Raw genomic sequence first — 72,089 nt, 5'->3', positions numbered from 1 at the left:
CCTGTTAGGAGGACATTCCTGTGATGGATGGTGCTCTGCAGCCCCCAAACTACGCTGTGGGAGAGCCAGCCCTGAGAAGGAAGAGAAAATGAAATTTCTGTTTTAGTGAATGTCCAAGAAAATATTAACTCTTGTATATCCTTGGAGCTCCCCTAGATCAATTACCTTGTCATGCCCCTAACATACACATGCAGGGAAGATAACTGCTGATTAATAGCCTGCAGACTTTTTAGTTGATCCCTGGTCAGTGTGCAATATGTATCTCTACTCAAAATCAAAATTTGAATTCTATAAGCATCCTATTTCCATCAGTGAATTTCCATCATGGTGAATCATGCCACTGGTTTCACTATGTTTCTTTCTGTTTTCTAATCAGATTTATTTCAGCCATAAAACAGAATTTGGTGATTAATGTTCAACAGATTTCTGTGCTCTTGGGTTATTAATACAAAGAAACAAGGAAAAAATATTCTGATACTATTTCAATGTTGTTACCTGCCAATGCTGGAAAAAAAAAAGCCACAGACATGCTCCAAGTCTTGAGGTCATTTTAAATAATATTAAAAGTTTTCAACTTTTTAATTAAGTTAGTTTCCTGGACTACTTTTTCAGTTCAGGCATTAAGAATATACTGAAGTCTTTAAAGGTATTTTTCCCTCAGTTCTCACATAATCATGGACTGCAGGAGGGGGAAGCACCACAAATAATGAGACATCTTCCTAAGCTGCACAGTTTGGCAGGCACAGAGCTCTCTAAAGAGACTCAAGGTGTTTATAGACATTTCAACTACGTTAGATCTTAAGGGCTGTGCTTTAAATTCTCAGCATCTGCAGCTGTTTCCAAGCAGGTAAAGAAGAAAAGGTACCAGTGACACAGAGGGAGGACTGGAAAAAATTGTCCAGACCTGAACAGCAGTCCCTGGTCATGGCAATCACCTCCATCAGTGAGTTCCTGGGAAGGGACAAGCTCCTGCTCATTATGGTGTCCTCCCAGAAACATTAAACTTCCACTGCATCCTGTGACATCCAGCCCTTGAAGGAGAATAAGAAAGGAAATTGCTTTTGGGTTGCCAGCTCCAGCAGCACCTCCATGGCAGTGACCAGTGGTTCATTCTTGATGGTTCTGTTCATTATTTAATTTATTTTAGGAATATATTCTTCACTTCAAGCTGGCCCAGTGGAAGGTGCCCGTGCCCATAGCAGGGAGTTAGAACAAGGTGAGCTTTAAACTTCCTTCCACCCCAAACCCCTCTGGCATTCTGTGATCTGCCATCTGGGACTGTTTCCTCTCAGGCAACAGCAGCAATCGTTTCACTCAAGCTTCCCTCCTTTGCCTCTGGCAAGGTTTGGATGGTGCAGCTGGGAGCTGCGTCTGCTCCTGCCCCCAGGGCAGACTCAGACCAGTCAGGCCGGGGTTTTTTTATGGGGTGGCCCATCCATACTCACTATTTACCACAGCAGCAGCTGCAGGCAGCTGTGCTCCTCCAAAACACAGGTCCTGCTCCTTCTGCAATTCCCCCATGCCCAGCCTGACGTGTCCCTTTGGAGCAGGCTGAGCCAGCAGAGGATGGTCCTGGCACAACCAGGCCAGGCAGCTGAGGGACATGGATGCAGCATGTCCAGGAAACACATTCCTGGGACCTGACAGCACATCCCAGGGGCTGCACTTGTGCTGGGAGGGAAGGACTGGGCTTGCATTCAGGCTCCCCTTCTCACTTGGGAGCAGGGTTTGAGCACATTTTCTAAAACTGCTTCTGTGATTTTCCCAATCTCCTCCCTCAGTGCTTCTACTGTGATTCTGAAGGGAAAATAATCCATCATCAAGGTCAGCCTGCAAACTGCTGAGTGCCTGTGCCATAGCCAGGACCTCACCTGCCTCACTTGGGTGTGTATACCCACATCCATGGAAAAGGGGAATTTTGTCCCACAGCAGCTATCAGGGGGCCCCACATTCAATAAAGCTCCAGAACAAGGAGGATCCTCCCAGGTGCAGCCCCAGGAGGTGTAAATGAGATGTGGAGCAGCTGGACACCACTGGCTGTGTCCTCTCCTTCTCAGCAGCTTCATGGTTACCATGTGGTGAGGGCAGGTAGAGCAGGGCCTGAGTATTCAGCCTCATTTCAACTGGATCTACTTTGCCTGCAGTCGTGCTCAGTTTTGCCCAAAAAAGGTTTTTAAGGAAGGAATCAAGATCACCCACACAATGCTCAGGTGAAATTTGGATTCACCTGTCGTGGCCTTCTTATCCTAGAGTCCTGATTTCAGTGTTCACACTTACACAACTCAAGACTGACAAAATCTGCCATTTCCTCTTCTCCTGAACTACACTGGGCAGCCCAACCAAACTCTTTAAAAGGATGAAAATGAGATTACTCATTTTAAAGTCATGGGTATATCTGAACATGTATTAAAAGCAAATGAGAAATGTGGGATGGAGCCAAGGCAGAGCATGATCACACCCCAAATAAGATTTGGAAATAAACCATCTAAATGGATGCAGGCTCCCCCTTGATGATGGGCTTGCAAGGCTGCAGAGGAGCTCTGGGCCTGGAATTTGCTGTGAGGGAGCTGTGGTTGAATTTCTTATTGTCACTGTTGTTTTGCAATGCCATAATAAATGTTGGTGGATTTGTAAATCATAAAAGGAGGGACCATGGGCGGGTGCTTTCATCCAAGGACTAGAACAAACATTTTTGGTGTCAACCTCTCTTGCTAGGGAGATTCAGTATTATAAATTAAAAACAAGGGAAAAAAATTAAAAGGCTAAACAAGCAACAGCTGTTTGGAATGGGGCCCTAAACCCAAAATATATAAATGATGTTCAGACTCAGCACAAGAACTGCAGGGTCATTAATCACTGTTCTGCTCACAGGGCACTGTTTTTGTCCAGCCACATGAAATAAGTCATTTTCAGTGCTTCCAAGAGGTTTTGGTAGACCCATCTTCTTCCACACCTACCTTGGGCTGCACTGGTCAGAGCTGACAACTTTGGGATTATGCAGAGATGTGGCACAGCCTTGCACAGCACATTAGGAAACATTAAAAACAGCTGAATTGGGAAAGTGTCACTGGACATTTTAACACTGGGGATAGCAAAGCAGAGGTAATAGAGAATAACTATGAAAAGGAAACAGCAACTGCCATTGAAAGCCTTCTAGAAGGAGATTGTAGACATATACACTCTCCAAGATGAATTATGAGTATTAGTTTGTTTGGAAAACTATTTGCCCTTTGGACAGCCATATTTTTGTTTTGAGCTTCAGAAACATAAATTACAGTCATTTAAACCCCAGGCTTACATTTTACTTCAATGACGTAAACGTGTTCCCAACTTTCAAAGGCCAGCTGTCCCTTACAGCAAGAGGTAGCAATTATATAAAATTCTTTTATTGCATGGAGGTATTTTCAGTCCTTTAAGTTTAAGTGCCCCAGGTGAAGCTATATAAACAAACTATAGCTGTCACAATTGTGTTAATAATGGAAACTGCATTTGGGAAGTTTTAGGGATAAAACCTTTAACTTTATACTGCTGAGGTGTCAAACCTTTCCAATGTAAAACAGAAGTGCAGCTGTGAAAGGCACCAAGAAAGGTTTCTGCAAAGCCAGCATTCACAGACTCTTTAGCTGTATAAAGGTGGTGGCTTCCAAGCCACAGTCGTTAATCAGAATTGCTACAAAAAATAAAGTTAAAAATGCATTTAAGTGTCTCTGGGTTTTGTGTAAACTTCAGATACACAAAGTTAAATCCACCCCTAATCCAATGTCACTGAAATCCATATTTTACAGATGTGTTTGTGCTCCTGGCTGATGGCAGCAATGAAATGCTGAGGCACAGCCTGAGCATGGACACATCAGAAAAACCATCCTGGCTCTTGGCTCAGGGAATTGCTCCTTCTGCCCCAGTGCTGGACTCCTCTATTGTGGATTCCTAATCCCTTGATTTAAACTTCAAAAACAGACCAGGCAAAGCAATTGATTGCAACACTGCAGGTATGTGGGTTTGGTGTTTTTTTTCCCTAACCCCAGGAGATGAATAGAGAAATGCTACAACCTTAGAAGAACTGTTAGAAGGTTCAGAGCCAACAAGAAGCACACCAAAAGTGCTGGTGTGCCTGTGGGTGGCTCTAATTTGCTGCTCTGTCCACCCTGAGAGCAGAGCACGGTGCAGCCTCCAAAGGCACTTGGTGTTCCCAGCTGTGCACACACCTGGAGCTGAGCCTGTCTCCAGCTCCAGTGACATCCTGAGCCACGTGGAAGACACTCATTCTGCTCCACAACAATTTCTCAAACCAGTTGTCATTCTGCAGCCAGAAATCCTGATTTCCTTGCATAGAATCACAGAATGGTTTGGGTAGAAAGGGACCTTAAAAATCATCTTGTTCCAACTTCCCCATCATGAGCAGAGACACTTCCCAGTAGCCCAGGGACAGCTCCCACTAGCCCAGGTTGCTCAGAGGCCCATCCAGCCTGGAACACCTGCAGGGATGAGGCAGAACAGCCCCATCCTGGTGCCTCATACATGGAAGAAATTATTCCTAATATCCAGCCTAGACCTGCCTGCTGTCTGAAGCTATTGTCCCTTGTTCTCTCACTCCAGGCCCTTGTCCAAAGCTCCTCTCCAGCACTCTTGGAGCCCCTTCAGGCGCTGGAAGGGGCTCTCATCTCTCCCTGGAGCCTTCTCCTCTCCAGGTGAGCACCCCCAGCTCTCCCAGCCCGGCTCCAGAGCAGAGGGGCTCCAGTCCAAAACCATTTATGTCCACAGAAGTGAGTTCACACTCACCCATGACAAAGCCAGGGAATTTGCTGACAGTCAGTGTTCCAGCAAGGCAAGGCAAGGTTTGGAGGCAGAGAGGGAAGATTGGGATGCAGTTCACGTCTCTTTCTTGGTGAACTGACAACGAGGAGAATTGAACTTCAAAGACTTCCATTACACAGTCAATGACATTTAGGAAGAAAAGGAAAATTACCACTTTTTGAGGAGATTTACAAATGCCATCCATGTCCATGGGTGTAATTTTCCACTGAGGAAAAAGAATTTCAGAGGCAACATATGGACCATGCAGCAGTTACCATAGCAACCAGCCTCCTAAAATTCCCTATATATGTATACAGACATCAAATGCATGTAATAATTATGGCCACATATCTAAAGTAATTTATGAGTTCCATCTTCCTAGCTTTTTTTTGGTCTATTAAAAGTCTAATTCATGCCTTGAATATCTGCTTACTCTGCTGCCTCTTGAACCTCCACGCATTTTGCAACTGAAATTCAAAAGCATCACAACTGACTGTCACTGACAACAGAGTGAAATCTAATTTAGCTAATTCAAAATATGTGCTATAAGCATAAAAGAATGGTTATAGGGCCAGAATGATTTAAGTTCTGGGAATACAGCTGAGATGACAGTTAAGTTCAGGAAGTGTTAGCTGTTAAAAACAAACAGATGAAGGGGTTTGAATGTCAGGAGAGTATTTCAAAACCAGGGTGTTTTACTGGGGAGAAGGGAATTGGGGGGGTTCAGCTCTCCCTCCCCTCAGTGATCCTCTGTCATGGATGAGCCCTGGTGCTCCCATCACACTGAGCTCATGGACATTCACTTCTGCTGCACTTTGACATCCCTGGGAGGATCTTACCAGATTCCATGGCTTGGCACAGCACTCTCCCATATTTCTCTGTGCCTGGCATTGGGAACCAGAGATATTCCCTGTTGTCTGCTGGATACTCTGGGAACTTAGCAAAGATGGATTTCCTAGATGGAAATCTAGGAATACAAAACCTCTGCTGCTGAGGGTGGATGGAGTCAGTGCCAAGAGCAGATCTGACTGTGGGACAGGAGGCATCAGGTGCATTGACATTTTCTTCCAGATCCTGCTTCCAAAGATGCTGTGAGGAAATATTTCACCCTTGCCCCTGGTGCATCAACCAGTCTTTTTGGCTGGCCAAAGTGGGGAGAGCTAAGCTCAATTAAATGTAGATTTTACAGACTCATGTCACAGTTTATGAGTCCCATTTTGTTCTTCCTTCAGCCAGGAAACAAATCAATGAAGTCTATATTAAATGAATAGCCTCTTTACCAGTGTCCTGGCTCTCAGTGAGCTGTGACACATGCTCTAACTCAGCAGTGTTAACCTTAGCCTGTTAAAAGCATTTTCTCACCACACCTGAGCCTTGTTCCTGCAGGTGGCAGCCACCTCTGTCCTTGCAGTGCCAAACCTGCACTGCTGTTGGTGAGATGCTGCATCCCCATGTGCAAACAGGCTCCTGCTTCCTTCTCCAGCAAACAGCTGGAGCTGCCAGGTGAGCACCTGTTTGTCACTGGGACTTCTCACAGCCCCTCCCTGCCCTGACTGCTGCTCCCCTTCGTGCTCTGAGCATCTTGGTGCCAAAGGAACTGAAATGCAGCCTTGGACAAGTTTGGAGCAAGTTGCCTCCACTTCCATCCTTTCAGCCCCTTCCCTGCTTGTTCTTTCACCCTTTCAAAGCAAGTTGAGCAGCTTGGGAAGAGCGAGGTCCTGCAAATGTCTCTTCTGAGGGAATGCATTGCTAATGCTCTTAAGTGGACGTTTATCCTGCGCTGAAAACTGACAGAAAGTTAATAAAATCAGATTTTTAAGCCCCTTGAGCACTTGTTCCTGATGAGAGTTACTTCTATCACAGGCTTTAGCTCTCTCCCTCTGGCTAATTTGAGGCAAAGTCGCTCAGGAAAAGACCAAGATATTCTTATTGTTACATGAGCAAAGATGTATTTGTTCTCCCTGAGTGGAGTCAGCACTGTTAGAGAGCCACAAGAAGACCTTGGCTGAACTTCAATCCTTCCTTTAGCATTTAGCTTTTGCTCAAATGTCATTTCACTCTGGTTACAGACACTTGATTCTGTCTTGCTCCACCATAAAATAAAAGGCATCTTTAGGCCTTTTATTTATTTATCCTTTTATTTTTTGCAATATCTCATTGGTCCCTTCTTCCTGCAGTGGGGACTGGTGGTTTTTTTTAGTTTTGCTTCATTTTGTTGTTCTGTTTAGGCAGGACAGGAGGTGCTCCTAAGCCAGGAGTCTTCAAAGTCCACATCACACCTGGACTGAATCACCTGGCCCTCATTATTTGGGAAGGAGAGTTCCAAATGTTACCCCAGTGTGACATGCTGAAATTACAGCTGCTGCCTGCAGGCAAATGAGAAAGAATCCCCAAACTTGAGGGTTATGGGAAGATATTCCACCTTGGTGCTTTGCTTGGTGGCATCTCTGTGATACCAGCCCCTGACAGGGCTCACCCTCCCCAACCACATGGTAGGAGCAAAGCATTGTCCCCAGGGATGAAAACAGCTTGTGCAACAGTTTTCCTAGCTCACGCTAAGTCATAGATGGCAAAACAGATTACTTTTAGGAAACCTGTGTGGTGGTGTTCACAGGGGTCCGAGGATGAGGGAAGAGATGAGGATCTGACTCCATGTTTCAGAAGGCTGATTTATTATTTTATGATATATATGTTATATTAAAACGATACTAAAAGAATAGAAGAAAGGATTTCCTCAGAAGGCTAGCTAAGAATAGAAAAAGAAGGAATGATAACAAAGGCTTGTGTCTCTGACTCTCTGTCTGAGCCAGCTGACTGTGATTGGCCATTAATTAGAAACAACCACATGAGACCAATCACAGATGCACCTGTTGCATTCCACAGCAGCAGATAACCATTGTTTACACTTTGTTCCTGAGGCCTCCAGCTTCTCAGGAGGAAAAATCCTAAGGAAAGGATTTTTCATAAAAGATGTCTGTGACAACCTGGAGCCATGGTTGCTGGCTAAGGGAAGGCCACACTTGTCACTCTCAGGGGGATTACAGTTCCACCCACATCCCATGGAGAATGTGTGTGTTTATGGTTGGCACTAAGTGTGGCAATTATTCCTTTGCAATGGCCCTTCATTTCCATTCTGGACATAGAATATTCTTTCTGGTGGCTATACACATAATAATTCTTCTTAATACTTTCCCCATAAAAAATCACTTTACAGAGGGAACTCCACATGCCTTTAGGACTCTGAGGGACACCAATGCTGGACAGGGTAGAAAACCAGCAGCATTTCAAAGTCTGGCAGCAATAACAAAGAGCCAGCCACAAGAAGGGTGCAGTGAGCAGTGTCTTGGGGCTGGGTATTTTGTTTCTCACACTGCAACACTTGATCTTTCATGAAACACAGCACCCTTGGGTCCTTGGCTTAGCACCCATAAGAAGTAAAGATAAAAATGTGTCTGCACATCCCCGTGTTTACTGTGAGAGAGAAACAATTTAGAGGCACCAGGATGCACAATCTTCACGGGTGCCTCTGACACAGCACACAGACTGAAACAGAGGGGACTTCATTGTCAGAAGAAATCATTGTACACACAGAAACACTGGGGTTTTAAACTCTGGCACCTGAGGATGATCTGCAGGGAGCATGCCAATGTGATCTTTGAATATCCTCGTTGCTGTCCTGCATTTCCCATTTTTCCTGGTGCAGGGGAACGTGCCAAGGCGATGCTGTGCTCTGTGGGCTGTGTGCTGAGAGGGCAGCCTGTGAAACCTGCTGCTGCTCCTGCCCTGCTGGGCAGAGTCTGTCCATGCTCAGGGCACAGGAGCCCGTGGGCCCAGACTGGCTGGCACTGCCAGGCACTCACAGGGAGCTCCTGGCTCTGCCCAGGGCAGCACAACAATTTAATGAAATTCAAACCATTGCTCCTGGCTGCTCTTCAGGAAGGATCTCTAGGAAAGGGCTTACATTCCTTTGAAATGAGACTTAAACACACGCTCAGGTGCCTCCGGGAGCAAAATATCTGTGCACATGATGAAGGTGAGGAGGTGGCACAACTCACCTGGCAAAGACCAGGCAGCATTCCCACAATCTGCCCTCCAACATCACCCTGCCCCAGATCCACAGATTTACCCCCCCGGCTGGAAGAGAGGCCGTTCATGGGACAAATTCCTGTGACCTTTCCAAAGCTCTCCCCAGGCTAGAGATGCCAGGCTTGAAAAAAGTCATTTGCTGAATGATTTCTTAATGTTTGTGTCTGCAGGGGAAATTTCTCATGCTTTTAATTTATTGCAGAAGAAAAGTGGAAAGAGGGAAGGCTTTATGATTTTTAAATGTTCTAACATTTATTTTGGTGTTTCAGTTTTTATTACAATTATGCTTGTGACAAAGGAAATTTCTCAAGACCAAGAGCTAATGTTTGCTCTCAGCCACTAATGCATTTTCAATTAATGTCAGAATATGCAAAAACTATTCTTTTGCTGCCTCAGTAGGGAAGAAAAGCCTCTGGCACATGAGTGTGCAACACTGTCAGTCTCATTACTTGTGAGCACTGCTCAAACACACCTTCCCCTTACTATCCCTTTGCCCTTACTGGGTGATGATTGTCCTCTGTGGAATTTCTCTCTGCAGACTTCTTGGTGAGCATTGTGCAAAAGACACTCAATTCTCTTCAGGCTGGTGTGTGAGAGAAAATCCATTGTTTTCACTCTGATCTGACCAGAAATGCTGAATATGCATCTGTTGAAACACTTATTTTCCTTTCCTGCTACCACACCTGCAAGTGCCACATTCCCTGTTGGAGGACTCAGAGTAGTTCCAGTGATGTGCAAACTGGTGTCTGCACAGAACCACAGATCAGTTTGGGTTGGAAGGCACCCCCTGCCAGGGGATGACCCCCACTAGATCAGATTGCCCAGAGCTCCATCCAACCTGGCCCCATCCCAGCCATCAGCTGGTCTGGATCTCATTCCCAGGCTCTGTGTTCTTCCATGAGACATCTGAATCTCAAATAAAATGTTTCATACAGTCACTTAACTCTTGATCCCTGGATTTCCTACCTCAGTGTGGTTAATAGCTTACATCCACTTCTGGCACTATATGATATTTATTATAGCTGTGGAAGCCGGGCCAGCCAGTGGATTAGATCACGTTATGACACTTCCTTGACCTCTGCATCAGCACAATGATTGTTTAGGTGCTGTTCTACCTTTTTGTGTTTCAAGTAGAAAACCGTGCAGGAATTCCAGATCTAAAAAGATAAGTACCAACAGAAGAGAAGTACCAACAGAAGTACCAACAGAATAAAGGTGCTTCTCTGCGTTCTGAAGATTTTCTTGTATAATGCTCCCCCAGACAACACCTGTTACTTAAATCCCCGTGTTTCCCATCCCAAGAGCAGCCTCCTGAGCTGTGCAGCTGCCTCGTGTGTGCCTCGGGCGGCAGCCCCGGTGCCTGGCGGGGCGGGGATGCTCTGCCCGCCCATCCCGCAGCTGTGCTTTGATCCATTCGGGATCCGCCAGCCCCGGGTCCGGGCTCTGGGGAGCGGGGATGTCAGAGCTGGCCCCACAACAGACACAGGGAACGGGAAGCCAGGAGCAAACAGCTTCCTGGGGCTGCTCGTGATCACCTCAAGTGGTTTGACCCCTAACGTTAGAAGTTAGGATGTGATTGTGTTAAATACAGCGAGCACATGTGGTGCTCTCAGAGGGGCAGGATGCAGGCAGCACATCTTGAGTGAGTTAGGGGAGAGCTCAGTGTGTGCATGTGGGGCATGAATTCACAGGCAGCACACTGAGAGGGGGCTCTGGACCAGGGTGTGCACTTGGGTCTGATCCTGCTGGTGCTGCAGAGCCCCTGCTGCAATTCCTGCCCAGGCACTGCACTGGCAGGGGCTGCTCCCAGGCACGGGCACTGGGGTGGATGGGAGGAGACAATTGCACTAAAATCCTTGCATGAGTCCCATCATATAGATAAAGAAGTAGGGATTAAAACAGTCTGAGGGAGGAATAGCCAGGCAGGATGGGGAAAATGTATTTTATCCTGGCAGTAAGACAAATGGATTAATGGGAAAATGTAACAGAGGCTACAGTGGGGCACTGAGTGTTTCACTACCCTGGGAGCCTGAGGTCACCTGCAGCCAGCACCACATCTGGGGACCACAGACCTGACTGCAGGAACAAGGTGAGTGTGTGCCCTCCAGCTTTCCCAGCTTATAGGCAGGGTTTCTAAAACTGTTTTATTTAAGAGCCCTACATCCTTTAAACTGTTCTGTTCTTCTGCTTCCTAAAAATATCCTGGGCCATTTCATTCACCAGCACACTCAAAGGGAGACTTACAGGTGGGATGAGCTGCCCAGCTGGCAACTACCCCCCTGGAGGGCAGCATGGGGTGTCCAGACCTTGTCCCTATGTCTGTCCAGGCTTGTTCCCTGTGTCTGTCCAGACCTTGTTCCCTGTGTCTGTCCAGACCTTGTCCCTGTGTCTGTCCAGACCTCATCCCTGTGTCTGGCTGCAGAGGGAGGCAGCTGTGGGGCTCAGGGACAGCAGCATTAGTCACCTCCATACCAAGGCCCTTGGAGCTGTTTGCTGTTTGTGAAATGTTGCCATGAGTGTTTGGTTTCTATTGGTGACATAAATCAATCTCACTGCCTTGGCACTACTTCTCCAGAACAAAGAATTCCCAGAAAAAGGGAACCCCACTGCTGGGTTGTATAATACAAATGTGTGATCCTGTTGGCCAAATGGTATTTCCAATACTGAATTTTATTTTTATGCAACCAGGATGCAACCAGGATTCTAATGAAAACAACACATGAAAGACCTCAGGATAAGCCTCAGTGTCTGCTGAAGAGTACATAGCTCTGGTCTGAGTCCTAAAGCAAACACAGATGCACCTAAAACAACCATCAAAGGGAAACAAATGTGAAGCAAGAAGGAAAGTCTGTATGTGCTGCAGATCAATGGCTGCCTGGTCCAGGCTGTGGGGTTAATTCCAGGCTTTGGGCATGAAGAAGCAACATGTAGCAGTGGGATGGGAGTGAGAAGGGCAACGGGGAAGGGGCTGGAGCACAAATCTGATGAGGAGCAGCTGGGGGAACTGAGGGGGCTCAGCCTGCAGAAAAGGAGGCTCAGAGGGGACCTTGCTGCTCTCTGCAGCTCACTGACAGGAGGAGTTAGCCAGGTGGGGTTGGGCTCTTCTCCCATGTAATGAGGGTTAGGACAAGGTAAAATGGACTCAAGTTGTGCCAGGGGACATTCAGATTTGATATTAGGGGAAATTCCTTCATAGAAAGAGTGGTCAAGCATTGGAATGCAGTGGCCAGGGAAGTGGTGGAATCACTGTCCATGGAAGTGTTCAAAAACTGTGTCAATGTGGCACCTGGCGACAGGGTTTATTGGTGGCCTTGGCAGTGCTGGGTCAATGGTTGGACTCGATGATCTCTGAGGGCTTTTCCAACCTTTATGGTTCTGTAAGCTCTGTGTGTGCGTGGCCATGGAGGGAGTGGTGGTGTCACTTTTCCAGCTCCAGAGAGAAGCTGCTGTTCCCTGTGGCTGGGGAGAGCTTCTCTCCATCCCTGTTTTGTTGGCTGATGAACCACAGGGAATTGCCTGAACCTTCAAAAATCCAACCCCAGAGCCCTCCTGTGTCGCAGACATTTTTTCACAGAAATCCTTTCTTTCAGATTTCTGCGTCTTCTAGAAGGCAGAAGCCTCAAAAAAGAATGTAAACAATTGTAATCAGCTGCTGTAAAATGCAGTAAGATGCACCTGATTAGCTCATGTTCCTATGTTTATAATTAAGAGCCAATCACAAAGTGCAAGCTAGGGACAGAGTCCCTAGACACAACTTTGTTATAGAATTTTTTCTTTCTATTCTTAACTCAGCAGCAGCTCTGCAACTTCTCACTTTATTCTATTTAGTATAGTCATAATGTATTATATATCATATATCAATAAATCCAGCCTTCTAATCTAAAAACAAAATTCACTGTCTCTCTCTCACCAGCAGCGACCCACTCAAGACGCTGTAATACTCCTGCATCTTGGTGCATTGAACAACTCTTAGCAGAGAGATAAACTGTGAGAACCACAGCTAAAATCAGAAAAAACCAAAGCCTCCATCCCTCAAACCAGAGCTCTCTGTCCAGAGGTATTCAAGGAGCAGCCTGTTTCTGCAACTGTGAGGGCTGAGGCAGCCCTGGGATATGGTCTCCACTAATACAATTAAAATATTTTCACAGACTTTTAAGCAAAATTTCTTCAGGGCAAAATCCTTTCTCTCAGGTTAGATCACACAAGTGACAAACACGTTTTTCTCAGCTATAAAGGAGAATATTTCCCGTTGTTTTTTGACAGTCAAATTTTATACCAAGCACTGGTGATAGAATACAAATATCCAGAAACATGTCCAGGCAGGCTGATTAGAAAAAAATGTTATTTTGGGGGGGTTATCGACTCAATGAAGAAACCAATAACTGAGCAGAAGAATACTTCAAGAAGAAAGTTTAAAAGCAAGCCTTTAAAATGGCAGAAACCTTCCAACCCAGTTTCATACTGGTCAGTGTGCTGGTGGAACACCTACCCCTGTCTGCTCCAGCAGCACCCTCCCAGACTGCTGATGTGGGATTAATTATATCTTTTGGGTCTGTTTGCTGCATTTTTTTTCAAAGAGAATTTGTAATTCTTTGCAGAAATACAAGTGGCAGGAAGTCACTTGTTTGGGATGTGGGGGTTTGGGTTTTTTTCTGCCTGAAAATATCTCTGGCAATGTATGAAGTACATTTCCATTGACATTGGCCATTCAGTACGTTTTAAGAGATTTCATCTTGCCTTATGATATTTGCCAGTTTGTTCCATGGAAAACTGTGTTTTGGGCACATTGTAGCAATACCCAGGAATTCAGAACATGGATTTCAACATCCCCCGGTTGGAAGAATCTTGGAGTGACAGCAGAGCTGTTTTCCAGTTTACACAGCAAGCAGCATTGCTGTCCTCCAGGCAACAGCTCCTTGCACCCAGCCTTGCTCTGACTCAATGTGCAGAGCAGACTTTCATGAATTCTGATTTCTTTCAGTGCATTTGCAACTTTTTCCTGATTCCTGTGAAACCCAAAATAAAATAAAAGTACCCAAAAGAAAATTAATATGGAAGTGATTTTACAGTGAGTTCCTGAGGCACCAGCCTTTGGAGACACACCTGAGGAGGGATGAAGAAGCCATCCAAGGATCAGGAATCAATGAAATTCAATATTTCTTTCTGAAAAATGGTAGAGCTGAGTACTGAGTTTATCACATTGGGATTTATGAGGGTGGAGTCACTGGCACCTGGGGCAGACCCTGGGGTGGATATGCCAGGTAGGACCTGGGCTCTGTGGGTTTAGGAATGAGGTGCAGGTGGGCAGCATCCTCCATGCCACCAACACCACCAGAAAGTAACAAAAAATTGTACCTTTTTCAAATCTCCAAAAGAGACATTTCTTCCTCTGATATCTAAATTTATGAGAGTCAGGTATTCAAATCCTGAAGATTTTCCAATGCCTCACAGTGTGTCTGTGTACCTTCTGACCACACTTTGAATATCTGAAATGACTAAATATTAAGAACAGGAAAGTGGGTTGAATAGAAATATCCTAGCCTCATCAAAATCCCTCCTATGCCTCTTCTACCCATGAGTTTTAGCACCATATAGCTGCTCTTTTCTTAAAAAAAAAATAAAAAATCTGTTCCCATATTTAGGTTCCTCTCTTCCTGTGAATCATACTCAGATGATTTTTGAGGACCTTTCGTTCTCTCTCTGCCTTACATGTTAATCCAAATCTCCTTTCCTAATTAAAGTTCTATTCTACAAGATTCTTTAACATTCACTCCTAAGTGGCAAAATCACATCCAGCTCCTCTTGATAAGGAAAACTCCTTCCTGGTTGATTGACAAGTTTAATTAAATACCAATATTTTTCTTTAATTGCTAGATTATTACCAGGACAGCAGCTTCAGGGATTATTACAGGGAAATAGCTGCACAGCTATTTCAGGTTTGCTGCTTCTCCTTTCCCAGAAGGGACTTTATCTACTTAATGTTGCCTGGAGGAGCGGGGTGTGGGCAGGGTCTGAGCTCTGGTCACCAGTGACCTTTCTGTGCTTAACTGTGGTTGGAAAAGACCTCAAAGATCACCAAGTCCAGCTGTTCCCCCCACCACTGCCACATCCACCAGTGCCCCATGTCCCCACCTGCACACTCAGACACCTTCGTGGCCTTTCTGTCCCCCTCAGCTGCAGCCCCACTGGGCTGCCTGGCCTTGGAGCATTTTCAGTTTGCTGAGATACAAGATGTGAGCAGCCAAGCCTTGGTCTAGATATTTCTCTGTTTGCACTGGAAAATGCCATTAATAGCCAAGGTGGCAGGATGGAAACTGCATTATGAAAAACATCCCGTCCACATTCCCGGGGCTTCTCCGTGTTAGAATGCCCTGCTCTGTTGCAACACAGTGCTCATCCCTGGAGAAAGTGGAAAAACCTGGTTTTAGGTCTAGTGCACTTCTATGTGTGCCAATAACCAATAACCATCTTCCCAAAACCACTCAATGTCCAGAGAAAACAGGGTGGCTGTGATTCTCTAATTAATTCCAACTTCATTTGCCATGAATCACTGTTTATTTCAGTTGCGAGTGAAATACATACATATGTGAAGCTTTATTTTCAAGGATTTATTCTTGCCACTGTTTTTAATAAATTATTGGTGAACAGTAGGCAACTACAACTGTCTTTTTTTGTTGTTTTTTTTCCAGGTAGTAACATTTACTTTGGTAAATTGTTATTACAGAAAATAACCTAACCATAATAAGGGAGGCTAATAGTTTTTCTTTCAACAATAAACTAAGTCCTTCCTCTGTTGTAGCAATCTTCTTTGTGGGATATGAGTCAGACATTGTTTTTTTATGAAAAATAGAGGAGCAGAGCTGATTCACATGAAAGGTATCATGGTAAAGATCTTGGTGACAGGATAAAGCCCCGAGAGCCAAGTCAGATAAACTTCCCTAGCAAGACCTTCCCCTGTCCTCCATAAACCAGATAATCTGTGCTCAGATAGGAAAGCTACTGAATAACTCTTTCAAAGAGCAATTTCATCCCAAGGCTCCTTATCTTGGCAGAGATGTTGTAGTGACGCCAAATTATTCATCACAGCTTATTAAGATGTCAAAGCTGGAAGTTAACTTTAATTTGTTTATTCATCTTAGGAAACTGTTTATGGTTTCCCATCTGTTAAAGAAACACTGTTTAATATGTATTAACAGGGCTGTAATTTTCATATGGTCTCTTTGATGATAGGGATGAATGAGATACATGGAGGGGATTCTGATCACTGATCAAAGAGATGGAGGGCCCTTGATACCATTCCCAGCCTTCTTTCTGACCAGTCAATTAAAACACCAAGCCAACAAGTTCACCAGAGCAGGACCATTTCTGATCACTAAAAGCAAAAACTCTTGGCTGTCTGGATGGTTCAACCCAATATGGACTGGCAGAGAAAATGCCCAAAAATACCATTTCCTTAAACTTACCTTTGAGATCTACTTTATTTTTAAAACATTTATTTGAAGGACAGCTTAACCAGAGATTTTTCAATTATGATTCTCACTAGGCGCCTCCTCCACCAAATTTGCATCAACATTAGCATGTAACTGTGATTATGTAATGGTTTCATTCTCATTAGGTAATGGTTTTCATTCATGGATCAATTGAATCCAATTTATTTCAATTGGATTCAATGAAAATCATTCCTTGATTTTCACAAATTAACTCAGTGCTGGCAGACAATTCAGATACGCAAATATTGCAAAACCAAGTGGTCTCCTGCTGTCCTTTTGAAATCCTGACATGGCCACAGACTCTGGGCACTTCCTCCACGTTATTATTGCCCACAGCTCAGTCCATGCTTTGCCAAGCAAACACCATGGATCAGAAGTGCTCATGAGAGTGTGAAGTCACAATAGCATAAGATAAAATCAAAATCACTGGCCATCAATAGTTTCTACCAAGGGCAACCTTGACACATGCAGGGCAATGTGAGGGATTCCAGCTATAACACTCCCATTAAACTGAACAAAAGACATGAGACTGATTTTCAACATACATCACAGGCTTTATGTTGGTCTAGAGGCTCAAAATTCAACTTTCAATGTAATTGATGTATTTTATGGTTTATATTCCCCATCCCATATTTCCATTCATGTGCTGCTGTTTTTCTGTTACATACACACTCTAGATTGAGCTGTTGAATATTTTGGAGTATGAGCATATGTGGCATGCTCATGGGGGTGATCTTCATACAACCAAGCTGCTCTTCCTTTTTTCAACAGATTTGATTACTTATTCTCCAGTATTTAAAACTTCCTTTTCATTGCCAAGAAGAGACTGGCTTCAGCATCTCAAGATGCTTTTTCTCACCTGAATTTTCTTGTTTCACTGGTCCCTTAGGTGGCACCTGGGCTGGGGGGTCCCAGAGGATCATTCTGGCTCGTGGACAACTGCATCCACCAACCTCACCTTGCAACCTCCAGGTGAAGGAATGCTCGCATGTGGATGGGAAGAGGGTTATCCCACTGAGTGGGAGCAAACCCTGAGCTCTTGCTGAGCGCTGGGAGCAGGGAGTGTGTGGGAGAGCTATCTGATCCACTAATTAGTGTTGATTGTTTCATTTCCAACATCCTGTTATTTTACCCGTGTGGTGATTTACTGATGTGAAGAATTTGGGTTGGCAGGTGGAGTCTTCCTTGTTGCTGGTAGCTGCCAGAAAAGCAGGTGCCTTGTTTCTGATTTTAAGAGGCTTTTTGTTTTTCTTTCCATGGATACTCTTTTCTTTTTGAATATACTTTCCCCTCCTTGTGACTTTTTTTCTTTGCAATTCCTATCTTTTCTTTTTTTTTTTTCCTAATCTCTGATTTTGGAATGTTTCCATATTTGACTGTCGCTGGTATTTAAACAACTTCCTAATCTCTAGGATTTCCTTTCTTCTGTAAATCACCTTTAAAACCATAGCAATCCCTTGTTATTTCCCCTTTCATTTTAACTCGTTTCATTTAGTTTCATCTTGGACAAGCAACATTCAATCCAGAGAGCATTTATGACCAATTTCAATTTCTGCATGAAAAAAATTCCAACATTTTTTCAAGGCTGAAGGAGAATTTTGCCAGAGGAAATATTTGTTCTCTCTAATAACAATGTGACATGGTGCCAGTTTGGTCTGATTTCAGTTGGGCCCAGGAAGGATTCACTGAAATGGCTGCAATATTCATTCAGCATTTCTTTCAGAGAGGGTCCCAAAGAAACTGAGAGCTGCGTGATGTCCACAGAGCTGGTTCCTTCCTCCCAGGGAAATGGGAGGACTGTGCTTATTCTCACAGGTAGCAACAAAAGAGACCATCTGCTTGGCTGTTTTATAATCAGCTTATTTATCTGCATGTGGGCACTGCAGGGAGCTCCAAACCTGCCCCCCGATGCCGATGGCTGGAGGGATGCTCGTTTTTATGCTCGTTTTTGGGGCAGGGAGCAGGCACCTGCTGGGTTCTGTGCAGGGTCAGGAGCTGGACTCTGATGGTCCTTTTGGCTCCCAAACTCAATTCTGTTTCTGTGATTCTGTGGTTCCTGAGTGTGTCCTGTGAGCAGCCCCTTTGGCTGCACTCCCAGCTGACGTTACTTACATGCGGCATTATGTGCAAAATTGTGGCTGAAAGCCAAAAGGGCACCAGAAAGAAAATGAGAAAGAAATCAGAAAAGAAATCAGCCAAGTGGGCATTGCACAGGGCAGAGACAGAAGCAATGGGTTCCCCTGGCAATTTGCTGCCTGCAGCCTTCAGAGGTGGAAGGAGCCCAGCAGTGACAGTAATTGCAGTAACCAAAGTAAATCACATCTTGCCACTTGCCCACATGACATTCTTCTCCCTGTACATGAGAACAGAAATTACTTTTCTGGTTGTGTTTGAAGATGATGATTTCAAAGATTTTACAGGAGGATTAATTACACATTTCAGCTTTCAGCACTGGAAAAGGAAATTCTATGGGAAAGAGAACTCCAGTCCTTTTTGTGAGATTTTGAAGAAGGCTCTGGAGAGCATAAGTCAGAGCAAAAATGGACCCCACGTACATTGGATTGGTGATATCCTTAAATGAACAGTTGTGCTTTGAAGTGCAGTGAGAAAATAGAGATTTTTATCTGAGTGAAATAGGAAGATAATTGCACTCAGAAGCTTTAATCAGCATGCTTCGGATTTAAGCAGATGGATACACAGGGCAAATCTGTGAAGGATGAATTATTTATTTTGGGCACACTAAAACTTTGTCTCTTAAAGGTCATCAAACTTTCAACAGAGTTGACAAAGTCTGCTGCATTTGTGAATGAGATTAATCTTCTCATTAGTGAGAGGCAACATTTTCTTTTGAACTTGATATGCCTCGTAGGGGAACAAAAAAAACCACAGAACAAAATCATTTATGGAAAAGTACAGCTGAAGAGCATCTGTTTGTCTTACAGCAGTGGTTCTGCCCAATTGATCAAAAAAAATTAAACTGGAAACCTTAGAGCAGAATAATATGTTCTGTCCAGCAGGCACAAATATTTGACATATCTATCATTCTTAGTGGGATTAGAAAATTAAAAGCCACCCCAATCAACCAGCATTTATCACTTAGTGAAATGTCCCTGTGGTGGTTAAGGGATTTTGGTGTCAAAGGCAATGAAAGAGTCATTTACACCCTGTATCAGAAATGAGCAGTGAATAAAGAAATGCCATTGTTGGTAATTGGCTCCAATGACACTGCTCGCATGGGTGAGCCTAAATGTACCCAGGGATGGTTAAAATGACTTACAATACTTCACATTTACTTCACTAAAATGATTTACAGTACTTCACATTTAAACCAGATATGGATCCAAACTGGGCTCCCAGCTTGAGTTTATCCATCTGGATCCTGATCAGTGGGACCAGATTTTTATTTCTGAGGTTACATTGCATTTCAACACAAGATGATGGTTTCCTGCAGAGGCCTGGGACCAGGGTGATGCTGCCAGTCCTGCCAGATGGAATCTCCATGGGAATTCCACATGTGTGACCCTGGTGCCCACATGCCAAAGGGGTTTGTAGGCAAAGGTAACTCAGACTCTTCCTGACCACCACAGGGAATCAGTGGAAGAACTAAGGAGAGAAACTGCATTATTAATGGAGATAAATGGTAAAATGGAGGTTCATGCACGATTAAAATACAATGTTGTTCAGTATTGCAGGACTGCAGACAGGAACATTGGGCAGTTGAATGTATGTGAATATTCAAACTCATGTGAGATAGGAAAAAGCACCCGAGATCCCAGCAGCTACTCAGAAGCCACACTGAGTTAATGACACAGTCCTGAGTTGATTTTCACTCTTGGAGTGGGGCCAGGACAAAATTAATGGTAATTTTTGTGACTTTAATAAGAGCACAAAGTCTTCATTGTACTCAGCAAACACAAACATTTTAACAAACAATGTCTTTTTTTTTAATTGCATGGACCTCAGCCTTACTACTTTGGAGCACACATGTTTCACTATAAGCTCTCTCTACTCAGGAAAGTATTTCAAGATGCACAAAAGTACCTTTTTTAATCAAGAAGTGAGTGAAATAAAAAGCCTCAACAATGAGCCAGCTTGCCTTTCATAAATAACTGCTTTGTAATAGTTTGAATATAATTGCACAAAAAATGCTGCAGCAATTTCAAAAACCTGTATCCAACCTAAGTCCTGCCATACAGATAGCTTTTTCTGAAACCTGACCTCCTAAGAGGAGTAGGTCACAGGAGTTTTTGGATTTCAGCTTAAATAAAAAACCTTTGGGCACTGAATTTGCAACAATATTGTTTAGACAGGGAAAACTTCATCAAAGAGCAGCAACAGCCTGAGCACCCAGAGCCAGGGCAGGGCAGGCTGGTGTGATGCAGTTTGGGGACTTACACACGTTCTGATGGCTTACACCAGCTCAAAATGACAGTCAGGAGAGCTGAAGCATCATTCCACTGGAAAACTGGTCTGAAAGTGGATGCTGAGCACCCTCCAACCTGGAAATCCCCCAGCTCCATGGCTGGGATCTCCCTCAGCTCTCACCTGTCCCATGATTATCCATATTTATTTTCAGGACAAACCTAGCACAGAAATCCTCAAATTCAGCTCTGACATGCTGTGCATTTACCAGAACCACAGCAGTGAATAAAAAAGGGAAACATTTTTGTCCTACAATGCCACTGTGGTGGTTTTTGCATGGTGAGGGCTGAGCAAAGTGAGGCTGCGTTCTGTGCAGGGATTTTCTTCCTCAAGAGAATATTGTAGCCAAACTACCCTGAGAATAAAAGGGCCTTTGAACAACATAATAAAATTCTAAATTTAAATTTGAACACACGCACAAATCATTTCTGGAGGTTTATTTCATTTCACATCAGGAAAACCCCCCTTCCTTTGGTTAGAATTATTACCTTTTAATGGATACCAGAAGATTTGCTCACTGATGCAATTTTTTCCCAGGATTTCTCTTCCTCTGTGTGTCCACAGTGTTTCCCTGTTTTGCTCTTCCAGGAACATGCCCTGTATTCAGTGGGACAGCTTGGTGGTTTCTGCAGTTTCTGAAATTTCCAGCCAGGTTGGAGTAGGCAACTCAGGCAGGGATTTTAGACTGGAGATTAGAACTAAAATAACAGGAAAAACAAGGGAGTAAGGGATAAATGGTTGATATCATTAGCAACTTCTTTGCTATAAGGCACTGCACATAAGAGAGACTGACTTTATGATTTTTTGGCAGTTTGGAGCTGCCACATTTGGGATGTCTGATGTTCCTTGCTTAAAAAGAAAAGACAAACTGTTGTGAAAATCAGTGCTCTGGGGTGACATACAACTCATGATTTCTGGCTGTGTTTTTAGCAGAAGGAAGGTGGCATGTTCCTGCTGTGGGCATGCAGTTCCCCCACGCTGGAGGAGACTTTCAGCCCTGGGCAGGGGCTGGGAGCAAGATGCAGCAGCACAGCCCCTGCTCCAACAAGGGGCTGAGCTTGGAAGCCACACTGACTTGATTTATTGCATGGAGGAGGGTCTGGAAAGTGGAAAATTACCCAAGAGTGAACAAAGAGGCTTATCTGTAACCAGGGGGGCACACAGAGGGGCCAGCACCACCCAGCAGGGCTCAGTCAGGAGGAGGACACACAGAGGAGCTGCTGTGGAGGCTGTGCTCTCACTGGGGACCCAGCATGGTTACAGGGACAGAAACTTCCAGCTGCTCTACAGACAAGTTATAAGATGTGGAATTAATGTCTGGGACAGCCCTGGATGGGTTTGACCCCTATGACTACAGTGCATGTGTCAGTAGTGCCATATTTAGCAACCTAAGGTTGCCCAAATTTGTCTCAGCCTCACAAATGAGAGCTATGGGGAGCAAAAGCAACCAGAAATGGGAAGCCTGATGTAACATCCAGGAATACTTCTCTCCTTTCATTTAAATGAAATAATTAACCCTCTTAAATCCCTCTGTCTCATGGAACAGAAAGGACAATCCCATTTATTCTTTAAAAAATAAACTAATACATTAACCCTTATCTTGGTGCCCTGGTCAACCCAAATATTGTCACAGGATTTCACTGGATTGCTGGAACTATTTGATTTGTTACTGGTAAATCGAACTTCAGTTTACCAAAGACTTAGTAAACTCCACTTACCACCTGTTTATCATCTGTCTGACACAATATTTTTTAATGAAGAAATTATTTTTAAATCACTTTTTGGCCAAGGCTGTCATTGCTTAAGAGAGGCAGCTTACATGCACATGGCAGTTACAAGCAGTTGAAAAGCTGGCAACAGGAGATTAACACCCTATAGCTGAGTAAATGTTTGGGAACCTGTTAAATAGTAGGAGATGGGGAATCATGAAGACATGCCCCAGCAGAATCCAGAAATTTGTTCATAGTCTCCTTTCATCCATTTCAGTGAACCCTCACCATGTCATGAACCCTTCTGCACTTGCACAGAGCCCCTCTATGGAGGAGAAATTAATTTATATGGAAGAGGAACCAGTTCCCAGCCCTGCTTTGAAGGCAGCCGCTCTCAGTGCAGCTTCCATGGCCAACATCCCTGCAAGCCATTAGAGCACTGGGGATCTGGAGATAATCTTCCCTGCCCAGACCCACTCCCAGCTTCAGCAGGGCTGTGCAAACATCATCTGTTTGATTTTATCTGCTCGTTTGCACTTAAGGGGTGCAAGAGAAGAGGACACCAAAAAAAACCTTTCAAAAAATTTCTCATTTTTTTCATGTGGCTACTATCAGAGGCTTGCATAAAACTGTATCAGCCTCTCTGGAAATCTCAGGCATTACATTATGCAGATATGTTGTGGAGAAAAGCAGCTAAATTTCTACTCTCTGTCAAGCTGATGCAAGTCTGATTTTCTGTAGCTAAACTGTAGGAGAAAGAAGAATTTTTAGAGTGAATGAGCTTTATTTACACAGGCAAATAGTGATAGGACAAGGAGGAACAGTTTTAAACTAAAAAAGGGGAGATTTAGTATAGGTGTTAGGAGGAAATTCTTCCTTCTGAGGGTGGAGAGGCTCTGGCCTGGATTAGCCAGAGGAGCTGTGGCTGCACCATCCCTGAAAGTGTCCCAGGCCAGGCTGGATGGGGCTTGGGGTGTGTTTAGTGGAAGGTGATGGGTGTAGGGGAGAGGCAGTGCTGCTCCTGCAGCTCCATTTCTCAGGGATGCATCCCAAAAGCTGACAAGGAAAGCTGAGGGAAGAACAACACAGGAACCCCTGCAGGACTGTGCTGTCTCCTAAATGAGCAGGGTTAATTGGCTCAGTGCATAACCCACAGCACAGCTCCCTGCAGGCACCAGGATCCCCCAGGGCCCCAGGGAGCCTCAGCCTGGCTGTCAGAGAGGCTCTTTGGCAGAAGGACCACACTTGAAACATACTTCCTGGGAAATGATGGTTCCCAAATGGTCCCAAAGCCTGCAGAACTCCCACCTCTCACGTTCTGACAGTGCTCTGAGGCTGGGCATGGGCAGCAGGAGATGCTGAGCTCCAGGGCCTCTCTGCAGGAGCATGATGAGCCCATTGGGAGATGCTGAGCTCCAGAGACTCTCTGAAGGAGCAGGATGAGCCCATTAGGAGATGCTGAGCTCCAGAGACTCTCTGCAAGAGCATGATGAGCCCATTGGGAGATGCTGAGCTCCAGGGCCTCTCTGCAGGAGCAGAATGAGCCCATTAGGAGGAGCTGAGCTCCAGGGCCTCTCTGATGGAGCAGGATGAGCCCATTAGGAGATGCTGAGCTCCAGAGACTCTCTGAAGGAGCAGGATGAGCCCATTAGGAGGGGCTGAGCTCCAGAGACTCCCTGCAGGAGCAGGATGAGCCCAGGGCAGGCACCAGGCTGGGGCAGGTCCAAGAGGGGCGTGGGACAGAGCAGAGGGAGCACAAAGCAGAGGAGCCCAGGTTTGCAGCACAGATGCTGAGATGTCTCCTCCCTGTGAAGGTAACAGGGAAGAATCCACAGCTGACACATACATCCTCCTGCTGGAGCATTCTATGTCTTCTCTCAGGCACTGTGACTAATTAGGAGAATTAAAAAATAAAATAAATCAGAAAACCAACAGAGATGTTGCCAGAAGATCTAAGACCTAAAAAAAACAAACAACAAACAACAACAACAACAACAAACAAAACACAAAACAAACAAACAAAAAAAAACCAAAAAAAACCCACAAAAAAAATAAAAAAAAAAACCCACAATAAAAATACAAATAAAGGGCAGCCTACCAGGGGACAGTTCACATGATTGACCAGTAAAAACTGGTAAACAGCTGTGCCTGAGCATCTGTACTGTGGAGTCAGACTCTGCAAAAAGGAGCAAATGACCAGAATAGAAATTGCCAATAGGTCCTCTAGTCAAGCCTAGGCCATGCTTGAGGGAAGGAAGAAGCCAAGAGTCAGGCAGGCTCCTTTCCTCTCACAGGACAGAGAGTGGCTCAGGTTGGGATTGATTAAAGGGGAAATTTCTACCAGATTTGTCTAGAAAGGTTGAGTCCAAATTCAGAGGTTCAAGCTCTCTTTGTTCCATCACCCCTCTGCTGATGCCTCCTGGATGGGCCATACTGGTGGGGACATGGTGCTTTGACCTGCCACCAAAGCCATGTAATGATTTTATCCTAAATTACAGAAATTAAAACTGGTGTTGGGCTGCTTCTTGCATTTGCCCCTGTGGGCAAGATGGAAAGGAGTCCAACCATGAGCACTTTAAGCAGTCCCAGAAGATGCTCTTTACTCACAGGAAGCTTCATTGCTTCAATTGGATCCTGTTCAAATTCCAATCAATTACAGTTGGTTTTAATTTCTCAATCTGGAGTAATGAGATTGCACTAATCCTGTGTTCCCAAACCCTTTTGGTTGTACAGTGGAAATCTTCCTTAACCTGATGGCTCAGAAGACAACCAACTTCCTCATTTACATTCATAGTTATTAAGCCCATGTTATGACAGTTAGGGCAAGACTCATCAATTTCTAATATTTATGATTTGTTTTGCCACCAGGACAAAAGAGAAGTTCATGGATCACTGGCTCCTACTGCCTTTATTTATAGACTAAGGCAAACACACATTTGCAGAACACACTGATGTGACTAAATCACTCCACAGGGCTATCTTGCCCCCAAAATGCTTCTTAATGCTGCCATGAATGTCTGGATTTTTAAAAACCAACTGCAATTCTCAGATGCTGAGGCTGCAGCCTGGCTGGAGCTGTGTGTGGAGCAGCAGCATCGCCCCTGGCAGTGGGGATCCCAGGGATGCAGGCAGGGATGCAGGCAGGGATGCAGGGGGCTCCTCAGTCCCTCACAGCTCTGAGCCCTGCCAACACCTCCTAAAAGAAGGATGTTTTAAGCACCCGAAAGAGGTGAAGGCATTTTTATTCCTCACATGCTTCTTTATCTAATTACAAAAGTAATTAATGCCCTGTCACAATGAAACACAATGAAATTAATTTGCTGAAAACTGCACTCTGGGCCTGTTTGAGGTGAGAGGAATTAATTAAAACACCAAGTAAATCCAAACCAAATAAACACATACAGAATTCAACCCAAAGTGATCTGAAACAGCCAGAATATAGCTTCTCATTAGCAGTGGAGAGGTTTTTCTCACACTTTTCTAAAACAGTTCTCAAAAATAGATTAATATGTTTAAATAACATATTAGCAATATAATTCACTTGGCAGTATTTTTAAAAAGAAGTTTGAGTATTTCCAAAATTGCCTATGTATTTTTTTCATCATTTCCTAGAAGAAATAGTTTAAGGATTTAAGTGAAAGAAAAATACTTCGTTTTTCTTCCCTTTGCAAAGGGAAAGAAAAAGCCTAATAATTTAAAATGCCTGGAAACAATTTTTCAGCAATGTTTTAGATCTTTCAGCTAAAAGGAAAAGTTGCTATATCTTCACTCTGACTCTCTAGAAAAATTGCTTTGATATCATAATTTTTAAAAGTGGCTGCAGAACAGGCTACTGAGCTTGCCTCGAGATCTCAGGTTGCATAAATCAGAGGAGACCCATAAAAAGGCACTCAGTGGTTTACACAAGCTGTGAATCTGTCCCATTTTTGCTATAAATACCAGCACTGGAATGTCACATACGCTTCCACATGCTAATGGCAGTGTCATATTAATGCTGTGAAATCACACTTATGAGACACAGATTTAAATGCTATTTGGCTGAAAGGATTTTAGAGCAGAGCACATAAGTTTTGAAGGCCTTTTTTTGGCTGAAGGATAAGGGAAATGGACAGCCCTTTACACTTTCATTTGTGACTGCTCTGTCAATGGTGACTGGCTGTGGCTTATCACATAATGCAGCTGGCAACTTCCCAAACCCCAGTGAAACCAACAGAGAAAATCACCATGAACAATTTGGGGCTAGAATTATGAGTTTTGGTAATGAATATTTTAAGCTCCTTTTACAGCTCTCGTTCCCAGGGCAGAAATGGATTTAAAAGACAAGCAGGGGATCCTGATGGGCTCTGACATCACTGTTGTGCTCAGCAAAACCATCTAATTACATGAGTTCTAAAGTCCTGCAAAACCTGCTGTTTCTGTGGGTTGAGATTAGGAGTTAATGCAAGTCTCTCCTTTAGATCATCTCACACTTTGCATTTTGTCAGAAGTGCTTTTAGTTGATCTACATTTTGCTGTATTTAATTAATTGATCCACTTAAGTGCTGTCAGCTTCATGTCAGATGGAGCTGTGCTGCTGTGAGATGTGGCTGAGCTGTGCTGCTCTGTCCATGAGCAGTGGACAAGCCTGTCTGGGTGTCTGAGTTTTGACTTTTTCATTATTCCTCTGATCCACTGAGACGTAGGAGAGCCTTGTGCAGACCTTGGAGATGGCCTTCAGCATTGCTGATTGCCTTGGTGAACCTGCATTGTCCCCAGAGGAAAGACTGTATCTGATATCTCACAGGCTTTGGCTTCAGTCTCCAATTTTATCAGCTGTTGCACCATTTGACATCATAATAACTAAGTTCCTTAATTTTTTTTCCTTGCTTTGTGGGCTTGAAATTAGGCACCTAAATTGGTATGTGGGCTTCTAAAGGCACGGCCTGATTTTCAGAGATCCAAGTACTCCCACCTCCATTAATTTTCACTTTAGCACCCTGAAAATCAGTGGCCAAGGCTCCTTACTCTGTATTTCTCTCTAGGAGTGAAAGCAGTTGAGAAGGGAAATATCTGTCTACTTGCGTAACAAAAACTAGTGCAAGTAACTTCACTGATGCTCTCATTTTGCACACATAACCCACATTTACCACATTTGCATGGATTTTTCCATGCCTAATGCTCTGCACAGCTCCCAGGCCCAGAGCCTGCTTGCTGCAGGTAGCAAAGAGCATCCAGGCTCATGAACCTGCCTGCCCCAGTCCCCCTGATAACCCAGAGCCTTTGCTCTGTCACAGCATGTCACCATAAAATAGCAAGGGAGTGACTGGGAGTGGGCGAGGTGCTTATGGCTTCTGAGCCTCAAACAACACCAAAAAAAGAAAATTGGCTCAAAATAGAGCTTGAGATGCTCCTCCTGCAGAGATGGGACATGTTGGAATGTGTAAGTCATCTAACTGTGAGGAAGAGACCCTGCACAGATCTTTAAGGCTGGAACTAATGTCGTGTTTCAACTCTGTAATCTAGGACCGTTAAATATTTATGCTGTTGGAATAAACACAAAGAAAATTAATAGCAGTTCAAATGAAAGGGATCAAGCTAGGATGGAGGCTAAAAGCAAAAGAGAACAAAATAATCAAGCTGGATTTTCTTTCTCTTTTTATTCTCAGCTCTCCTTCTGCTAATGTGTTATTTCACCCTCAATACCTCCAACAATACCAGCTGCTTTGATTCCTAAGGCTTATTTGCTCCCTAAGTCAGCAAGTTTGCAATAGCCTAAATAAACTCAGAAAGGTTCAAAGCCCAACAGGAGAGAGAAAATATACTTTTAAAAGACATAAAGTCAGGAAGGCATGTGTTCCTTAATGACTTTCCTGGAGGCATTATCTCTTCTTCCCCCACACTCCTCCTCCTCATCTACCTTCCTTCTGTTTTCTGGCTTAAATTAGACTGTAAGATCTTCTGGAAGTGAATGCATCCTTCCTGTGCAATGGGCCATGATCTTCACTGGAGCCCCTGGTAATGCTGGGACTCATTTCCCATCTGTTGTCAAGGGTACTTTTTTGGTCCATTAACACATAGCAAAACAAAGAAAGCAAAAGAGACCTGTTTACACCTGATGTATTCATTCCCATCTCCACACTGCTCATTTCTTGTCTCCAGACACTCCTTTTAAGACACAGCAGGTATTTTCCATGCATGCCAATGTAGTGGAGAGGCTGTGGACAATCAGAACAAGCACAAACATGTTATGGAAACTCCAGTATCTGCTTCTATACACAGTGTAATTTATTACCTGTTGCATTTTGCTGGTGGCAGGATTATGTCTGTCCTACAGAGTGTCCTAAAGCTGCAGCTGTAAGAAGCAGCTGAGTGTAGGTGTGGGGAAGGAGGAACAAATGTACCAGAGATTGATTGGTTTTCTTTGAACATCACAAGGATTTTTGTCTGTGACAGCAGAGAGATTAAGGCCATGTTTTACCTTGAGTTATGGTCCCTTTTCACCCTCTTTTTGGATGGTGATGCAAATTCTGCATTTCCATGTATTGCAGGCTTCTGCCCCTCTCCAGGCTTTCCCAGAAGTCAAATGCTAAGGGCATAACCAGACAGCTTTGCCAGGCTCCCAGGACTTCAAATGCCTCAAGTGAGGCCACACAGTCTTAGAACACAAATTCTCCAACATTGCCAAATTTTGTCATCCCACAAAATGCCCGGGGAGGGTTAATGCTGTGAGAAAGTTGGGACTGTAACTTTCCCACTAAATGGAGGGGAAAAAAGAGTTGAACATTATGTTTGCTGCCAGTTCTCAAGCCCGGGTTAAGATGCTCTCCACCTTATCTCCTCCCCTGCACACAGTGGCAGAGGGATGGGCCAGGCTGGACTGGTGGCACCACAATCCATACAGAGATGCCAACATGCCATCATCTCCCCAGGCCCCTCACCAGCCTCTGCACAGCAGGCTCCACTCTCTTCCTCCAGAATCTGGGAAATCTGGTAAAGATTAAAATATATTCTACTCATTTTCTCACTAGCAAATCCAGGAAAATTCTTTGTTTTCTTTCCTGGCAGAACATGGTTTGTTAAATTATAATTGTTTGCATTTCAAGTAGAGTGGTTTTATGGAGAGAGGTTGCTCATTCTCCTGAAGGATGATGGCATCTTCCCTTCTCCTTGTTGCTTGAGGAGAACAGGGAGTCTCCATTTCACCTCATCTGGCATCCAGCATTTTGCCATGTAGCCCACACACATTGCTGGCTACTGCTGATTCATTTCACATGGAACTTCTCCCCATCCAGTTTGCATAAAGGAAAAACACTGATGTGCAAAGCTTTGGCAGGCAGGGAACAGAGGGGCACTAGGAGACACAAACCTTTTCAAAATCTACAGAAAATTTGGTGTATTAATATAAATCCCTGCTACACCCACTAAAGGAACAGTCACAAGTCAGTCTGAAATCATTACAAACATGTGCCCATGTACAACCTGTCATGTGTGTGGAACTAGATGATCTTTTTGGTCCTTTCCAACCCAAACCATTCTATAACCCTGTTCATGAGCATCTTTATTGAAACAGCCTCTGGTTAACAACATTCTGACACAAAGGCCCATCCAACTCTCTTCTTGTAGGAGCAATTTCTGGAGCTGATCTTAATCCAAGGTCTTCCAACAGTAGAAAGTTACTGTGTATTAAAACCACATGTATATCTTTGGTAGATCATGTCCAAAAATGCTGGGAACAACAAATATTCACATTCAACCAGTAGCCACCAACTTCATAATAAATATTTATATAGGAAAACAGGCACAAAAAACTTTGTTTACTGTACAGCAAAGCACTCAAAATTAAGGAATTTTAAAGTGCATATGTAACATTTGTTAGCTGAAAGTCTGTTCTTGAAGTGGCAGATCCTGGGTTTAGTCAGTTTGATTCTCCTGAAGTGAACCCAAGGACTGCACATCAGTGCTAGCAGCACAAACCAGCTCCCATGGTCCATTCCCAGGGATGGCCAAGTGGATGCACTAAAGGCTCCCAGTGCATACATTGAGCCAGCACGTGGCTGCAGAGCTCCAGCTTCACCCAGTCCCATTCTTTGCTTTACTCCACATTCACATCACAGCTCACAGTCCTTCAGAGCAGACCAAAAGATCTTCATTGGCAGCACTGCGCTTCTTTCTGATATTTTCATGAGGTGCTTATGCAGAAAATAATGGTCCAGAGCATAAAAGGAGCCCAAGCCAGCAGACACTTCCCAGCTTGTATATTTTCCATGTGCATTGCACAGCCTGGCTGCTGGAGCCAACTCCTGGGGTAAACACAGCTCCTCAGGATCCTGTTCCCTCTGGTTTGTGCCATGAGTTCTCCCTCAGGCCAAGGCTTTTGGACTGAAGCTGCCTCCCTTCCTTTGCTGCAGGGCAGGAGCAAAAAACCTGAGGAGGCAGCTCCTGATGATTGCAGATGGGTAACAGAGCTGAGATCAGTGGGATGGCAGGGAATGGGCATCACCCCAGTGACACAGAGTCAAGAACAAATCCTTCCTGGTGTCTGTGGCCTCTGCTGATTTCTCTCTCCTTTTCTCAGTCTGTTGGTGAGCTTTGGGAATTTGTGTTGGGATTTTTTTCCAGGACCCTCAAGGAGAAGAGACTGGCAGCAGATACAACCAGCCTGCCATCCATCAGCCAGCTGAGGGAGACTGAGGGTTAGTGATCAAGCCACAGATGGACAACTGTTCCTTGAGCCATCAACATTGTTAATCTTTTGTGCAGCAAGATGCTTTGGCAAATCCCAGCTCTGCCTCCCCAAGCAAAGGGCATGGGTGCATGCTGAAGTAAGGGGAGGAAGCAGCCTGTCCTTGGGGGACAGGGATGTGCCTACTGCCACAGCCAGGGGCACCTGGACAGTGCCCTGGAGAATGAGCTCCATCAAGAAATTAGACTTTAATACATGCAAAATTAATGGAGAGGGGAATATTTTTTAACTCTTCCTTCCACACAGTGCCCTTTAACGAATGGGTCTCCCCTGAACACAGTTCCCAGGGAACAGTTCCATGAACTCAGTCCTTGGAAAGAGAGGGGAGAGCACTGATGAACATCTGATCTCACATAGGGACTGGCTAAAAAAATTAAACTTTTTTTCCAATGGAGAAAACAATGAACTGTAAAGAACACAAAGGAAGCTGCAGATGATAAAATCTGGAATATTTCACATTATATGTAAGGAGACGTGGTTTGCTAAAGGATTTAACCTTTCCTCAGTACCCTGTCCTACCTACTTACTTTCTCTATTTCCTTTGGATTTCACAATCTTGATCATTTCCTTTTTTGGATGCAAAGAAAGAAGTAATAGTCACTTAGGGAAAACTGTATCAAACATAGGAGAGGATTTTTTTCACTTCTGCTGCTTAATAACTTTAGGAATGTGGGTAAAACTATTTTTTTCTCTACTTCTGTTACATTAGTGACACATGTAGATTGCAGACAGCTCCATTCACCCCATTCCTCAGCATCTTTTTAAACTGCATGAATTTAAAGCAAGATTTATTTTGAGACATCCCCAAAACAGTGCTGTCTACTGACTGGCACAGAGTTAGGTTGTGCTTTGAAAAGCTCTTGAGACCCTCAGAATGATACCTCAAATCAGAGGCATCACCAGACAGTTGCCTTTCTTCATCCTGCTGCCAGTGTGGGATTTGGCACTATTGTTGAGAGAAAACCTTTGAGCATCCAAAAGCAGCATGTAGGAGGGAAAGGGACAGCAGGAACCCACAGAAAGGTAGCAAAAGAGAAAAAGAAGCTGGTTTCTTAAAGACAACCAAAAAGCCTGTCTTCAGAGGGAATCCCAGAGAAAGGCCCCAGGGAGGCACTGAACAGGATGGGAGCAAACCACAGACTGCCTCCCTTCTGTCAGAGGCAGGCAGGGCAGAACTGGAAGGAAAGGGATTCCCTTAAAAGCATACTTGAAGGTTAAACCCATAGGATTAGTTCCCACCTGTGTAAGAAACAGCTCCCTCTTCCTCCTTGCATTGTAGGGTGGATTTTTTAATGAGAAATACATCCTAATCCTCAATATTGCTAGCCTAGGAGCATGGGAAGAGCTCAAATTAAACTCTGCTCCCAGCCTAAGCCAAACCTTGGTGCAGAGGGGCTGCACCCACAGGATGCCTCTGCCCTGCCCTGCCCAGCCCAGCTCCTGGGGACCACCCCAGCCCCTGCAATCCCCTCAGAGCAAACTCAGAGCTTTATCCCCATCCCACCTGGCTGTGGCCCATCAGCACCCACTGACCACCTCAAATGCTCCTCCCAGATAAAAAGGGAAGGGCTCTGGTGCTCCCCTCCCCACAGACCCTCAGTAGCAGTGGTGGGGTGGGAGCCACAGGGAAACATTCAGTGTGTGCCTCCAAAGCAAAATGGGCTGTTGGGTAATTGCTGGGTAATTCAGTAACTCTTGGCCTGATTCCTGACAAATGAGATCTGGCCAAGCCCTTCCATGGTGGCACCAAGATGTTAGTGAAAGAATTATATCAACAGCTCTCAGGTTGTCTCCTTTATTTATACTAGAATCTGGTAATAGACACAATTACAGCAGATTAACTTTGGCATAGCTTTAATATAAAAACAACATACCAGGGCCAAATTTTACTCCAAGTATAATATATCTATTGCCCTGCCCGTGTTTCTATTTATTTTGCTTGGACTGACAAACTTTAATTCAAAGAAGATAATTACAGCATAACTTGCTGCTAGCTTTTTTCAAGACTATATTATTCACTTGAAGGGAAAGTAAGTTTACTTCTCATTGAGTTTAACGATGAAGGTTAATTTTCTTTGTGTTAAAGGAGCTTGGTTTTTGACTTGATTTCTATGCATTTGGGGCAACCAGCACAGCTGTGAAAACATAATTGTTCTTAAAAATTTCGGGATGTTCATCCTCATTTTCAAAATTGCTCTCTCTTTTGTGTGCTCTCCTAATTTCAGCTCGCTGAAGCGGCCGCTGATTAGCAAGCACAGGTGCAATCCTTCTGGACTGCTCCCTACCTCCAGCACTCCCAGCCATGTTCTGCACTGCAGAAAATAGCCTAATTAGAGAGCAAAAAGCTGATCTGTTAAAATAGCAGAGGGACCAGCCAGAGAATCAGGGAGGGTTTTTTGCCCCATCAGAGTCAAGGGGAAATTTACCCTTACATCAGCATGGAGAGGGAGCAGGGAGATGCAGAGGATGTGCAGCTCTGTGGATCCAGGGTGTCAGGAGTGAAAGATTGGCAGTAACCTGTTATTTTTGAGCCATTAATATAGCCAATAACTGTACAGCAGCAGCATCCCCAGCACCTCAGCCCTCTGCAGGACAGGCTTTTCTCTATGAACACACAGAGGTGAGGTGATGCCCCTGCTTTGGGGGACACACCAGTGAGGCACAGGGCAGTGTCCAGAGCTGGGGCTGTAATGAGCACATCAATCATCCCTAACGAGCCCTGGGCCAGGCAGGCAGTGTGGGGGACAGCGAGCTGGCCCACGCTGCTGTGGCTGCTGCAGAAAGGCTTCAGGTTGCAGTGAGCACAAATGGCTCTTTCACACGTCTCAGCAGATGTTACTCATTTTCTCCTCATCTGACTTTAAGATTTGGCTCCATTCTTTCCCAGCTCCCAAAGCCCATCAGTTGTCCTAGAAACCTCTCCCAGCTCTCCGTGGGCAATGGGCTATCCCGGTGTTCAGCAGGGGCTGGCCCATCTGCAGGCATCCCACTCCTCCAAGTCCTCATCTAGATTGCTTCTGTTCCCCACTGAAACTCCTCTCATCCACTGGCCATTTCCGCTGCTGCACTGCTCGTGGTGTTATTCATCAAGGTGCTGCTCCTCCTGCACAGCCACGAGGTCTCCAAAATACTTAAGGACATTTGCAGAGTTTGGATGGAGGTTAGGAATAGCAAGCAGGACCAGATGTTCACTGGAAAAGACCGACACTGCACCTCAGTAACTCAATGTCCAGGGCTCACCCTGGACCATGGGAGGATGAGGAGCAGGGACAGTGCAGCTGGTCCTGGGATGGAGATGCACAAGGGCATCATCTGCACAGCCCTGACAGCCACGCAGCTTTGGCTGAGCAGTCATCCAGGTGAGTGGGAGTCTGTAATTCACAATTCATTTTTACATATCTATCTTTTAATTTTTTCTAAGAATCCCAGAAAAAAAAAAAAAAAAAAAAAAAAAGAAAAAACTAAAATAGCCTCAATAGATGTTTCAATTTTTTTGCCAGGTTGATAGTTTAAGTTCTATGGCACTCTGTTAAAGGGAAAAGATAATATGAGCAAATTATTAGAAATGGATTGCTGACAGTCCATGTGTGTGTGTGGTTTAGCTCAAATCTGTATACCAGTTGTGCACCATATGACACAGGAGTCACTCATCAATCTATAACTCAAGAAAAACATTCCCTATGGATTCTGCTTATATTAAGCACACAGATCACCCAAAGTCACCTGTCACCACCAGCAGGAATTGACTTAAAATAAATCATCAGTGAGAGCTGCAGTGCTCAGGCTGGGAGCTCAATGTGGGTGGAGGAAGATCTGATTCCTCCTGGTTCAGGAAGGAAATGTTTGCCTGCCTTGGTACTTGAACCCCCCATGCTCTGCAAAGTGAGGGGACCTTCCCAGCCTGCAGCATCCCAAGCACATTCTCAGCAATCCACAATTTCACAAGAAATCCTGAAATGAAAATCAACTCCACAGTAAGGTTTGTTCATGGGAAATACAATTAAATGTTAGCATGGAAGGAGGAAACCTTCCATACAAAACGCATGTTTTACTCCTAAGTTATCCAGAGGGGAGTTGAGAAAAGCCCTGGGATCCAAAGTAAAATAAAATCAATCAGAACCACAGTTAATCAATATGTAACTCAAGTTTGCAGCAGAACTTTCACCTGGAGGAAGATTACAAAGTCACTTTGTTATTGCTCCACACTTCTCACACAATGAGGAAAATATAGTTCAAGAATAGCTACAGGTACTCAAACCCCAGCAGTCAGAAGTAAAAGCTGTGTCCAACCAACCAGTGATTTGTTTTTCTCTGGGAAGAGATTTGTGGTGATCCTCAACACTAGAAATGTGCCCACCAATTACTGGATTTATGACCATGCCTCCATGCCATCAGGAACCCCAGTCACCAGTGAGGGACAGCACATCCTGCTGTCATCCATGAGTATTTTACCAAGGAAAACACTCAGCGATACCTTGTGGCTGTGATTTAATGAAAAGCTGTGAATATTTCACAAGCAGGGTAGCAGACATTTGCCATACCCCAACTCAGAAATTAGGAAAGCACAGAAGGTAAGCAGAGCCACCTACAAGTTCAGAAAATTACCACGTGCAAATACAATGCTTTGCTCCAAAATCACCAGTTTCTGATGACAGCCCTCACCTCTACTGTTGCCTACAGAAACTCAAAGAATCATAGAATCATTATGGTTGGAAAAGACCTCCAAGATAAATAAAACCTTTGACTGAATACCCCCCATGCCCACTAAACCATACTGCTAAGTGCCACATTTACTCATTTTTTGAACACTTCCAGGGACTACTCTGGGCAGCCTCCTCCAGTGTTTAACCACTCTTTCAGTGAAGCAGTCTTTCCTAATATCCAGCCTGAGCCTCCCCTGGTGCAGCCTGAGGCCGTTTCCCCCTGTCCTGTTGCTGGTTGCCTGGGAGAAGAAACCAATCCTCCAACCACCTTCCGGCAGTTCTGCGCGCAGCCAGGTCTCCCTCGAGCCATCCTCTTCTCAGGACCAAACAACCCCATTTCCCTCAGCCCCTTCCCACAGGGCTCGTGCTCCAGACCCTTCATCATCATCATCTGATCACATCCCATCACGTTACCCCACCAAGGAACGCTTCTGTGTGGATGCACTTCCTGCCATCCCTGCGGGTGCAGCTGCAGCCCCAGTGCAGGGAAAGGCTCACTCTCCAAAGAAAATGAATTCAAAGGGAACCATTTCCCCAAACAGAGGCTGGGGGGAACCATCAGAAACAAATTAAAATCAAAACAACTTTTCAGCAGGAAACAATGGAACAGATGGAATAATATTTATTACTGGAAACTGCTAAACGTGCCAATTAATTTTGAAGGGGATTAAGTGGATTAAGCACTTTTTTACTAGAAAATATGAAGAAAAAGTCATAAAAATTCACTGAATCACAGTGATACCTTCAGCATTGTCAGTGTATTTTTCTGGAAGCCTGTTCGGAAATCAAAGGAAAAACCAAATCCAAAACATCTCAAATTGGACAATAACCTTTCTGTTGTATAAATAGTATCAATGTCCCCATGAGCATGCTCAGAAATATTAGGGGGAGGCAAAAACCTAACCATTGTTTCCACACATCGAGTTGGTAATTTTTGTCTAATCCAGAAAAGCATTTGACAGGGGCCAAAATTAGCCATGTAAGCACTTTGTGATGCTCTGAGCACAGAAAGATTTTTGAGTTCATTTGGATGTTGAAAGCTGTACAGATGATTAAATGCTTAGACAGACCAGTGTGTAATCCAAGCCTGTTACCACACAGAGGTAGTATTATTAAAAGTAGGAAATTAGAGAGCATCTTTATTTGTTTATCTTAACACAAGAACATGGAAGTCCTTTCCCACAAAAATGTGTAATGTTTAAAGTATGTTCATCCTACATCCTGTTTTACATGGAGTAAAACATGAATAAAAAATATGTAATAATCCAATTCAATTTTAGGAGCACTTAGGGTGAGGGTTTTTTTAGTATTTTTACATGCTTGCTTAGAAGCCTTTTATCTACATTGCTTCCTGCCAAAAAGAGAATTGAGAAGTGCCTTTCTGGTAAGGCTAGGAAATCCATTTAATTTTTCCAAAAGGAAATTAAAAATACTTCGCAGCACTGAAATTTGCCCACTGCAAATATTGATTTTGCAAAGGGACATTCTCCTTCAGAACTATCCAGAAACATTCTGCTCAGCTCCACTTATCATCATTGCCTTTCCTTCCTTTCACATTTATATAACACTTCATGCTTTCTTATGCAAAATTGTCATGTTCCTCCCAAAATAGTGCTATGTTTAGAGAGGTTATAAGGAGTAACTAATAAAATTGTGGTTATTTAAAGAGTACAAGATAAATATGACACACGCGCTTTCACAAATAGAAAGCAGCTGGAAGAAAACTCACAGTATCAGGGTTATGTGTAAACTCCATTTTCCTATCAAAAATTATGGAAACAGAAAAAGAAGAGAAAAAAAATTCACTGTTTGCTTAAACTTGCTTAGACTTATTGCTGCTGATTCTGAATATGGCTCATACAAGAGACAAATTGCTTCATGTTTCCAGGCTTTGCTATTTGGATCTCAGCAAGAAATTTCTGATTTCTTCCTTAGTAGATTCAATCTATTTTCTTTGGCAGATCCATTGCAACTGTTAAAGTATTTTGTCACAGGCTTTCTTTTCTGCTAAGTGACCCAAACCCCTGAGATTTTAACCTGTTTATGCATGCTGAATAGTTACTCAGTGGGAACTTTGGCTCTGTGAGAAACTGAAGGCTTTTCACAGAAGAGCATGGTGGTAGTTGAGCTATCTCTGCACAGCCCTTAAACAGGGAATGAGGGGACTCACCTCCAAAAACTGATCCATCCTAAAGGCATTATCTGGGAGGGAAGGAGAAAAACAAAGCCTAAGTTCAGTCTTATCTTGTTCATTCCCACCTCAGTTCTAAACCTTGCCATCATGCATCAGCCCCAGGAGCCAGCCTTGTGGAAAGGGTTAAAAAAGCCCTCAAGTAATGAGACACGAGCTGCCTCAGGGCACTTCAGCTGCAGAAGTGCAGATGTCACTTATGGAAACCTCACAAAACACAATCTTTTTCCTACCACCAGTACTGAAGCCCACAAGGAATTGCTCTCACACTTACAACCAGATGCTGCAATCGACCTCACTCAGAGCAGAGGGGGAAGGATCCAGCTCATCTCACACTTGGCTTTCCTCAGCCCAAGGACACTGGAGCCACTTTGCACTCTGGGTGACACTGGCCAGGCTGCAGCAGCACCAAGGATTGCAGAGGAGGAGCTGCCCACCTGTCTCCTACAGAAAGAGGGAGCCCACTGAGCCAATTTGCTCTTACCTATGGACTCTACCAGCAGCCAAACCCATTCAGTCCTGTCCCTTTCTTGTTCATTAAATATTTGACTATTAACTCTCAATGCCGCTGCTGTAATGAGTTTTTAAAATTTAAACAGGACTCATGTTCAGGAAACTCTGGCATCATGGGACATTGTTTATCACCTGCTTTGTCTGGGTGATGCCCTGTCTCCTCTGCCCTCCTTCAAGTGATGGGTGAGGCTACAACCTGTATTTAAACCCCAGGGGTTTAAGTAGTGCTCAGGGGCTGCATCACTGTGTGACCCCATGGAGCAATCCATCTTTTTACCCCTCCCTGGGCATCAGGCACAGCAGGGCACAGTGCACCTGGGGAGGGAGAGGAGTGCAGGTAGAGCACGGTTCAACAATGTCCCAGCATCCAGACATCCCTCACTGGGCATTTTCTGGAGCTTTAATCAGGACTAACATGGCTGGTAACCAATAACCCCATTTTCACAGGCCAGTATACCTCCATTTCCAGCCCACTTATACCCCTGTGCCCATGACTTCTCTCAGTTGTGTATGCACCAGGTACAAAGCTGAAATAAATATTTTCATTTAAAGCAATCTTGATTTTGTGTGTCCTGTGGCCCTTTATCACAAAATGCAGTTCTGTACTGTACCCCTCCTGCACTGCTCCTGGCTCAGCCCTCCTCCTCCTCCCAGGTGATTTGGGAAGGGAGCAGCATCTCCAGCCCAGGTGCCCAACCATGAAACTTTTGGGCTTGCTCACAGATGTCTCCCCTGTCCACAAGAGTGACTCTGTGTGCAATGTTCAAACACTCCAGAATAACATCCTGTTTTTCTCTATCAGTATCTCCTCACTGGATAAAATATGAGACAGCAGTTTTCACAGGAATGGAGGAATTACTCTGGTTGAAAAGGGTAATAATATCCACCCGCATGGGCTAAGATTCAGGTTGACATTGCTGCAGAGGCAATAAGACATGAGCTGTTTGCAGCCCACATTTCTTAACCCAAACACACAGCAAGGAGCACGGTGAGGAGGAGGGGGAGAGGCTGAAGATGCCCTTCACCCCCTTCTGCCACAATGGGTGTTCACAGCCCCTTTGCTCCATCATTCCCTATTTCAAAGAAGGAGAAATCCACCACAGAAGCCATGAGTACATGGAGAGAAGCAAAGCAACACGATACTCGTTTGGCTTGGTCCCTGGAGAGGCCCTGTTTTACTAAATTAATAATCTAGTTAGATCTGTTCAGCTTCAGCTTCTTAAGAAACTAATCCAGACAAGCCCAGAAGTACTAATAACATTTCAGTCTGGGCTTGAAGAGAGATTAGAGAACATTTATTTTGCTTCCTATATTTTCTGATTGCTCCTAACCTTTCCTGCACAAGCATCTAAATTAAGAAATATGAACAAAATGACTAAGTAATAGGGCTTATGTTGAATTAAACTCCACTGAGAAAAAAAAATCAAGGCAACCACAGGAAAACTGAACCACTTAACATTCAACAAAATAAATATACAGGAACATGCTGGGCTCTGAATGTAGAAAATTGAAGATTTATAGGTCCATATTTCAAAACTACTACAATGAACTCCTTCATCTGCCACTTAAATATTAGCTCCCGGCTCACCTACAACTTATAGAAAACTGTCAGACTTGATTTTTCCTGCTTTGATTGTTTTGGAGGGATATTTTTGATGCCTCAGCATGAGCATGTTGACCGAGGTCACAGAAACACCCCCTAAGCTGGATTTTTTTAACCATAGAAAAAACTCAACTTTCTCATAAAATCCTACTTTTGTCCTGAAAGGCAGCACGAATATATCAAGGCAAAGACAAATGGGAAGGCTTAGAAATGCAGTTCTGGAATTCAGGTTGCTGTGAGTGCTCTGGCCATGCCCAGGCTCAGGGAGAGGGCATTTTGTTACCCATGGGACAATGTGTGAATGGGGGTGCTTGCACAGGAAACACCTCCAGGTGAGAACAGCAAGAGAATAAACTTCCCCAGGCTCATGGCAGGCAGAACTGGGGTGAGGTGTTTGCTTTAAGCACCAGTGCAAAAATAAATTGTTTAGAAAGTGCCTGGGAATCCATACCAGGAACCGCGAATCCACCGTTATCCACTGTTTGGTCCTGCTCAGATTTATTGGCTGATAAGTGGGCCATGCAAGCAGGTATAAAGCTGTAACAGGATTATATGTGAATGATAAGGAGGGTTTGGTCTCTAAGGAAGCTCAGGGCAGCCCAGGGAAAGGCTCTGGTGATTAATGGCAGGGAGGCACGGCAGGGGCTCGCACAGTGCTTGGCAGCGGGACAAAACGCAAAATGGGGTTGTGTTAGAGACATGAAAACAGAGGTGTGAGGCCAGCTTCACTTGCCCTACAATAGAGTGGGATAAATCATGGCTGTCAGCACCCCCTGAGCCCTGGGGCTCTCATCTCTCTGCTGACCCTCAGTAGGTTTTTGCTTGGCTGGTGCCTCCTCACAGACCTGCACAGAGGAGCTGCAGCTACTGCATTTCATGGGGCCAAACCCACAGTGAGTGTGGCTCCTGCATGTCAAAGGATCAAAGGGTTTATTGAGGCTATTGCATTGATTATGCAAATTTCAAAACTTTAGAAATACACAATGGGATTTATTTTTTTTTTTAAGGAATCAAACAGTGTGATTGTTGTCCCCATAAACTCATAGTACAGGATTGAGGAGCGCTTTCCAGCCCTGATAGAAACATTTCACCTTTGCTTCCTTGTCCCCACATACCTTGTTTTTCACTGGGAAAGAAACCCAGTCATTTGCTTTGGAACAGAACCGCAATACCTGCACATATATAGGTATATATACACACATATATCTGTGTATATATATGTGTATATATATATATATATATGTGTGTGTGTGTGTGTGTGTGTGTATATGTACATATACATGTACATATACATATACATATACATATATATGTTTAATCATACATTCATAGAATCATTTAGATTAGCAAAGCCCTCTAAGGCCACTGAGTCCAACCCTTAACCCAGCACTGCAAACTCCCCACCAGACTATATCCTCAAGGACTATACCTGCCTGTATTTTAAATCCCTCAAGGGATGGTGACTCCACTGCCCTGGGCATCCTATTCTAATCCTTTTGGTGAAAAAAATTTTCCTAATAATCAATCTCAATATTATTAACATAATCCAAATAATCTAATTATATTAATATTAGAATACTGTGTGCCTATGTCTTGGAAAACAAATGCTTACTTTGTGTACAAGGACAGTTCATGTTAATTCTGATTGAATGATATTGAATATTTATAGATATAATAGTTTTCAACCTTTGCAAGTCCTTTACACTCCGCCTATTTTTGGATGCTAATTGGCGCTACTAATTTACAGGCAGAGAGAGAAAGACAAATGAGCAGCACACATTTTCCACACTGAGCCACAACCTGGGAATGGAAAGCTGCAGCCCCAGGCTGTGCTCCAGGCTGGGTTTTTCCCCAGGCTCTGTGCTGCCAGCCCAGCATTGTGTGGGCTGGAAATAGCCTCAGGAGATTCAAGAACCTGGCAGTGACATGGTGGAGACAAGCAAAAAGAGATACAGTGGACAACATCCTGGGAATAGAAGAAGAAAATTCTTCAGTAGGGGAAGGAAAGCCCAAATACATGCAGAAAAATCCCTTGGGGGTCTTTTCTGTGCCTGCATCCTCCACCTCTCTAAAGGAAAGCTCCAGGCAGGGCCACAGGCTCTACTTCAAACCCTTGTGGAGGTGAATAGCCACATGCACAGCACAGCCAATATCAGACCCTCACATCTCCACATGTCACAAAAAAAGTCAGTCAGACACAGGTGCCCAGCACTGTCACCTGTCATCAGGTGTAAGTCCTCTGTCAAGTTAAGCTGAAAATATCTATAAAGCTGAAATATTTATTGGGGGAGAAGAGAGACACAGTGCAATCCCAGAGCCTCATTTCTGTAAGCACGTGGCAAGAACTGCTCACGTTATCAGGTTACTAAAATGCTGCCTCAGTGCAGGATGCCTTCATCATGCCTCAAATAATTGCACATTTGATCTGCTCTAGAGAAGCAAAATTTATGGAGGTATTTAACATTGCTGACACCTGTCTTATTATATTTAACGGTGTTTTTTAATAAATCAGGTTCCTGACTCTAAGACACAAGTCTTAACATGAGAAACAAAGAGCTGAGGAAACACATCCACATGGAGTCCAGCTGAGGGCTTACCAAACCCACAGGGTCCTGGGCAACAAAAGCCAGAGCTATCAGCAACCTACCCGTTGTCATAAACAATGTTTTGACAAAAATTAATACAGAAAGGGATTTGTCAAGTTAGTTTTCCTTCATGGGTCAGAATCAAGGGTGATTTATAGTATGTGTCTTGAATGAATTAGGGAAAGACACAAGATTTGCTGGTGAATTTGTTAAAAGTATGCACTGAAAAGAACTAGAATATTCTATAGCAGAGTTTCTGCTGGTGGAGTTATGCTGGCTTACACGGCCTGAAGATCTCATGTTCAAGACATTCCCCAAACAATGAGCAATACCCTGTCAATCCCATCAGCTCCACATCCAGCAAATTCCACCGTGATAATTAGGGAGGGGAAATTGCTATTTCTACTTCTCCTTTTTTTTTATTTGGTTGGTTTCTATCAGCTTTCAAGCAAGCTGGATGAATCATGGTGATATCAGAGAGATGAATATTGGTATCTAAAGAAGAAATTGGTTCTATTGCATCTCTTTTTTCAGTCCTGCTAAGGAGTGGTACCAAGTGGTCTTTGCATGTCCAGAGAAGGGCAACAGAGCTGGGGCAGGGTCTGGAGCACAAATCTGGTGAGGAGCAGCTGGGTGAGCTGGGGGGGCTCAGCCTGGAGGAAAAGGTGACTCAGGAAGGACCTTCTCACCATCTATAACTCTGTCACTGAGGGGAGGTTGTAGCCAGGTGGGGATCAGCCTCTTCTCACAGGTAACAAGTGACAGGATAAGAACAAACAGCCACGAGCTGTGCCAGGGGAGGTTTAGGTTGGATACAAGGAAAAATGTCCTCACCAAAATGTTTTTCCAGTCCTGGCACAGGGTGCCCAGGGAAATGGTGGAGTCACCACCCCTGAAGGGATTTAAAGCTGTGTAGATGCATCACCTGGGGACATCCCTTGGGTTTAGTGGTGGCTTCAGCAGTTCTGGGGAAATGATTGGACTTGATCTTAGAGGGCTTTTCCAACCTAAATGGTTTTATAGTTTCATGATTCTAACAATTCAAAGCAAGAGCTGGGCCTGTCAGGAGGCCAGGAGAGCACCTGAGGATCCTTTTGAAGCACAAACACACTAAAACACATCCCTGCCTGTCCTGCCCTGCCCTGTGTGGACTGGAGGGGTTGGGCTCCCTGGGTTGGTGCAGGGGTGGGATCTCCCCACCATGATCTGGGCATGCAGGAGCAGACCCAGCTGCTGCCTCAGTCATTAGGATTATTGTAATTTGCACCACAGTTGTCATTTTGCTTCTTTCAACTCCAACTTTTCTCCATAAGTGCAAATCCAGCTGCCTTGCCCTGAAAGTTGTCTCCTAGCAGCAAAGAACAGAAGCTAAAGAATGCTAAAGGGCAACTTGTTTTATCATGCTCTAGCTCTAGATGGATTTGTGCAGACAGAAGCACAAATTGCAGTTTAAAACAGTACTGTACCTTTTTCACCACCTATTCTCATCAGCCAGATTCTCTGCAAATCCAAGTTACGTCCAACCAAATTACACACAGACAGGAATGAAGTACAGGGCTGTAATGGAAATCCCTGGTGTGTGTTACACTCAGTGGACAGAGGTCAGCCCAGAGAGGATGAAAGTTAATAAAACAGGCTTTGAAAGCCACATAGGTGTGCTACACCTGCTGCTGACACAGGCTGCTGCTTCTGCACCCAGAGCTTACAAAACAAGCAACGGAGAAAATTCCGAGAAAATCCCTGAAACTTCAAATACCCTTGGACCTAATCACAGGGTTGAACAGAAGGGTGAGGAGATGGTCCCTCAGCTTGAACTGGACCATTTTAAGAGCTTTTTAAAGAAAAACAAGTCCATCCTTTCCTGCGCATACAAATCAAATTAATAATATCTTTCTTATCTGATATAACCCTCCTGACCAGCCGAGGTAATCATGGATACAAGATCAGGCCAGTGTTGTGAGAAAGGCAAACCTGTCCTGGATTTTTCCTTCCTGCATCCAGCCTTACCCATTATCTTATTTGGAGCAATTTACGTGCCAAAGAAATTAATACATTGGGTACAACGTGGGTTTGTTTGGGTACAAACACATCTAAAGGCTGCGTGGGCTACTTCTCATACTTAGAAATTTTATTTTCTCTTCAAGAGCATTAAAGAATTCAATTTTCACTTCCAGACAGCATTTCCCAGGCGACTTTCTTCCGCTGCCCCGCTCCGGTGAGGAACATCAAGAACCACTGCAGACCTTTGAAGAGCCGGCCAATAATTTCAACATCTCCTTGGCAAAAACAGCCCCTGCAAGGCAGCTGTCCCACCTGACAGCTCTGAGCAGAGGGGTGGGCTGTGCAGGGAGCAGGGGCACAGCTGCATTCGCAGCACAACAGCCTTTCCCAAGCCAGGCACTAATTGCAATTAGAGAGAACAGAAAATCTCAAGCATAAGATGAAACAAAACACGTTCAAAGTCTGGAAGCAGAGTGTGGGGCAAGGCTGGGATTGTTTGGAGCTGGCCTCCTTTCTGCTGGCACCCACTGCTTGCAGACACAGAGAGCAGTGCAGTTTAAAAGCTTTTTTTGTTGTTGCTCTACGTATCCGTGGCGAGTTTCAGTTTTGGAGTTTAACCTTCAAAAGGTTAAAGCCAAGGTATTCTTGCTGCTAAAATGTGGCACCTTTGTCATCAATGTGCCATATCTATGGGAAATTTACTGTGCCAAGGGGAAGAGACACTGCCTGGCATAGCCAAAGTCACTACTGGGGGAAAGAAAAACCCATTCAGACACCTGGAAGGGAAACATGCCTAATCTAGCAAATATCACCAGCAAACATATGCAAAGTACCAGAAATACAAATGCTAATGAAGAATTAATGAAGGTAAACATGTTCATTAGAGAGACATCAGTCTCAAGAAACTCTGACAGTAGCACAAGGACAAATCAATCATCTTGGCCGCTGGCAGCAGGTGCCTGCTACCAGCCAGGTGCTCAGGACATCAGACCAAGGGCTTGTACATGAGAGAATGAGGAAAACCAAGGGCCTGTACATCAGAGAAGGAGGAAAACTGGAGTGTTTGTGCACTCCCAAAGAGGAGATGGCTTTGGCAGCAGTGTGTGCCTGCAAAAATCTTGAATCTTTGCTCATCAAAGGCTGGAGTCAATCACCAACCACCAACTGCTGGTGCCCCAAGGACCAATTTACCCAAGAATGCAGAAAGCGCCTTTTCAGCCTCCAGTACAAGAGTTTTCCTATTGGCTTCCACCTGGGCAGAGGCTTGGAGGTTGCAGAAGAAGACAGGGAGTGTGTGACCCACACAAAGCTCAGCAATGACCTGGAGCTATGCAGTAGGCACAGCAAAATGCTTCAAAAGAAGAAGAAACAAAATCACAGCCCTAGGGAAGTACAGGAATCAGAGCTACTGCTGGAATGAAAACTCATAGAAAGTACTTCTTTCTCTGAGGGCAAGTCACCTGGGACATGAAGTGCCAAAGCCCACAGCTAAGATCCTTTCTGAAGTCCCAGAAGGGATCTGCTGGACCTGCTTTAAGGCATGAGGATTGTGACTCCAGAAGCACCACTGAAATGTTGGAAGGGTAGGATGGAGATCCTTTTCTCTGTCTTGTTTCTGAGCATCTGCCACCCTGCTGCATGCCCAGCCTGGAGAGGGAGGTGTGTGCAGCCCAGCCTCCCTGAGGGGCTGACAGCAATCCTGTGCTGTGGCTGTGCCAGTCTCCTGGACTTGCAGCTCCAATAACCCGGCCCTCCTGCCCTGCAGGCAGCCACACTCTGGCAGATGCCACAGCTCTGTGTGGCTTCTGAGAGCACCAGGGGAGGGGACATCCAGCAGTGTCCCACCACTTGCACCTGAAATGGATTGTTTCCTTTTCAATCCCTGCGGGGCACCAGCCTCTGTCACGGGTTTCATCTTTGCACTCATGAGTTATCCAAAATCTGTTTTAAAAATAAGGGAATATTTGATCCCCTGAAGGGCAAATTTCCCAATTCGCCCTATGAAATAAGCTGTAAAGCAGCAATTCCTTTGATTTCTCATTTCCTTTTATTTTTTCCATTGATCTCATCATATTCTCTCATTGTCTCATCTTATAGAGGAAGGCAAGAGGACAGCTAATCTGTTTTCCCTCTGCTCTTCTTAATGTTTTCTTGATTTAAATTCATGTTAACTCTTAGGCACCCTGATCTCTGAGAGTATCCATAAAGCCACATCCATATCTAGAAAATTCTGCTGCTCTGAGACTTCTCTTCCAAGCTACTGAGCTCTGGGGAGCTCTCAGGAATGGGACAGGCACTTGTATAGTCCTTAGGAGGCATCAAAAGAAATGCTGGCTGCTGAGTTTCTCCAAAATTTTCCTTGGGACAGTGCACTGATCTGAGACAGAGGATGAAGAAGAACAGAGGAGGGCTTCACACCCATCTTCTCCTTCTAAAGGTGAGCTGCCAGCACAAAGCCATCCACAATGGGAGCAACCTTGGGTGCAGATCCTCTCCTGCAGAACTGAGGTTCCAGAGCACCCCTTCTGCTGCCAAATCACTTAAGCAACAGCTGCCTGCCTTTGCAGAAGGAGCCGACCGCCAGGAGAGGCTGCCAAAGGCCCTTGGAAGGGATCACAAGCCGGACGTATTTTTGTCCTCGAGAGTGAAAGCGGCAAAGCCCTGGATTTGGGGAGGACACCTAAGACACAAAGAGAAGAGGCTGCACCACCAGTTTTCCAGCCTCCAGCCCCATGCCATCACTGTCTGTGGCGTTTATAGACTTCATCAGCTCTGTCTTGCTGTCTAGCTGATTTCTCATTTAATTTCCACAACAAAAACCCACTGTTTCTTCACCACATCAGCTCTGCAATGTGCCACCTTCGTGGGATTCTTTTTGGATTTTAAATAAAAAACCCAAGATGTTCACTTCTACCTGCTCAGGGGTATGACAGTGCAGCAAAGCACAGCATGGATTTTCTGTGCTTTAGCTGTTCTTCATGCAGGCACCACCAGCATGGCCAGGCAGGGAGGGGTTAGCAGGCTGTAACAAGGAGGGGGATGCTGCACAGTGGTCCCTGCTCTTCCCCTTGCTGCTCTCTCCCTGTGATGATCTGCAAGCCTGGCCAAACCACCCTGCTCCTAGGGAGTGATGAGCTCCAGAATATTTGCTGGCAAAGTGGGCCTGCGGAGTGCTTGGCCCAGCTCTTTTTGCAGCCCACCCAGACCACACATGAAGAAGAGATGGGTGGCAAGGCATGCTCACTGTTGAGCATGCAACCAGGTGGAAAACTTGAGAAAAGTGGGCAAATCCTGCCTGAAGGGAAGTTCAGAGCAATGAAGTCCCTACTGGTTATACCACTGCCAGGAGAAGTGCACAGCTTGTCTGCAGCAGTAGGATGTCTCTTGGTTTGCTTGCAGAAATTCTAGTTTATTTGCAGAATGAACTGATTTTCTTAGGAACACTATGCATAACAACTCCCACTTACCAAGTGCTATGGTAATTAAGCTTTTATCCGAGTAGATAAAATAATTAACATATTTATTACTCAGAAGAAAAAGATCTTTTTTTGATTGATTGCAGCCTACTAATGTTTCATCAAATATTCAAAGTCTCTATTGTTAAGCCATTAATTTTATTTATTTTTAAAGCCACTACATATGTTTCCTATCCCAAAGGGAGGAAAAAAATCAGCATATGAAAAATTCCCATCATTACTAACACACAGCTCAGCAGAAAATGAACAGAGATAGGGAGCACCCTTCCTGTCTGCTGCAGAGTGGGCTTCATTAAGCTTGCAAGGGATTTTTGCACATTCCAGAAAGCACTGAGGGGGTGGGAGAAGCCCTGCAGAGTCTTGTGGGCACCCACAGATGTCGTGGCTCTGTGCCCAAGCCAGTCTCAGTGTGTTGCAGTGCTTGGTGCTGGCACTGCCATCCTTGCCTGCACCCCTCTCCTTTGGCCCTCCTGCACATCACCACAGGAGATGCTGTGAGGTGATTGCCCTCCATACCTCATCACTGTATTATGATCATTTTTTAGCTAATGGCTTTAATTCTTGGTGCTGGGCAGTTGTGTTGCTGTGGTTACTCTGTGGGCAAATGTAAACAGCTCCCAGTCACCAGGAACAAGCACAAAAACAAACCCCTCAAAGGCTGCTGAGAAGATCTTCCATCGAGTGCTGTATCCACACACCCACAGACTTTTGGCTGTTGGGTTCTTTGGAAAGATGAAGCCACAATTCCAAAGGAAAGAGATGCCAGAAGCCACCAGAGAGAATAACCATAGAATACATCAAGGTAATCATCATGTCTGCCTGGAGGGGCAGTCACCCCTGCCCTGTCATTTCCTAGTGTGTGGGATCCCCAGGGCAGCTCCATGCCTGGATGCCACCCCCTGTTATGAAGCAGGACCTGAGGTGCAGCAGAAAGCTGGATCTGACACCCTGCATGGCTCTGCCTCTGCAATTTCGTATGTAACAATCCTTTTATGTCTTCATCTTTTTGCTTCAAAAGCTCTCCTAACAGATAAGGGAAAAGACCCTCGCTGCAGGGCTTTGCAAAAGGCTGCAAACGTGTCCCTGCCACCAGATCTGCTGTCACTTCTGCCATCACCCTCCAGGCACTCCAGCTCCCACCCAGAGTGCCAGGAGGGCACACAGGCCCTGCTCCTGCCATTGTAGCTCATGGTAAATGGCCCCATGCACACCAAGCATTGCTGCTCTCTCCCCCACAATCTCACTTTCTTTATATTAAGGCCCGTTGAAACGTGGACACCTCAGCAGGGTCCTGCTCACCAACTCTCCTAAGGGACTCTCATCCCATAGACCCAGTGCTGGAAGAGGATGTGCTGAAGAATTTTCCTGCCATTCCTGGAAATGTGTGAAATTATGCCCAGTTCAAACAAGGCTGCAGAAAGGAGAAGTGTCAAGAATGGGTTTTCTCATGCCTGAGCATTTGTGGATCTTGCTGTCACCACTCCCCACCTGAGCAAGCACTCACCTGGGACTGGATTAGAAACTTTTCAGGTGTTGATCTCACTTGGTCCTATTGTCTTGCAAAAATAAAACACCTTGTGCTGTTTTACACTGAACCTTGTGGTTCAGTTTTCCATGTTCCCTCTGCTTTTGAATATGGATGGCTTGGCAACAAAGACACTCCTTTTGAAAGAAATGGCATTAATAGCACAGAGGGAAATTGCCTGTAATTCATTACATACAGTGCCACCCTATTCCACTCCTAAAGCCTTTCATTGGAAAAGCTGGAACCCAGAGATGACCCAAAACTATGCCCACACAAACAGAGGTGTGATCAGCAAATCAGGATGGCACACTGTGTTTCCAATCCTGGAGCAAAAAGAAGGGTTTTCCTTCCAACTGCTGATGTGTTATCCAGTGCTGTGGTGTTCTAACTGCACACCTGGGCACTAACACCACGTCCTCACCCCAGTTCTCATCTGACTCAGGAATTAAGAACAATTGGGACAGGGAGAACACACAAACAAGGACAGGGCCCATGCCATCCCCATCCTTGTCCCAACCATCTCTCATCCCCTAGAACCACCATGGAGACTTCTTAGGTCAGCACTATCAGGAATGTGAATCAGTCAGATCAAACAAATTCCCTTTCTTACCTTCACATTATTCCCTCTACATTACAGCAAGCACCAGGTGGGTGCTACAGAAAGCCACCCATCTCATTGTGTGATTAAGCACAAAATAAATACCTAGAGCCAGTCAAGCTGAAATGCCTATTAACAAAATTGTGTAAAGTGTAAGCTGTGCTTGCACATAAAAAACCAATGGTAAGTTGTAACATGCAAGGAAATGAGTCAGTGGGAAATTAAACACAACTTACTATTTTCTCAATGTAACAAGTCACAGTTGGGATTAATCCTTTTGTGCTTATCTGGAGGTGACTCTCAATCACACACACAAAGAGCCAGTTCTCCCTTTTGCCATTTTATTGCAGCTCTTTTAATGATTCATGACAAAGAGCTTCAAAGAGCTCCAAGCCATGACAACAGTCCCAGATCCGACCTCCTTGTTCTCATCTCAGCAAAAAATCCTCCTTGGTGAATAATTTAGGTTTAGGAAGAGAGCTGCCTTAAACTATTCCCAAGGGAAGAACTAGTGTCTAGAATTTAATCTCATTATGGAAATAAAAATAAAATATCAAAAGAACACAGTGACTGCAACAACAATACAAGCCTTATTTTGCAGAATTCATCCGTTGTGAAACTCCACAGAAGGGAACACAGCTGTTTTCCCTGAAATATGTTTCATGTTTCAAGAGACCAAAGATGAAATCCAAAGCTTTGCCTTTCAACTTATGATAGATAAATACATGCAAGGATGACACAACTACTGTTCAGGCTATTGAGGAAAGAAAAATGTCATTTAGAGCTAGAGGTGAAAACATGGGCTTGACCACAGGCTGCAACACATCCTCCTCTAAGTTCAGCACAGTGGGAGCAGGCTTGCAACAGCCTCCCAAAATCTGAGGCAATTCACCCCTGACTTCAAGCTTGGAATCGAGTTTTATATTTCCTCTGTTGCAAGGGCTGAGGGCTCATACAGCATGGTTACAACACCAAAAAGGCATAAAAAAGGAAGTGCAGCACCCAGAAAAAAAAAGCATACAACATGCATCACATCTGTACACCTCCACCTTAATTTCTGAAATGTCTAGTGAGTATTTAATTCCTCCTCCAAATTCCTGACATGGTATGCAGGGATTTTGCCACTTCACTTCTAATGTTTAATCTTCTCCTTGACGAGCTGATAGGGATATTCTTAGACATTAAACTCAGATGAGCCATTCACAGTTTGCCTTCAGTTTCATGGCCATTTTACAAAGATTTCTCCCCTTCATCTCCCCTCTATGAAACACTATGGTATTTGGAAGGACAGTTAATCCAAATCATAGATTGCCCTGTGCTTGAAATAACCAGCATATCCAAAGCCAGCTGAATACTGAAACATTTCTAACAATGGGGATGACTGTAAGAATGCATATCCTGGTCCCTGGGATGCAGGTGAGCACCTAAAGGACACTGTGTGTGCTGGCTTAGGAAGTTGTATACATTAACAGCAGGAGGAAAAGCCTTAACAAGGTCAGGTCAGGGCATGGAGCCCACCCAATCTAGTTTGAGCCCAAAGACACAAATGTCCTTGCCCTGGCAAATTTAACAGCTCTTCTGTAGCTCCCATTTTGCCACCACAACTATTTATTTTGGGAATGAACTGCCCCATTCCAGTTGCTCCCCCTTCCAAGGGCAGTGTGCTTTTGGGGGTTGTCCCCATGTCTACGAGCACAAATATTCTGCTCCAGCTCAGCTACACATTGCACTCAACAATGTATGATTCAGCCTCCAGGTGGATAAAAATGGTGAGGATTTTGCTTCAAATAGTAGTCCCTTTGCTGAAACTCTTCTTTCTTATTTAGGAGGAGACAACCACTCATCCCTGCCCTCCATTTTGCAAATCACCCTTCCAGGGTGACAAATGACCTCTGGTCCCTCTGGGTCACCCTCAGAGGCAAAGCCAGGCTTCAGCCTTGACTTGCTAGAGAGCCTTATGCTGGTTTAGAGATCTAAAAGGGTCAGAGGATGAGATGAAATGAGAGTCCTTTCAGCAGCAACAATGCCCCAGTAATTAGCCAGACGAGCAGGTGACACGCTCTGTGCACAGGTACAGTGATGTTCCCTGGGGACACACAGCTCTCTGAGCATGGCCCATCTGCAGAGCTGAGGACAACAGCAGGACCCTGCTGACTGTGTCTGCTCTGAAACCCTTCCTTTGTGTGGGACAAAACCCAAGCCCTGATCAGTTACTCTGTGACTGGGTGGCTTTGTGAGGTCTGAAAGGGATGCTTCAGCCGCTTGCCCTGTGCTCACCTGGCCAGCCCCCCACAGCCTGTGGAGCACTGGCTGCTCATCAAAACACATTTGTGGGGCTCAGCAGATCTGCTGGAGATACCCCAGGCACCCCAGTGTATGCTAAGCAACTCAGCTTATGATTGCATAAAGAAAATATATCTGAATTATCAGTGTTTCTTTTAGGACAGGACTGTAGTGAATTCTATATCTGTTTCTTTTTACTCAAATAATTTGCTAAAACTTCTTCTGTGATTGTCATTTTAAGACAGAGCAGGTGTCAGAGACAGCTGTACATGGCCACCAAAATCTGTCATGCCAAGCAAGAGGCACCTTTGAGCTCTCAAAAACAATTACTGTCAAAAACAGTGCCTGGCATAAAGACACTGAACTGCTTGAGCACACGGTGAGAGTCACCATATGTGTACACACACCTCAAATACATTCATTACTACATGAAATTTGGAACTAAACCAGCAGTTTCCTTACTCCATACTTAATAAACTTGGCTCTTTCAGCATGAGAAGAGTCATACAAGAAAATGGGATTCACTTGTGGAAAGCACGAGAATTTTCTTTAATTTTTCTCCAGCCTGTACGAGTTCCCAGGTTTGGGGAAAGTTCAAATTGCCGTCAGCTAAAGCTGCACCCAAATTCTTATTAGCAGAGGGGGAGGGAAAAAGATTTTTCCTTTCCACAGCTCTCCCTGAGGCTGTTCCTGCACACAGTGCAGAGAAAGCTGCAAGGAGGGAATTACCCTAAGATGCAGCAGGGAAGGATATCAGCTCTGGACGCGGGTGCTTTTCAGCCAATTCTCCCCCGTGCCCAATGAGCATCTTCACTACCAGATGATAGTATTCTAAAAAAAGCCTTTTTTGTACTCTCCTTGGGGTTTTGGGGTGGCTTTTTTTGTTGGGTTTTTTTGGTGGGGAGTTTGTTTGGTTGTTTTTTCGTGTAAGAAATTGGGAATTTATTTGAAAGGTTTGAACTGAGACCTTCAGCTGCCTGTTTTCATCCCAAACTCTGAAACATACGTCTCTCTTGAGTCCTGTTGGCATTTAATAACAAAGCCCACAAACCATTCCTAGGAGGGTGCAATGAGAGCTGCTGGAGCTGGGCTAGAGTTGTGCAGCAAAAATACCAAAAGCACAACAGAAACTATATCATCCCTTCCTCCTCCTCTCCACTGCACCAGCGGCAGCCTCACAACCCCAAAACAGGTCTTTCACCCCAAAAACTCCGTGCCACGTCAGCCGGTGCCCCCAGCCTTGTCCCCGATGTGCATCCCCCGGCACTCTCCCACGACAGGCAGGGCAAAGGAGAGCAAAGGGAGAGCAAGGGGAGAGCAAGGGGAGAGCAAAGGCAGGGCAGGACGGGCAGGACGGGCAGAGTGGGCAGGGCAGGCAGAGAAGTGCGGGCAGGGAGAGCGGGCAGTGCGAGCGAGGCAGGCAGGGCAGGGCGGGAAGGGCAATGCGGGCAGGGCAGAGCGAGCAGGGCAGGGCGGGCAGGGCAGAGCGGGCAGGGCAGGACAGGGCAGGACAGAGCGGGCAGGGCAGAGCGGGCAGGGCAGAGCGGGCAGGCAGGACAGGGCAGGGCAGAGCGGGCAGGCAGGACAGGGCAGGGCAGAGCGGGCAGGGCAGAGCGAGCAGGCAGGACAGGGCAGGGCAGAGCGGGCAGGGCAGAGCGAGCAGGGCAGGGCGAGCAGGGCAGGGCGGGCAGGGCAGGGCGGGCAGGGCAGAGCGGGCAGGGCAGAGCGAGCAGGGCAGAGCGGGCAGGGCAGAGCGAGCAGGGCAGAGCGGGCAGGGCTCCTCGAGCAAGGCAGAGCGGGCAAGGAAGTACGGGCAGGGCAGAGCGAGCAGGGCAGGGCGGGCAGGGCTCTGCGAGCAAGGCAGGGCAGGACAAGGCTGGGCTGGGCAGAGCGGGCGGGCTGTTCCCGGCATGTCGGCACGTCCCGCATGGGAGCCGGGGCCAGAACGCCGCAGCTGCCGGCGCGCAACGTGCAGGCTGTGTGTGGTAGGGCTGTACTCGCAGCCTGCCAACAGCCGGGCCGGGAACGCAGCGGGATGGCCGCTGCCAAAGGGAGCCGGCAGGAACCGAGCCGTGTGCCAAACTTAAAATGCAAGTGGAGCTGGGAGTGCGTGGAGAGCCCTCCCCGAGCGCTGCCCGGGCTGGCAGCGGGGCTGGCTTCGGGCGGCTCCAGTAACGCGGATGGGTGTGCGGGGCAGCGGGGCTGGGGGAACCGCGGGGCCGCAGAGGCGTTTGGAGTACGCTGCTGTGAAGGCGATTAGACCTTCACAGATCCTCAGATCTCCACCCGTTTCATTTAGACAAAAATCTGGAATCTGGATTTGAAGATGCTCTTTTAGCTGTTTCTGAAATCAGAAACAGATTCTGCAAGGGAGGAGGAATATCTATTTACCTCCATGAAGTTCCCGCGTGTTGCTACCCTGTTCTTCATGGAGCAGAATATCGTTCGAGTGTTCATTAAAGCAACAATAAACCGAGCTTATTTCCCGAGACCTTCCACATGCTAAACATACCTAACAAAGCTTTTAGGAATATTTTCCCCCATTTGATTCACTGAACTTTCCTTTAGATTTAGAAGCCTGCTAAATCTAGAAAAATTAATATTTAAGTCAGTCTGTGGCAAAAGGTGACACCCTTCCCAGGTGAGAGCTCTCCAAATCTTATTTCCAAGGTGCATGGGAATTTCCGCGGAGCGCGGGCATCCCTGGAGCGCTCACAAGCGGATGGTTTTCAGCTCCCAGCCCCATTCATACAAACGCACGCATCACCCTCCCCAGCAGCCGGCCCTGCGCTGATGGGGAAGGTCCCGGCTGGGCAGGGGCAGCAGCAGCCGCCCCACCGCCCGCGCTCCCCGCGGGATGCTCGGGGCGGGGATGGGGGCTGTTCCCCCCGGGGTGCCGGTCCCCCCCTCCCCGGCGGGCTGAGGAAGCGGAGGGAGCCGTGGAGTTGCTGTGCATATTAATGAGCCGGCAGCGAGGGCAGCGGGGAGCGCTTTAAAGGAGGAGAAGGCAAGGCAGCGGCAGAGCGCAGGCAGCGCCGCTCCGCCGGGAGCCGCTCCGCCGTGCCCTCCGTGCCCACCCAGCCCCGGGACAGCGGAACCGGGGGCACCGAGGACCGGCGAAGACACACATCAGCCCCCCGGCGTCTCCTCGGGTACCTGCTGTCTCACAATGAAGCTCCTGACAGCAGCTCTGCTCCTGCTCTTCATCGCGATGTGCTTGGCCAGCGCGGAAGGTAAAGGGGTTTGTTCTGCTTATTGCCATGTAAATCTCTTCTCCGGTAATTTGCGTTTGTGTCTTGATAGTCCTGGCTTGGGTTGAGCTATGCCCTGCACGGTGGAAAGGTGTGATGTGTGGAATCTGTGAGTAAGGGAGCTGCAAGTTATGTAAAGGTGGAGGAGAGGTAAAATACAAGGGATGAAGTTGTGTCTTCATTTGTGTCTTCAGCGCACGGCAAAGAACTCGCAGTGGGGCAGGTCGTGCCATGTTCTTCGTTATTCAGGAATAGAGCTCAAGCACCTCCTGTGAAACTGAGGGCTGTTTTCAGGGCAAATAGAGCAGAGCTGGATGTGAGGTGGTGGCACAGTCTGCGTTTTCTGCTGTGCACAAAAATGATGGGTAAAAAATGCTCAGCTTTTGTCTGGCTATGACTGCACCACAGCATCCATGCAAGGAGAAATGACTCAAAGTCCTACAAAGTCCAAGTGAGACACGAGTGAATGAGAAAGTAGCCCAGACATGCACTTGCTTGCTCAGTTTAAAGCGAGTTCTGACTCTTTCATTTCCTTTTGTTAAATACAATTATATTTAATCACAGCAGGTGCACTTTAAAAAAATCTGCTATTTAGAAAATCCCAGAGCATATGTAGTGCTCTAAAATATATTTCCCAGAGAGTCACTGCCTTTTCCTGGGATATACCAAAGGAAAAAAATTCTCTCTTTTTAAGCTCAACAGCATTTAAAAAAATAATCTTTTCCCAGCAAGGCTTGAAAGAGCAAACTGAAGTTTTCCTGGATGCACACAGGCTGGAGGGGAAGGGACGCTTGGTATGCAGGAAGCTTTGCAGGCGCATGAGAAAATGCTTTCTCTTGTAGGCGTGAAGTGCAAATGCTCAAGAAAAGGTCCTAAAATAAGATTCTCTAATGTACGGAAGCTGGAAATAAAACCGAGGTACCCATTTTGCGTGGAAGAGATGATTATGTAAGTTTTCCTTCATTTATTGCTCTCTGTTTCCCTGTCAGCTGAACTGCTTCACCTTATCTGCAAGTTCCTTCTTTGTTCTTTGTTTCCCTCATGCCCTGGCATGCTAATTCCTGGGCATAGTAATTTTCTGCATCAGATTTAAAAAAAAAAAAGGAAAAAAAAAGGGCAATTATGACCAAAATCCCAGGTATCATTTTTTGACACAATTTTTTTTATCAAATAAGTATTTCCAGAATGGGAAGCAATAAAAAGGTTATCATTAGTTCAAGTGAAAATAGGGAAAAATTCAATTCCAAGCTGCCTGATACAACACTCAGAACTATTTACTCAGGTCATTCTGAGCAGAGTTTGGTCCGTAGTGGTTTCTGAAAGGAAGAGTTACCCCAGCCTGCATTGTACCAGAGGGATCTCCTTTACCTGCTGGGGTTATTCAGCATATAATAAAATTCTTTCCTCACAGTGTCCCTGCAAGTCAGGACCAATGCTGATGTAAAATCTCAAGCTGATGTAGTGGGTAACCAAGCTGAGGCAGGTACAGGGATTTTTTACATAACTGGCTAAAAATGGAAGGGGTTTTCACATTTTAAATACGGGTGGGTTTGGCTTTTTTCCTGTCCTGTTTGGATATCATAAGATTCCCCCAACAAAGCACCATCCAACCAGCACATGATGCAGCTGGGTGAGAGCCAGAAGGGCAGATAACCCAACAGGACTGCACCGAGCCCCCTGCCACCTAAGAGGGGGGAAAAGTGTCCCAGGATCAGCCACAGCCCAGGACCCTGAGGAGTGATTGGATCCAGCGTTGTGCTCCCCATGGAAGCCTTGCCAGTGGCTGAGCAAGGGGACCTGTGCAGGCTGCACACCCCCCAGCGCCCTGCAGTGCCCACAGGGCTGGCTCTGCCCATCCACCTGGCACAGATACCTCAGCAGAGACCATGGAGTGCCACATGGAGCTGCCAGGCTCAGCACCTCAGGGAGCTTCTGGAGAAGGAATGGAGATTCAAGCTTGCTCAGGCTTCCTGCAGAGCCAGAGCAGCATCCCTGTGAGCAGTGCTGAGCTCAGGGAATGCCAGACCCACGTCTTTGAAGCCCAAACCTGCTGATGGTAACCTGAACAGAAAAGTTCTTGCAGAGAACCCTGCCTAAATCAGCTTTACTCTGTTTGCTTTGACCCTTCAATAGTAAAGTGATGTCACAGAGGGACACCAACTCTTGGCATCCCACTCCAGTTATTTGCCCAAAAGCAGATGGTGACCAGGGGGTATGAAATAAATCCCATTAATGCAATATTGTACTTCCAGTCAGAAATCTGGGAAAGCAAGAAAGCCCTGTAGGAGCAGTTGCTTTTCCAGCCTGACAGGGCAGATGTTGAGCCATACTATTCAAGGCTGAGGCTTGTCCAGGGTTTGCACAGCTGTCCCATCAATGTCTCATCCCAGAACTGTCCCATCAGTGTCTCATCTCTGGAGGTGTCTGTGGGGCAGGCAGGGCAAACCCAGTGCCATCACCACGTTGCCAGCCCCCGTGATGCAGCCTGAGCTCAGCACTGAAAGCACTGAAATTAATATTCTGGGAACCAATTTATCCGGGAGCCTCTGGACATGGCACAGAGGAGCTGAATTCCTGCAGCTGAGTTTTTGTTGCTGCAGTGATCATCCAAAACAAGTTGTCAAAGCTGCATCCCCTTCTGCCCTCCTTAAAAGTTCTCATATAGCAGAAACATGATATAAATTATGTTGGAATGAGAAGCAGTGGGTATGGGGGTGCAGTTAGGGAGGTTTTGGCCATAACCCCCAGCAGAGCTGTGCCACAGGGTAAGAGACAGTTAAACTGAGTTCTCAGTCTAGTCAAAGCCTATCAGGATTCATGGTACATCCAGAAGTAATTGTGTGTATCTGTTTCCTGGAATGAGGGGAAGCAGCAGAAAATAGGAGGGAAGTTTAACTCCTTCTCCTACAATGCTCTGAAACACCCCCACCCATGTTTTGCCCCATGCCAGGGTGTGGGGATGTGTCAGGCTGAGAAGAGCTGGGCTCACAGCAGTGCCTTTGTCCAGGGGTAGGAAAGGCAGTCCCACAGCAGCCTGGGGTGAAAGGACCAGAGCCAGGACCCCTGAGGTCCTGGAAACAGGGTGTTTGTAGGCAGAGGTGCAGCCCCTCCATCCCTGCAGATGAGATGCGTGGGGACACAGGGTGCTGGGGTCACTGATTGATTTGGGGTGTTTATCACAGCCCTGGAGGCAGGGACATACTGGGCAGAGTTTTGGCACAGGGACTCAGACGCCAGGGTGAAGGCTCCAGCCACCAACCCTGGGCAGCGAAGGGACAAATCCCACTGCTGAATCTTACTGGATGTGTGGGTTCTGATTCTTCATCCCTTCTCCACCTCTCTCAACCTCTTCTTGCAGCCCATCCAAGCAGCTGCTCACTCAGGCAGAAGCTCCCACAGCACCTCTTAGGCACATTCCCCTACATTTGTCAGACCAGCATCCCCAAAAGCAGGCCCAGGTCATCTCAGGGTGCCCAGACATGCTGCCACCAAACCCTGCATCCACCAGGGACTGTCTGAGAATGGCAGAGGACCATGGGGCTGCCTTGGGAAGATTTCTGCTGTCCATCCTCCAGAGCCAAAGCAGAAAACCTGCATGTGATGTAAAGCAAGGCATCTCAGCCTGAGGAAAGACCAGTTCACCTGAGAGGCAAACCATGGATCTCTTCCTGCAGACTGGTAAATGCAGAGCGTCCTTCACTGCTTCTGGTGCAAATGCAGGGCTTGCAGCTTTTCAGAGGTGTTCCTGCTCTTCTCCTTGTCCAGCTTGTCCATCACTTTCTGGAAATATCCTCCATTCTCTGTCAGAAGAGAGAAATGAAAGCCAAGGTCTGGATCAGCCAGTGCAGATGGCCCAGCTGAGGTGGCTGCTGCATGGAGAAACCCTGCTCTGCCCTCAAATCCCCTAAAACTCGCATCATTCAAAGCTACAGGGAAACTGCCCTTCTGAAGCACACACTGCTCTCTAGGAGTTGGCTGAGAGCATCCTTAGAACAGAGTTAGTCCATAGTTTTCAGCACTGACCCTTCCCTTTCTGATACCTGCAGCTGTTAAAGGCTCTTCCACTGCTTTCCCATGCATCGGGGGAAAGTCCTCATCCTCCCAGAAAACAACCTGGAAATTACACCTTAACATTTTGTGACCTTAGCTGGAGATGGAGCAGAAAAGAGGAGCAGGGAGGAAGGTTAACTGAATAGAAAAACCTATTTGAACACCTTGTAAAACCTTGAAATTGGAATGGTGGTGAGACCCTCAGTTCAGTTCATGCAGGCAGCATGTTTTAATTTGTGAGGCACCAGGAGGGTGAGATGGGAAAGTCTGCAAGGCATTTTGTCTTCCTTTATGAACCAAACCATAAAAGCCCTCCAGTATGCACAGGTATTTCTGGGTTTCTCCATCATTATACTCATGTCTCTAGCAGCATTTAATTCATTCCGCTATAGGGTTTTAGTTAAACCAATGACTGGTTTTCCCTGTTGTAGATGGTATTTCCAGAAAATTATTAATTCTAATACAAATTGGCATTGTGGGCTGGGTTTTGGATGTTATCTGGTGTTTTTTTTAAATAAGAAAACCAAAAAACTGCTCAATTTTGAGCCCCAAAAGTGGGGTGGTGTTGATGTTTCTGGAAAGCTGTCCTGTTGGGACCCAGATCCCTCACGTCACCTCAGCTGTGGCAGCTCACTGAGCCTCCAGGAGGGAACTCAAATGATGAAAATATTTTTGCCATGTTTTGTGTCTCAGCATGCTTGGTCCTGACAGTCAGGGGACACCGAACTGGCAGGGAGAGGGGGGTCAGATGGTGATGAGAGGAGACTGAAGCCCCCAGGGCTGATGCTGGCGCTCAGAGCTTGGCTGTTGGGCACACGAGCACTCTGCCACGTGCAAGCATTTAAAATACTACAGAGTTAAGGAGTAAAATTAAAATAATCAATGAAGCAGTTCTGATCATTTCTCTTGGATGAAGTATTGTTGAGTGTAACGGAGCTGTCTCCTCATGCAAGAATTTAAAATACTACAGAATTAAGGAAAAAAATATTAAAAAATCAATGAAGCTGTTCTGATCATTTCTCTTGGATGAAGTATTGTTGAGTGTAATGGAGCTGTCTCCTCATGCAAAGTCCTTGTGGTTGCCTGAATGAGCCCCAATTAAATTAATTATGCTCAGAAGAAGATATCTAATGCTTAGGCAGAGCAAACCCACTGATTAAAACCAGCAGGAACATTTTCATCTGGTACAACCTCAATGCTCCGCACTGAGGGAGAACAGCTGCTCTGACCTTACCCAAAATATCTGAGTTGATTTCTGTGCCATAAAGGAGAGAGGAAAACCCTGACCCATTCTGGCAGGGGGTGGGAGCAGGGGTATTGCACATGCCTGTGAGCTGTCCCTTGCCTTGCAGTGTGACCCTGTGGACACGGGTGAGGGGCGAGCAGCAGCACTGCCTCAACCCCAAGCGCCAGAACACCGTGAGGCTGCTCAAGTGGTACCGGGTATGGAAGGAGAAAGGCAGGTGAGTCCTGGCTGGATGCATGGGGGAGCACTCTGGGGGTAAGCCAGGCAACCAGCAGAGTTCAGGAATAGAAAAAACAGGAAAATGCACACTCTGGCAAATGCTGCATCCAGCACCGAGGATGCATTTTGTTACCAAAATTACAATTTTAAATGGGTGTTCTTGATATTAATTATTTCCTGCCACAAGCAATTCTTGCTTCTATTTTGGCATTAGGCTGTTCTGACTATAAATAGTAATTATTTTTGGTTAAAATATTCATCAGCTGACGTTCTCAGTTATTTACATGCACTCACCTCCCTTCTACGGGGAAAAATCCAAGATGAAAAGCTAAACTACTTTCACACAGTCACGAGAAAAGCAGCCAGGAGAGGTGGAAAGGGGGAGCCCTGTCCCACACTTCAATCACACCACCTCAGCCTCATCAATACTTGATGACGCAGGTATTTGCCAATTTTAACTAGTGTGTCATTCCCAGAAAAATGATAATTTTCTGATAAAAATCTGACAGCTTCTCCTTTGTAAAGAGGGTTGGGTTTTTTTAATAAGTCATAGGCAGAAGATAGAGAGTAAGAGATGAATTCCTGATGGCCAGTGGTGATGTCTGTCCCCATTTGTAATTAGGGGAGCAGCACAACTCCTGCCGTGTCCAGCCACGGCCAAGAAAGAGCCTCCATGCACAGTACAAATCCATCAAACCCTCATCCTCCTCGTTTGGTGGGGAATTTGCTCCCCAAAACTGAGCTCAAGTAAGGCCAGCGAGCAGCAGGCTCCTCTCCCTGCAGCCCCAAGGTGCCTGGTGTGCCTCAGGCCATGCCAGGGCACAGCCAGCCCCTGGGCATCTCCCTGGATTCCTGCCAGCTCCCTGCATCTGCTTCACAAACAGAGCACGTGGGGAAGCCCTGGCTGTTGCATAACCACATATTTACACTCTTCCCCTGCTTCTTTCTTTTTTTCTTTTAGCATGAGGCCATCATGATGATGAAGGATGCTCAGCCCCAGGCTTGTACCTTCAGGGAACACACAGACAGACGAGCCCATCAAGTTGTGCTGTCAGGAAATAATCTAGAAAAATTAAATAGAGTAATATTATTGCAAACAGATATTGCAAACATATTGTCTATATTCAGCTCATTGTAGGCTTCAACATTTTTATATGAGATAGGGATTTAAAGTGAGCATTTAAAGTGAGTTAGTAGATGTGGATTTCTTCATGTTATTTACCCAGATAACTGTGTGCAGTTTGTCAATCCCCACATGCCTCTAAGATGTGACAGTGTTGAAGTCCAACACTCCTCCTAGATGCTTTATGGATATAGGTAGCAATCTGGTGACTGCTGAAATCAATAAATTACTTTCCAAATTACTCAGGTACAGGCTAAAAATCTGGGGTTTGGAGTTTTACTATTTTTGTGTTGTTATTTTTGTATTATTGCTATTTGAAATGGAATTTTTAAATCCCTAGTTTAAAAACCTCTTCTTTTGTTTAGGGTTTATGAAGAATAAGAGGAAGTGGTACAAGGAATGGAGTGGACTCCCTCGGCTGGCATAGGACTGATCTCTACAGAAGATTATTTCTCTCTCGCAGACATAAGACACAAATTCTATATTATTATAAAGCACTTTTTACCAAGGGTCAGTTTTTACATTTTATAGCCGTGTGCAAAAGGCTTCCAGATTTCACAAGCATCTGTTGCACTTCTGATTTCATACCCGTCTGCTCCGTACTGAAATTAGGAAAACACCTGCTTTTCGTTTTAAAGAAGTTCTTTTGGGAGTTTTTTTGTTTTAATTATGATTCATTCATACTTCACTATGATGGCAATCGAGCTTTATAAGCTCACCAGGCAAACAGAACTGTTTGTGACGTGTTGTACAGCCATGGCCCTCACCCCTGGCAGTGGGCTGGGGCTGCTGCTCCTGTTTGCAGCCTCCACCTCAGCCAGGCAGAGCAGGGACCAAAGACGAGTTTGCTGGGGAAGATGCCACTAAAACGCTGTGGCTGCACCTGCAGGAGTGAGGTCCCTCAGCACCTCGTCAAGTGAGCGTGAGCATCACTCGTGTACCTCTTCTTTAATGGACTCGAGGTCCTGCTGCAAGGCAAAGCTTCCTGCATCTCCCACCTAAGCTCTCCTGCATTAGAAAGCATTTCTAACTCATTTTTATTACTAAGAAAATGTGTATTTTTTTTTTCCACCTGAAGCACTTAAAGAAAGTTTGTGGCTTCAGTACTGAGACATCTTAAGCTTCAAGACTATTGTGTATGTTTTCCTAGATTTGTAGCAACAACAAAAAAAGCCTTTAAAAGGTACCTTTTTATGAAAAATATGATAGGGCAAACCTATAAATACGTATGTATGTTTTAGTCACAATACAACATATTCATTATTTTGAATGTAATACTTCAATGTTAAGCAGTGCATTCCTCTTTTTAATATAACAAAACTACCTTTTCATTTGTAAATACACTATAGGAAGTCTCCCTATATTATCTCACTGTATAATGTACTGTACTGCTAAATTATCATATGCTATTTAAATGTTTGAAATATTTAGGAAGTTGCATGCAGATTTCATATTTCTTTCTAAGACAAATGAAAAAAAGTAATAAAAAAAATGTAAAAAAATTTTACGGCTGTGTGTAAATTTCCTTAAGCCATCAGGGAACTCCTGCCACTTTCAATCACTTGGAAGCTGAATTGGTTTGGCGGGGGAAATAGTAGATCAGAGAAGCTGATTAGAGATAGAACATCTTGATGACACTGGAATTAGAAAACATCATTCCAGCACAATTTACTTTCCTTTCTCATTTTAGGTTTTGGACTTTAGCCAAACACTGAGGAATGCTGTGACATCAAGAAGGGTAATGCCATTTGTCTGTAACCACTGGTCTAGTGTTGTGTTAAGTAAACATAAATCAACAACTTCAGTTCATAGAAAACCACATAAAAAGTGATTTGGACGAGATCTGGGTTAGATTAGGGACGGTCATAGAACAAAAGTCAGGCAATAAAAACCTGTGAGCCACCACCTCCTCTTCCTGCCCAGTTTCTGCCCTCGCCCACAGGGAACCACTTTGCACCCAAGTGCAAACACTACATCCTCCCCAAAGGATAAAAGGAAGGTAACAGCTTGGGATGGCACAGCCAGCAAGAGTTTAAACACATGAAAAGCTCCTGGTGCTCCCTGCACAGCCCTGCTGGCCTTCCTGCCTGCTCCCAGCTGTGCTGGGGCAGCTGCACACGGGGCTGCTCCTGGGATCAGCACAGACTCAGTGACAGCAGCCCTGTCCTGCAGAGCCAGGGCAATGCCTGGCCTCAGCTCAAGGGCTTCCTTTAGTTCAGACAGACAAAATAGGAAAAAAAATAAACATACTATATATATATATATATTTATATATATATAAAATTTATATATATTATAATTTTTTTATATATATATAGCCTAAATTACTGAGATAAGCACCTGGCAGAGCTGGAGGAGAAACAGGATTTCAAAGTAGTTTCCTATTCTGCAAAAGAACGAAGATCAAGTTTCACATATCTATGAGTAAAATTCTTGAGAAAAATCCCAGGGTATTAAAGAAATTGAATCTCTGGGGATATCAACCACAGGGAGCTGTTTCTGGCTGAGCATCTGAGCCCAATCTCTGGGCAAACCCAGACCTGTGATTGAGCCAAGCCACCCCTCTCCTTTCTTGAGAAAGAACATTTTAACAAAACCAGTAGTTTTTCCTTGAGAAGATTTGATTTCAACATGCTGGAAGACTTCAAAAAATGTTTCATTTTATTTAGTGACTACTGGGCAATATTTTTCCTAGGAAAATATTGATATGGTTGCACAAGAGGGGGTTCAATCCACTGCGAATGGTGTGCACAGCTCAGGAGTCACTGACTCAGACCTCACAGGACAGAGCATGTACAAATTACTTAGCTCTGGGTTCATTTACAGACCAAAAAAACAGCATCAATAGAAACTAAGCGCAGAGGAAATCAATTGCAATTTTTTTTCCACTTGCCAGAGTGGAAGACAAAAAGAAAAAACCAAACCAACAATGCCCAAAACTAAAAAGAAAATCACAAACCAATTAAAAAGAAACAAACAACAAAAAAGTTGCTCGTTTCAATGCTTTTATTTCCTTTAACCTAAAATCCTTTGAATAAAACAACACTCAGAAACAAGAATTAAAAACCTAAAGAGAAAAAACTGACTCTGAGCTGGTTTTCCCAAGCCTGTAAGCCTGCATGTCCAGACAGGGTTGTTGATTTTCCAGGAACACGAGGAGAATCCCTTGCTGTCCCTCATCTGCAGTTGTAAAGGGAAATACTGCATCAGAAGGTAACAACCACACACAAAACATCAGCCACGTTCCCTCAGACTGAAACATCTCTGCTAAAACAGTTAAATAAATATTATATACGTATGTATATGTAGGTCCTTCCTCCACCGAGATTTGGCAGCAATGTTAAGGTTGGGCTTTGTTTCCCCAGCAGATTTCAGGCTGTGAAGCAGCAGGAGACCCTTCAGCCCAGGCTCCCTCACACACAGACCATACATTTGTGCTCTGAGATTGAAAATGAAGCTGCTGACCACATCAGCCAGCCATGACTGCTCCCCAGTCACCAATTCATCTTCCCAGGAGCCTGAACACTTGCAGGGGCAGCAGGAGCCTTGTTGAATGCTGGGGTACAGGAGCAGGACACACAGACCCCACAGGTCCTTGCTGTGTCCTCACAGGTGTGTGAACCCATCCCAGAGCCTCCAAAGAGGACAGCAGACAACTGCAAATCCTCTGTAAATTGCTCCCTGGCACTGCAGGAGCACCAAGCCTGCACTGGAGATCTGCCCACACACCCCATCCTTCCCCTGGGTGCACCCTTTCCAAACCAGTCCATCAGATTTTATTTTAATAAAGGCACAGGCTCACCCAAGCAGCTGCAGAGAGAGGACACAATAGCAGGGAGCCCTGCCTGGCCTTTTCAGTGAGAGCACTACTATGGGATTAGTAATGTAACACAGAGCCTTTCACCACTTGCTTTTCACTTGTTCATATTTGGTCGAGGTCAGCAATGGCCAGAAAAGTTTATTAAGAAGTGATGGTTGCTTGGTGCTCTCAGCAGGCCCTGCTGTGCCTCAGCTCCCACAGGCTCCTTAAATCAAGGCACAAGGCCACGCCACACAGTCACACACATGGGGACCTTTCCTGAGCACATCCATGTGGTGGAAGTGCTGGTTCCACATCCACAAAGTTTTATCAGGGCTGTGGGAGCAAACCTGGGGATCCATGGTAAAGTTATTGTTGGGGCTGGGGGTCTGCACTGGTCACCCCTGGGACCTGAGGGGGAAGTGAAGGCAGTGTTACAGCAACACAAATGCTCTCTGAGCTAATTCACCAACAGAGCTGGGTCCCTTCTGGGCCCATATTTCCAGAGAGTAGAAATAAATGTGAATAAAAAGTCACCATCCCCGGGATTCACCATCCCAGTGGGATCCAGAGCTAGGGAGCTGTGCCTGTTCAGGGGTAAAGGGCCCCTGTGCACCCTGACGTCATTTAACAGGTTTTATACAAGCCCAGGCAGAGGGCCCTTGCACTCTCCAAACACTCTTCCCTTATGTTAAATGAAGCTCCAGTCACATTTGGGGTATTTTTCCTCCAAAGCCAGTTTTTAAAATTGAAGCACTGAAATCCAGATGTGCCCAGCATCTGAAGACTTCACTTATTCCTGGTTGTTTCAGCACCTTTGGGAAAAAGAGAGATGATTAGGGCTGGGTTTGGGCTTGAGATCCAGGAGGATGGAGAGCTCACTGAAAGCCCTGACTGCACCAAGGCCATGCCAGGGCATTCTGTGGGTCTGGCACTCATGCTGGGATTTGTTGTTCAGTTTGTTCCCTTCAGTGGGTTGGGGTGTGCATGGCCACAACTGGAAATCCAGGTATTTTTGAGGATTGCTGTTTGCAGTGCTCACTAACCCTGGGTTTGCTCCATCAGAAACTCTGTGTCTGTTAGTCATTGATTCCTCTCTGATCCTAAGCCACAAAGAGCCAAGTGTTTCCTGGAAATTCCTTGTTTGCCTAGAAAGGCTGCACCCCATGAACATTTAGATATCCTTGTAACCAGCACACATTTCTGGCAAAGATCTCCTCTAATGCCTTTATCCAGAACAGCAGCAGGGATTGCCATTGCCTGAGACAGAGGATGCAGCTGCCTTTGCAAGCAGCTCCAGGTGCTTGTAGATATCAATACACACCTCACAGAAATATGAATTGTTTCAAAATCCTGGGCATCCAGGCAACTTGGAAAATCTCACAAAAATTTTGGCTGTGCTTTCTGACAACACATACCTACATCTCTGTGGAATATGCCTGCAAAGATATTTGAACTAAAGTTTCATAGAGAGAAAGCTGAACACCTGAATTAAATGGGATCACCATCCTTTTTACCCTCCAAGGCTTCCCTTTGGGCCATCACCTCTGCCATCCACCAGTGCTACAGCAACAATCCCTGAGCCATGCTACAAGTATTAAAATATTTAATATCCAGTACAGTACAGATCCAGAAGTTGGGTTTGGAGCATTTCTGTGAGCCAGCACTGCTTCAGGCAAAGCCAGGGAGATCAAAAGGATGTCTGGGAGGCAGCCTGGGATTCAGGCCCCTTCCTTTCTCTCACCAGCACTCAGGTGTCCAGCAGCTCCTTGGCCATCAAATCCAGCCCAGATGACTGCTCTGAAGGAGCAGTGGGGAAAGCAGGGCTGAAAGGACATCTAGTGGCAACCAAAAACCTTCTCAGTCAGGCAAGGGACACCTCTACAGCTGTCTGCATTATAAATCAGTTTGGAGCTTGCTCCTTGTGCTGCGCTTGCTGGGAGTGCTCTTCCCCAGCTCCACAAGAAAAACCTCAACTATTGCATTTTTAGGAAATGCTTCCAAAGAAATGTTTTTTCAAAAAGAAAAGGAAAAAAAAAAGGCAAAGCATCTGTGGTTTTGGGAAGCCTGCTCAGAGCTTCACACCTTCCTATTATCCCATCAATTTGGAACTTGTACACTAAGGGAAAACAGAACACCTGGCTGCTCTGTCTACAGGAGCCACATCCATTATACCAGAATGGGGAAACTGGATTGCAGCACAACCCAGGGCAAACTCATTCCCAAAACACCCATCCCAAATCCTTTAAAAACACCAAGCCCTTCTGATAAATATGTTTTTCTTGCCCAGAACTTCTCCCTCCTGCCACCTGCTCTCCAGCAAGCCCAGGACCCCATGTTGCATTGCCATTCCTCTGGTGTTGCATTACCATCTTGTCCTCAGGAGGGTCCCTGTGACCTCCCAGCAGCAAAACCCACACATGCACAGCATCCCCTTCAGTGCCTGAAGTGGAGAACTTGCCACTCCCTTTTGTGGGCACCAGCACAGCAAAGCCAAGACCCCTGCAGGAAGTGCCTGTAGGACTGTGACACACAGAGTTTATTCTCTGAACACCCAGTGACACTCTGCATTGCTGGTCCTGAAGTCCCCATATCCCCTTTGATTTTCCTCCCATCTTTTCCCTGTTTGTGCCACCAGCTCTTGGGCAGTGGCTGCTCTGGCACACACATGGAGGGCATCCTGCCCAGCAGGAGCAGTGACATGACATGAAGTGACAGGAGAAGGGGCAGGCAGCCAAGGCCTGCAAAATCACCACCCCTGTGTTTTTGGTTTTCCTTCTGCTCAGTGAAAGATGTTAGTGAATTCCTCTTGAATGGGTCTCAGAACCTCCTCCAAGGGGAAAAAAAAAACCAAACTCCTGTTCATGTTCACTTAAGGCTGATAATTACAGGAATAATTATGATTTATTCCCATCATAAATCTTGGAGGAGGAAAAGGGTTTTGAGGTTTGCAGGATTTGCTGGATGACAAAAGGAAAACACAGCTCTAATTGCCTTTCTTTGTTGTGTTTAATTAAGGATTCTGAAGCAACTGATCTCAGGGTTTTTTTCATGGTTAGAAACCTGCAAGGAAAAGGAAATCTTTCTGCAGAGGCACCAATCAAAGCTTTGTTGGGTTACTAGGCACTAAGTGTGCTACATCTGAACACTCAGGACACCCAGAAAAAGAAGCTTATTAAAGGAAAAGAAATGCTGCAACAGGCTCCTTTCCACCACCACCCCCCCCCACTTCCCCACAAAAGAAATGTCTTTTGTCTTTACCCCTCAGCATTTTTACCTCATTATTGACCATTCAATTGTCTTGCATAAAAGCACTTCTCCATTTCTATTACCTTCATAATTCCACCATTTACATATTTCCTTGTGGTTTGCTCCAACTTCCTTTTTTATCTCTCCAGACTTATCACTTCAGCGACCACATCAGGAAAATCAAACCAAATTCTTCCCTGGGCCAGCAATTCCCAGCCAAGCACCACATCTCCCCAGCAAGAACCAGTTTGCCAAGTGCTACCTCCCCAATTCAAAGTGTAAGTGGCTGGCAGGGTGTTCCCTCTCCATTTTTGTGCAACAGCTGAAACAGTTGTGCCAGGAAAATCCAGTTCCTCATTATATAAACCAGTGTCAAATGATCACGTCTGGCTCTGAGTGATGCCACAAGGCCAGGAGTGACGTTGTGCTCAGCCAAGGCTGCAGGGAGCTGAGGAATAAAAAAAGGCAAGAAATCCTTGGGATTGCTTTCAATCTGAAGCACTTGGGACAGTGCCTTTGCAGAAAGCAGTGGTGCTTGAGAAGGGTGGCTGGAAACAGGACCAGCACACACTGCATGCCCAAAGGGAACACAGAAACACAGAATATTCCACAAGAATCGTCAGGTCCAATATTCACATGAATGGTCCTGTGAGGAAACAGGTTTGGGTTTATTTTTTTATTTTCCACAACGAGCTTTAGCCAAGTTCCATGTTTCCCTTCATCCTTTTCTCCTGACCATAAACAAACATTTCCCAAACGTCATGAAAAACCTAGTAAGTATGTATAAACATATATATATATATATACACTTGTACATATAGTGTATATATATATATACTTGTATATATTGTATATATATACTTGTATATATACCGTGTATATATATATATACTAGTAAGTATATATACATATATATACTTAGTAAGTACATATATTTACTAGTAAGTATATATATATTAGTAAGTATATATATATATATATATATATATATATATACATACAAATATACTTACTAGGTTTGTCATGATGTTTGGGAAATGTTCCTTTGGGGTCAGGAGAAAAGGATGAAGGGAATCAGGGAATTTGGCTAAAGCTCGTTGTGGAAAATCAAAAAACAATTAAATACAAATGAAAAACAGGCATAAAGCAAAGAATGGAGGGGAAACAATATTTTTCTGTGTTATAGGAGATATTTCCCCACTTATTTGAAGCAGGTGCCCGGGTTTTTCAGGAGAGCCTCTGCACGGGGTTATCCATCCCGGCCACTGCAGAACGGGCTCCGAGCTGCAGCTTAGTGGAGGTTGACACCTTGTGGCAATTCCCATCACTTACAAGTCGGAAAAGCTGGGTTTTTTCCCGGTTTTTTTGTTTTTTGGGTTTTTTTTTTCTTTTTTTCTGGTGAAGATGGTGGCTGGAGTTCATAGCCCCAGAGGTAAATTCCCAGCACCTGACACGTCATCTGTGGGGTGGGGGGTCTGGGGCCATTAACAATTTAATGAAGATAAATAACACCAAACACTGAGAACGATATAAACATAAATCCAAGTCATATCCTATTTGTTTCTGGGGGAAAAATAAAGGAAAGGAAAAAAAGATTCCTTGGGATAGCACCAGCTGTATATATACAAGGCCCACAAGACAAGAAATAAAAATTGATCTAGTGAAAGATATTTCTCACCCATTTTTCAGTCTCATTGAATCCTCTCCTGTTAGCACAGTGGGGTAAGAGGGGCAGAGCCCTGACTAACTCAAAGAGCTGCTTTGGAGAAGTGAAGCTGCCCAAGCTCCAGAGAAAATATCTCTATATTCTGTTTATGACCACTGGAATAAATAGAAACAACTCAAAACTTGATCACATTAAACCTGAGGTGAAGGAAAAAATGCCTTGGGTTTTATGCCTTGGGTTTAAGGAGAAGCACAATCACTTCTTCATTTATAATTAGCTATTTTAACACAATTTGCTACATGCTTAAATTGGAAGAGAAAGAGGCATCCCCTCAGCAGAGGCCCAGCAGAAACATGTCAGCCAAACTTGTCTCCCCTCATTAGCCAAGCACTTGTTTCAAAGGAGCTTCTTATTGTGGAAGTGCACCCAGCCCCAAGGGAAAAAAATCTCCACCTAGGACAACATTTGCTTTCCCTTAATCATGCTGCTCCATTGTCTAATTTCCTGAATACTGAATTCCTGAATACTGGACCTAGTACTTTTTATTTACTCAGCATTTTACCCCTTCAAGCCATTCCAAAATATGTATTAGCAGACCTAAAACCTAGAGCTACACCAGCAGACCAATGTTCAGGGATTATAAGGGTGCATATATACCTTGAAAACTATTCTTTCCACTTAACTGTGAGCCAGCCTTAGCTGCATCCTCCACAGTCCCACTCCAGGCATAAAGCACAGCACCTCAAGTGTCTTCCTTGAATTTCTCCTTCTCTGCCCAGTTCAGC

General features: G+C 45.2%; 1 protein-coding gene across 1 annotated transcript; it reads left to right on the top strand.

Annotated features, from left to right (window-relative positions):
* Positions 1–55,633: 55,633 nt before the first annotated feature.
* On the top strand, positions 55,634–64,044 carry CXCL14 (C-X-C motif chemokine ligand 14). The gene is made up of 4 exons (XM_058815389.1): positions 55,634–55,934; positions 56,795–56,900; positions 61,355–61,465; positions 62,956–64,044. Exons 1-4 carry the CDS (start codon positions 55,871–55,873, stop codon positions 62,969–62,971), a joined length of 297 nt encoding a protein of 98 aa, XP_058671372.1. The 5' UTR covers positions 55,634–55,870; the 3' UTR covers positions 62,972–64,044.
* The last annotated feature ends 8,045 nt before the right edge of the window (positions 64,045–72,089 follow it).

Source organism: Ammospiza caudacuta, chromosome 16, assembly GCF_027887145.1.
Source record: "Ammospiza caudacuta isolate bAmmCau1 chromosome 16, bAmmCau1.pri, whole genome shotgun sequence".
NCBI lineage: Eukaryota > Metazoa > Chordata > Aves > Passeriformes > Passerellidae > Ammospiza > Ammospiza caudacuta.
The sequence above is the reverse complement of the archived record's forward strand: the minus strand, read 5'-3'. Positions and strand labels throughout refer to the sequence as shown.

What these genes read in the sequence shown, in the direction of transcription:
- CXCL14 (XM_058815389.1), top strand. Translation starts at nt 55,871, where the DNA reads ATGAAGCTCCTGACAGCAGCTCTGCTCCTGCTCTTCATCGCGATGTGC. An exon ending in GTGCTTGGCCAGCGCGGAAG is followed by an intron (nt 55,935 to 56,794) that starts GTAAAGGGGTTT and finishes TTTCTCTTGTAG; the next exon opens with GCGTGAAGTGCAAATGCTCA. An exon ending in TGCGTGGAAGAGATGATTAT is followed by an intron (nt 56,901 to 61,354) that starts GTAAGTTTTCCT and finishes CTTGCCTTGCAG; the next exon opens with TGTGACCCTGTGGACACGGG.